Source organism: Beta vulgaris, chromosome 5 (assembly GCF_026745355.1).
Source record: "Beta vulgaris subsp. vulgaris cultivar EL10 chromosome 5, EL10.2, whole genome shotgun sequence".
Classification (NCBI taxonomy): Eukaryota; Viridiplantae; Streptophyta; class Magnoliopsida; order Caryophyllales; family Amaranthaceae; genus Beta; species Beta vulgaris.
This window is the reverse complement of record NC_079206.1, coordinates 39875609-39947697: the sequence shown is the minus strand read 5'-3', so window position 1 is coordinate 39947697 and position 72089 is coordinate 39875609. Positions and strand designations below refer to the sequence as shown.

The following is a 72089-nucleotide window of genomic DNA, read 5'->3' as shown; positions in this document are numbered from 1 at the left end:
GTAGGGACTGTAGGAGAGGGGCAGGCGGGACTACATGGGAGGGTGCTGGTAGGGGTCAGGTGATGGTGGGATCAGGTGGTGGCACTAGGGAGGGCTGGTGGTGAGTTAGGGAGAGGTGTTTAGGCTTAGAGTATTAGATTAGAGGTTCAGGTTAGTGTTAGGCTTAGATTTAAGTTAGTTAATTAGGGATTAAAGGAGAGTTTAGGGGTTAATGACTAACGGAGTTTAACGCTGTTAGTCATTAAGGGTAAGTGAACATTTTTTCTGAAAAGTGAAGGGTATATTGTGAATTTCAAAAGTCGAAAGGGTATATGGTGCAAAAAAAATTATCACCGGTGTATGGTGAAAAAACTGTTGTAATACTTTTTCATTTGGAAAAATCAACGTCAAGGGTCCTAACTAAGATCGAACATTTTATAAAAGTACCAACTAATGATTATCATGTATAGGTCCTAACTATATAAGGTAGTGTTTTATTATGGACCCATGTGACTTATAACCTATTGAGTAGGTAATAAACAAGTTTTATTTTCTAAAAATTTTCTTCTCTCTTTCCTCTTTCACTCTTCCTGTCAATCATATTCATTCCTTCCTCCATTGTTAATCTTTTAAAACCACTAACCCTACCTCTTTCTCACTCTTCTTGTTTGTTCTTCCACCACCAAACCTCCCCCCGAGTACTCCCACATACCACCACCTCCAACCCAAATTTGGTGATATACCAGATTCTACTACCCAAGCCCATCAAGAAGCTTCTCCACTTCAATTAACCCAGCAAAAGTACATAGACCCAGCCCATTTGAAGATACTTACAAACTATATTGAGTTTGTTATTCCAGGTTCGTGCACCTCCAACAGCAGCTGCCACCTCATTAGTCAATAAGTCTTTTCATTTGTGTTTTCTTTGTTACTTGTATAAATAGATTAGTTTTAGTCATCATCTTTTATTCACTTTAGTTTACTTCTCTCTAGAGAATAGATTGCACTAAACACATGAAAATTATCTCTCTTAATGATTTTAGTTCTAGAACCTGAGCTCCAAAAGATAGAGCGATGAAGGAAAAATTCATCTGTTTCATTCAGGTTTAACTTCATCTTTTCCAGATGCTTTGATATTCAAATCATTTTATGGTATCAGATGCTACTGTGATTTCGTGCGTTTTCTTCCATTAAATCTTATTCATCGTTTTTGGAATTACACCAATCATGAATAATTATTATGCAATTGATTTTTTCGTCCACAATCTGCTCAAAGTCTGATGTTCGTTCATCTGGATAGCTTCTTCGTTGGTCTGATTCAAATTACCTATCTTCCTGTACCAAACCCACCTAATCCCTTTCTCTCCTCCACTACTCCACTCCCTCACTTTATCTCTCCTCGACCACCCCCATCTAACCTGAGTTTTCACCTTCTTTTTACCTATTCTGGACCCGCAATCAAGAGAAATGGAGAAAAGAGTTCTTCAAAAATCAAGTGGAAATAAATCAATGGAAAAATAAGTTATTCGATCCAAAATATGAGAAATGAGCAGAGTGTTGTATTATAGAGAGATTTTAAGCAAGATTGGATAGTATGCTCTTATTGTTGTGTTTTTAATTTTCTCCCGCGAAGTGCGGTATATATAGTGTCGGGTGAATAATTCACCCGGTGATACATCATATCACTGCATTACTACAGTGAAGTGTCTAATCATGGACGGAAAAATACGACGCTGTTTTATCCGTTCACTGTTTACATAGAATATTACAACACTGCCCATTGAACGGATCTTAAGAATTACAAGGGAGACAACTGACTCATTAAAAACTTTACATTTGAAAAACCCTAATGGGATAAAAACAAATATAAAAGAAAAAGAATACAGTTGGGTTTTGATATGTCTATATGCTTTTCTGCCTCGTTAAAACCTTGCCAAGAAAAACCCTATGGGATAAAAACTTGGACGAAGGAAAAAGAGTACTGAGCATATAGTGCTCCCCCTCAATTTAATGTATATCTCGTAGGCGACGCAGACCAGTTAGGTGTACAAGTTCTTGGAATTGCTTTGCTAGTAATGCATTTGTGAGTAGGTCGGCTAAATGGTCGCATGATTGAACTTGAGTGACATTAATTGTTCCTTCCTTCTCCAAATCGTGGGTGGAAAAGAATTTAGGATCGATATGCTTTGTTTTGTCACCTTTGATATAACCTTCTTTAATTTGTGTAATGCAAGCGGTATTATCTTCATGGATTATAGTTGGACCTTCTTATGTCTCTTGGATACCACTTTCCCTAAGTATGTGATGAGTCAAATATCTCAACCATACACATTCTCTACCAGCTTCATAAAGTGCGATTAATTTAGCTTGATTTGATGAAGTAGCTGTTAGAGTCTGTTTTGTTGACTTCCAAGAGATTGTTGTATTTCCATAGCTAAAAATATAACTTGTTTGCGATTTTACCTTGATTGGATCTGACAAGTAACCTGCGTCGGCATATCCTACAAGGGTAGGATTTCCGTCTCGTGGATAGAATAATCCCATATCCATTGTCCCGCGTATATAGCGGAGTAAGTGTTTCACTCCACTCCAGTGCCTGTTTGTAGGTTCAAGCTGTATCTAGCTAATAAATTTATCGAGAATGCAATGTCTGGTCTAGTATTGATGACTAAGTACATTAAGGCTCCAATGACACTTAGGTATGGTACTTTGGGACCGAGTATATCCTCACCTTCTTCCCTAGGGCGGAAAGGATCTTCATCAATTTTTAAGCGACGAACAACCATAGGTGAACTCAACGGATGTGATTTGTCCATATAGAACCTTTTAGCACTTTCTCGGCATTATTGGATTGGTGAACAAGGATTCCATCCTTTAGGTGTTCAATTTGTAATCCAAGACAAAATTTGGTCTTTCCAAGATCTTTCATCTCAAATTCCTTCATCATGCATTTAGCGGTTTCTTCAATTTCATCGGGTGTCCCGATGATATTTAAGTCATCAACATATACTACAATTATAACAAACCCGTTCATGATTTGTTTGATGAAGACACATGGACAAATTTGGTCGTTCTTGTAGCCTCGATTCCTGAGGTATTCACTAAGACGGTTGTACCACATCCTTCCAGATTGTTTTCAACCGTAAAGTGATTTTTTCAATTTTATGGGTTGTAGCTTCCGAGGTTTTGACATCAAGGATTCCGGTAGTTCAAGTCCTTCTGGGACTCTCATGTGGATATCAGTGTCAAATGACCCGTAGAGATATGCTGTCACGACATCCATAAGGCGCATTTGTAGTCCTTTGCATGCAGATAGACTTATAAGGAATATTAGTGTCGTGGCATCTACCACTGGAGAGTATGTTTCCTCGTAGTCAATCCTAGGTCTCTAGGAGAAACCTTAGGCTACAAGCCTTGCCTTGTATCGTACGATTTCATTTTTCTCGTTTCGCTTTCGCACGAAGACCCATTTTTATCCAACGGGTTTTACTCCCTTTGGGGTCTGGGCTATAGGGCCAAACACTTCTCGTTTTTTGAGAGATTTCAATTCTACCTGAATGGCCTCTTTCCAATTAGGCCAAGCACTCCTTCGTCGACATTCATCCACCAATCTTGGTTCGGTGTCCTCAATATCAGTGGTGATTTCTGTGGCTATTGAATATGCAAATATTTCATGAATCGAGATTTTTACCCTATTCCATTGCTTTCTAGAATGGACAAAATTTATTGAAATTTCGTGATTGTCGACGCTAGCATTTTCATGCTCCCCTCAGATGTAGCATGTGATTCTTTGAGTTCATTTTGGTGGTTGATGACGTTTTCGTCATTTGAAAATTGTTCAGCTTTAGGAGAATCACTAGTTTTCTCATTATTTGTTTCTATTCTTCTAGACTTCCTCGGTTTCAAGTCTTTGGCTCCGAGTGGTCTTCCACGCCTTTTGCGTGTTATAAATTCATTTGCGAGTGGATTTTCCGTATTTTCTCTTGGGATTTCAACCCGTGCAGGAGCAGTAACAGCAGGTATATGTGATTTTATCACTCCTTTTGAATCAGTGAATGCATCTGGCAATTGATTGGCAATGTTTTGCAAGTGTATAATTTTCTGAACTTCCTGCTCACACATATTTGATCTTTGATCAGTATATGATAAATATTTGGCATTCCATGATATTTCATTCCAATATAGGCTTGCTTTATCTCCCCCTAAGGTTCGGAAAATTATCTCATCAAAGTGACAATCAGTGAACCGAGCGGTGAAAAGATCACCAGTTGACGGTTCTAGATATTTTATGATGGACGATGATTCAAATCCAACATAGATTCCCAACCTTCTTTGTGGGCCCATCTTCGTACGTTGTGGTGGTGCTATGGGAACATAGACTGCACACCAAAAATTCGTAGGTGAGCAAGGCTTGGTTCCTTTCCAACCACTAACTGTAGTGGGGATAGATCATTCTTGGCGCTTTGTGAAGGCTTCTGCTAGGCTATCCCACTTGACATACAATAGTCATTAAAAGTACGGTATGTGCATTCTCCGGCATTATCAAGTCAGATTTCCTTTATGGGATAGTCTGGGAATTGAGCCCTTAAACGCGTAATTTTCGCTAGCAGTTTTGCAAAAGCAACATTCCTTGTTGATAGGAGACTAACGTGAGACCAACGTGTTGATGCGACTATCAACACCATAAAGTATCTGAATGGTCCACATGATGGGTGTATCAGCCCGCAAATATCTCCTTGGATTCTTTCTAGGAAAACAAGATTTTCACCTTCAAGTTTATTTTTAGAATATCTTATGATTAATTTGTCAAGGGAACAAGCCTTATAAAGACCTTCTGGCCTGGGGCTGGACGTAACTTGCCAACTATGTCCATTCCCCATTTCATGAAAGGCCAAGGTGTTAAAGTAGGGTGCAAAATTTCGCAAGGTTTATGCGTCATACCTGCGTGTCGTTGACAGCTATCGCACTTAGCCACATACCTTATCGCGTCTTTCTTCATTGAGGGCCAATAGTATCCCATGCGCAACGCTCTATTGGACAAGCTACGTCCTCTTGAGTGATTTCCACATGTCCCTTCATGCATGTCCTCTAAGACTTGTTCCCACTGGTCTTTTTCCAAACAACGCAGATAGGGCCCTGCAGCAGATTTCTTGAATAGTACTCCTTGGATGAGCACATACCGGGACGCTTTGAACCGAATCCTGCGCGCCTCTGCCTTGTCTGCTGGAAGCACGTCGTTAGCAAGATAATCATAAAGCGGTTTTGTACAACTAACACTTACCTCCTCAACGTCAGGGTCGCTCGTAGCCACAAGGTTACCGATGCTACCAACGACCTTCTGGGTGTCTTGAAGTTGTTCGGTCATTGCTGCGATGGTGTCTTCAACATTCTTAGCGACTGCGGGATTTGCCAGATGAACTATAGGGACGAAAGTAAACGAAATGTCCCTTAAAGAGGATCCTAGATTGGCCAACGCATCTGCATTCTAGTCCCTTGTTATCTGCAAAATGTCAAACGAGTCAAACACTTTACTCTTACGCTGAGCTATTTCTAAGTACATGGCAATTTTAGAGTCTTTTGCCGCGAATTCGCTTTGATTTGGCTAACTATCAGCAATGAGTCGCTGAAGACTTTTAATGTTTTTGCTCCCATGTCTTCTGCTAACGTCATTCCTGCTATGAGCGCTTCGTACTCGGCTTCGTTGTTTGTCGCTCTAAATTCGCAACAGATGGCTCGTACTACCTTGCCCCCTTGTGGCGACTTTAGCACGATACCAAGACCTGCGCCACGAAAATTGGAAAATCCATCAACAAACAATACCCAAGACTCGTCATTTACTTGGTTAATCTTTGCAACTTCGTCATTTGCAAGCTTTTCTAATTCTGGGCTGAAGTCCGCCACAAAATCTGCCAAAGCTTGCGACTTAATAGCTATTCTCGGATGGAACCAGATGTCGTACGCACTGAGTGCTATTGCCCACTTACTCATGCGTCCTGTTAATTCGGGGTGCCGCAAGACAGACTTGACAGGATAGTTAGTCATAACAATAATGGTATGCGTCTCAAAATAGTGCCTAAGTTTTTTAACAGCTACAACTATGGCTAAAATGAGTTTTTTCAATGAGCTACCTGGTCTCTGCGTCTAGCAAAGACTTACGGACGTAATAGATTGGGAGTTGCTGACTTTCTGCTTCTCGTGTCAGGACGGCACTGACGGACACGTTGCTCACCGCAAGATAAAGCTGCAGCGTCTCTCCGACAGTGTGTTGGGCTTCTCCACTAAATCTAACTAAAATAGTAGATTTTTTAGTAATATCTTTATCACACAATCCCATACCTTCGAGGGCACTTTTGAATATGATATTGGCTGAGCTTCCCCCATCGACTAGCACTCGCTTCAACAAGCAATTACTGACTGTCAAGGATATGACTAGTCCATCATGATGTTCTACGTCGCAGACGTCGTCGTCGTCAAAGGTTATTGCCATCGCTTCTAGCTTGCGTTCTTCTGCTGACCTGCAAGATTTAAAAACGGCGGACGAGGGGGTGCCCTCTCTTGCTAGCCTTTTGGCTGCGGAGTACATTAGTCCACATACATCAGATCCACCAGAAATAACATTAATTACCTTTACGTGCGTGGGTGACGCGGGAGGGATGGACTGCGCAGGATTCTTCTCGAAGGATGCTTTTCCTTTGTCGCTTAAGAGATCTTTGAGATGCCCATTATTAAGCATGAACGCGACCTCACGTCGCAATGCAATGCACTCCTCCGTCTTATGGCCATGATCATGATGGAACTGGCACCACCTTGTCTGATCTTTTTGCGCCTCCGGTCGGTCACTCTTCTTTGGCCAACGGACGGGTGCTCCGATTTTGGTCAAGGCATTTACGACGCCTCCGACATCGACGGAGAATCCATAGGAGTCTAGATTTGGGAAGGTTGGCGACTCCGTCCTCGCGTCATTACCTGCATTTTCGACAACGTCAGTAACATTGTTTACCTGATTTGAGCGGCCATATGGGTGGTTTCGCCAATTATTCTTTTTGGGGACGAAAACCTTTCGATCGCTGGTTTCCGGTGCACGACGCGTTGATATGGTGTTGAGGATGGCGTCGTCTTCTTCCAGTCTCATTTGGGCCAATGCTCGTGACTTAACTTCCTCAAACGTTTGGCACAGGTACTTCGTCAGACGGTTGTACAGTTTTGATCGTAGAATTAGTCCTTTCCTGAAACATCTAATAGCAGTCTTAGTGTCAAGATCTTTAATGCTAATCATTTCTTTATTAAAGCGATTATAATAATCGCGAACAGATTCTTTAGGTCCTTGGATGACGCCATATAGGTCACTCGTCTGCTTTTCCACGCTACGGCTGCCTTCAAACTTCTCATAGAACTTGTTGACTAGGGTGGAAAAATTATCGATGCTTCCTGGCTTGAGAGATCCGAGCCATTTGAGAGTGGGGCCGGTGAGCGTGGCTCCAAAAGACTTGCACATACAAGCTTCTACCAAATGCCAAGGAATTGACGCTTGCCACATCCGCTACTTGTACTGGGCGACATGCTCGCCTGGTTCAGTCGAACCGTCGTAATTAGTAGCGAGGGTAGGCACGTTAAGCTTTTTGGGGAGTACAGCTCTCGTGATCCTCTCTACGGACGGTGATTGTGCATAACCGTCCGGATGCTCCACGATGCTTGGCATCGCAGCCCCAGGGAGCTGGGCCATGAGCTTCGTTTAGCGCCTATTCTGCTTTTCGATCTGGACCATGCGCTTTGCCATAAGATTTGCTTCTCCTTCGCCTTGATCGTTCTCTTCATTATTCAATGCATCTTCGCCCTCAGGCTTTTCGTCATTTTCAGGCTCTTCTTCATCTGACTCGGAGAAATCCCTCATATAGGGGATGTCTTTTAAATTAGCGCGACGTCGGACCTTCGAAGCTTTGGATGATGCTAACTCCTTTTGCAATTTCTGGATTCTTTCCTGCGATGTCGTGAAGTCGGTAGCTAGTCGCTCATTAGCTTGCTTCATTTCGAGCATTTCTGCTCTCATTTGTTCATATTGCCTCTGCATTTCCTCGAGGTTAGGTGTTTCTCCCATTTGATGGATTTCAAACAGTAGTTGGTCTGGTTATGCCCCACATTGGGCGCCAAATTGTTTATGCTAAAATTTATCTCTTACGACGAAATTAAAGCTTAGGACGATTCAACCAGATTATGTGCAAGACAATGCAATGAATGAATGCAATGGGGATCAAAGGGGATGAACACACGAAGATGGTGAAGCGGAAAACCCCAATGAAGATGGGTAAAAATCGCGGGTGGACTAAGATCCACCAATATACTATGGTTGACTGTCGTTATGAGCTAATGACAATCGTTACAGAGTATGCTTTTCTTTCTCTCTAGTACAAAGATAGTTTCGAAGTCCCCTCTAATGATACTTGTTCTTCTTTTGTATGCCTCTTTTTTCCCTTTGGCTTTTTCCAATGAATACCTAATAAATTCTACAATTATTACATTAATTACGGTCCTTTGATCATGGGAGATCTTTCTCATTTACACTTCAACGTCATAATCCACGCTCCCTAACGGCTGATTTAATGCCTTATTGAGCTCCTTCCTTATTTAGCAAAATCGTTACTGCATAATTGCTAGCTCTAGCCTCATGTTCTCTGTCATGTCTTCACGTCATAGTTGCTACGTCATCATGTCAAATGTCACCACGTCATCATGTCATCATGTCAATGTCGTCCTACAAAAACTCAACCATAACAATTATCTATTGTTTCCCCCTTAATTGTTGCGCGGCCAAAACCGCCGCTATAGGTCACTTAATGACCGCAACAATAAGCATTTATTCTACTAGTGATTTTTACCCAAAAAGACCTGAATATGAGGCAAAGAAGATGGCTAGAGTTGATTAAGGATTATGACCTAGACATCCAGCATCATGAAAGTAAAGCAAATGCGGTTGTTGATGCCTTGAGTAGAAAATCGAGTCATAGCTTGAGTGCCTTGATAGTGCCTGAGGAGTTGTGTCGAGATATGCAAAAGTTGAGCCTAGAAATCTTAAATCCTGGGGAAAGTGAGGCAAGACTTAGCACTATATCTTTGCGATTGTTAGTTTTCGATGAGATCAAAGAGGGTGAGCACCTAGATAAGATCAAGGAGAAAATTAGGCAAGGTAAGGTAGTCGACTTTAAGATTCATGATGATGGGAGTTTAAGGTTTAAAGGGAGGTGGTGTGTACCACTAAAATGTAATGACCTTAAGAGACGCCTTATGGACGAGGGGCATAATACTCCATATTCTGTGCACCCTGAGGTGGTAAGTTGTGTACGGACCTTAAGGGTATCTATTGGTGGCCAAATATGAAGCGAGAGGTATCTAAGTATGTGTCTAAGTGCCTAACCCGTCAGTAGGTGAAGATAGATCATAAGAGACCCATGGGGAAGGTTCAACCCTTAGAGGTTCCTGGATGGAAGTTGGATTCTATTTCTATGGACTTTGTGACTGCCTTACCTAAAACGAGGAGTGGAAATGACACTATTTGGGTTATTGTAGACAGATTAACCAAATTCGTTGTGTTTATACCCATTAAGGAGACATGAAAAAGAAGCAACTTTCTAAGACATACATTAGGCATGTGTTGAGACTACATGGAGTTCCAAAGGATATCATTTCTGACCGTGACTCTAGGTTTCTTTCGAATCTTTGGAAAAAGGTTCAATTAAATCTTTGGACAACATTGAAGATGGGTACAACCTTTCACCCTGCGACTGATGGTCAGACTGAGAGGACTAACCAAACTATGGAGGATATGTTGAGAGCATGTGCGATTGACTTTCAAGGTAGTTAGGAGGACCAATTAGACCTGATTGAGTTTTCTTATAACAATAGTTATCATGCGAGCATTAAGATGGCACCTTTTGAGGCATTATATGGAAAGAATTGTAGAAGCCGCATTTGTTGGAATGACTTTAGTGAAAATATAGTCTTAGTGACAAAGTTTATTGAGGAAACCGTTAAGAATGTCAGACTGATTCAGGCTAGAATTCAAGCTGCGCAAGATAGGCAGAAGAGTTATGCTGACTTGAAACGACGCGAGGATGAGTTTACTATAGGTTATAAGGTGTTCTTGAAAGTATCACCCTCTGAAGTCATGAGATTTGGGAATAAGGGCAAGTTAAGTCCTAAGATTGTAGGCCCATATGAGATTTTAGAGCGAATAGAGTTTGAGAAGAAGCATGATGTGTGTTCCATATTTCCTAACTCAAACGCTATATCCCTGTTGAGCGTCATGTCCTAGATCCTGAAATAATTCAGATCGATAGTAGCCTCACATATGAGGAAAGACCTGTTAAGATTCTCGACGGGAAAGTGCGTAGTACACGTAATTAGGACATCCACATCATGAAAGTACTTTGGTATAACCACGAGTCTGAAGAGGCAACATGGGAAGCCGGATATGAGATGAAAAAGAAGTATCCAGCCTTATTCCTTGAGGTGAGTTACGAGGGGGTAACTCGTTTTCTTTAAGAGGGGTAGAATGCGATAGAATTTCGCGCTTTTGTCCATTTTTATGGTATTTTTGTATGTTTTAATGCTTAATTTTGAGTTTTGCACATGTTGGTGCAAATTTTAGTGTCCACTATGTGGCGCAGTCAAGTTAATTTGGAATAGCTTACACATGTTGTGTCGCAAATATCTTCGAGTTTGCCTACTTTAAAGTTTGAAAGAGAGTTTTCTTAAAAGTTTTGGTTTTCGTGCCCAAGTTTCGGGACGAAACTTCTTTTAAGAGGGGTAGACTGTAATCCCCCATAACTTTATAAATTTTATAAATATATTTAAATTATATTTATAAATGATTTTAATATTTTATGAGTCGAATTATTTTAATGTTTGACTATTTTGAGGAGTTAAAAGAGTTTTATGGTTTTCATTTCTTAAATCAGTTAAATGTTTCATTAAGTGGAACTTTAATTATTTAAAAGAGTAGTATTTAAAGTATATTTAATTATTGAATTAAGCTTATGGGTTGAGGAGCCCAATTTATAGCATTTCGAGCCCATTTGAAAGCCTAAAGCAGTAATTCTTTTCCTAATAAGACTCATATTCTTATGTACTCCTAATTCTACTAGGATTAGTAGAAAACCTATAAATACTTCATTAAACCTCCCATGATTCATATTTTCATATTTGGCTTTTGTTTTCCACTAATTCTTCTTTCCTCTTTCCCTCCTTTCACTCGATTTTTCCCTCTTTGCTTCACTCGACTTTTGCTCGGTTTCTCACTCGTTTTTTCTCTCACCCGAATCTAATTGTCCAGATTTCTCATAGTTCCGTATATTTTTCACCAAAAATTCCTTCTGAGAAATTGTAGATCTCGAAATTTTATTGAATTTAGGCTCAACAATCACTCGATTCAAATTATTATGCTATCAATTATGGCCTCTGCAAGTTTTGCAATTTCGCTGCCATATTTCACTCGCAATTTCGGTATTTCACTCTTTCTCTCCCTTTTTCTTTTGATTCTTTTCCTTGTTTTCTTATATATTAATTTAATATTTTAAGTATTATTTTGTTAAATTATTGTGTAAAGATTGTATCTTGAATTATTTCAGATTATATGTTTCATATTACTAAGCAAAAAAAAAAAACCAGATTTAAAATTTTATGTTCAAGAGAGATTTAAATATTAAAGTCTTGATTTTTGAGGTTTTAAAAGCCTATTTTAGTAGTACCATATTTTAGGGTTTGAAATATTTAATCTTTGGTATCAAAAGAATTTTAGAAAAGGTTTTGACACGTTTTTAAGTGAAGTTTTATTGGTATATTGATATACCAATGTTTTGTATTTTGTTAGGCGGATATTATTCCCTAGGCAACTTTTAGAGTAGAAAAGTGGCCTCTCAAGTTGTCTATACAAGGTTACATACCTATGTGCTATGTGATATAGTATCATGGTTCAAGAAGGAAAAGTTGTAGTATCATGTATAGGAACTTTTACATGTGTTTATTCCTGTGTGCAAGCATGTTAATTATGAGATTTATTATGAGTTAAAGATTATCATGTTTGTATGGAATTATTGATGCAAGCATGTGGATGAGAACTTTATTTATTAATTCACATGGGGGAATTAATATATTATTGAGATTGAATTAGGTTTATTCATGTGTTCCCTTATATTATTATTTTCATACTTTATGAGGAGTATAGGCCTTATTCGGTAAATTGATAAGTTATGGCTTTGAAAGGTAAGATTGATTGTTGGTTAGGTTCAACAAATAAGAAACATTGAGATTAAAGGAAGTAATCTTGGGTTGTAAGTTGTGATCACTTATTATATCCTAAGATAAAAGAAGTTCAGATGTGAATGCTTGATTTAATGTTTCTGTGTTGCTTGTATGTGTGTCATAACAAGTAATAATTTGTAAATAACGTAAAGTGTAACGAGGATAGTTATAAACTTTAGCCTGGTGCACATCTAGAGTTGGACATTTAGGAGTTGGGATACATGGTGAGCGTGCCATGGTTTTTTCAGGGAGATGGGTTGATCACCATCCCTATTATTTTTCAAAGGTTCCTCGATATCGTAGGTCATTCTGAAATACGGGTTAGCTCCCGTATTTCGTCTTCCTAGGTGAAGGCATTAGTAGATAAGACAACTCAAGTCCAATAACTATTCCATTAAAATAATAAAAAGATGTTTGAAGTTTAGTTCAGTAAAAGTTATCTGCAAAATGTTATATTGCTATACTATTATTTATCCCTGCATGTTATTTATTAGTATCATGTTAGAAATGTTTATGTATTAGTATGTAGTACTCAGCTTTTGCTGATTACGTGCTTTGTTTTTGTTATTTGATCAGGGCTTTGCGTTGTTGATCCTGTGATGAGCCAATTTTGGTGAGCAGATTCTTTAGAGCATTGACATTTATAGGTTCACAGATGTTACATCATGGGAATCTGGGAATGGAGAACTTGTGTAATCTAGTATACCTTATTTTCTGCATTAGTAGGAATGTACTTTAATAAGTTTGTTTGAGTAGACATACGTAGAGTGTTGGATTTTAAAGTATGTATTTATTTATTTATGATAATAAAGTATGAAGTTTAGTTAGATGTTTTTCGCTGTAAAATTCTGAATAAGCCGATACTTTATCACACAGGAAATAATGCTTTGGTAATTCTCTAGGTTCTATATCGAAATGTATTTTTGAAAATAGGGAATTATCGGGGTGTTACAAAAACGCTACCTTCTTCGAACAGAACTCACACTTAGAGAACTTGGCATACGATTGGTTTTTCTTAAGCGTCTCCAAAATAATCCTCAAGTGCTCATCATGCTCTACCTCGTTCCTCGAATATATCAGTATGTTATCAATGAAAACTACCACAAACTTATCTAGATACACATGGAAGATCCTATTCATTAAGTCCATAAATATAGCAGGAGCATTGGTTAACCCAAATGGCATTACAGTGAACTCATAGTGACCATAACACGTTCTAAAGGCAGTCTTAGGTACATCATTATCAGCTACCCTCAATTTGTGATACCCTAAACGCAAATCAATCTTTGAGAACACACTTGCTCCATTCAACTGATCGAATAGGTCATCTATTCTACGCAAAGGATGTTTTTGATGGTTACATTGTGCAGTTCCCTACAGTCAATACATAGCCTCATGCTTCCATCCTTTTTCTTCACAAACAACACAGGAGCTCCCCAAGGTGATGTACTAGACCTAATATAACCCTTATCCAATAATTCTTACAATTACATCTTTAGCTCACTCATCTCATGAGGTGCCATTCTATAGGGTGCCTTAGATATAGGTGCAGTTCCAGGAACTAAGTCTATGGTGAACTCAACAGCTCTCGCAGGTGGCATACCTGAAATCTCACTTGAAAACACATCCATAAACTCATTCACAATTGGAACATCCTCAAGATTCACTCCAACTTCTTTACTCACATCCTGCACACTACAGAAGAATAATTCACACCCCTTTTTCATCAACTTTCTCACTTGCATCGCAGAGATAACTCCAAATTTCTTCGGCTTCCCAAAACGTCTATAGGAGGTCAATTTTCCCAAAGGGTTTCTCAACACTACCTTTTGAACCTCACGGTCTATGTTAGCCTTGTAAAGACTTAACCACTTCATTCCAAGAATCACATATAGGTCTCCCAAATTGAATTCCCTCAGTTAAACGTTGCTCAAATCACTGAGCCTTTAACTCCTTAGTGGCTACTACCTCAAGTGCAAACCTAAACAATGCTATGAACTTGCTATAATACTCAGTGATGGTCATGCTCCCGATCCTAAGGTTAATAAACTCTTGGGCCTTCAGTTTTCTCACAGAAATCGGATAGAACTTCCCTCTCAAAGCAGTAATAGAGGAATCCCAATTAAACTCCTCCATAACACTAGGTCTATTTCCATTTTCTTTCCTTCATAAGTCAGCCTCATGTTTCGGATACAGTACCACTTGACCTACTTTCATATCCTCAGGACAGTTCATAGCCCCGAAGATGTAATTCCCTAATCCAATTCTCTAAGAGGGTAGGGTCAGCTTACCCCTTAAGATACGATGATTTAATCTTAGCTAGTCTCTCAACATGTCCCCAGCAGGATCGAGACGCTCAGCTCTTTCGTGAGTCAAAATTCTACCAATAGGTGAATAGAAAAAGCTAAGACATCATTGTTGTTTAACACTCTACTTCGCGACTGAAATTTAAGGTAACTCTACTTTGGTTTCGATTCACACTTACTTGCCATTTTCTAAGAAGGCACGATTTGATTTGACCATAAAGATCGCATCAACAAATAATTTCTCATGAAGTTATAATGGAGTATATACTTAAACAATATACATTAAAGTCACTTATGGTCAATCATCAAACGATTATGTCAAGTCAAACAGTTACTAAACTTGTTAACTACTATATAGTAACTTAGCACTTAATCAGTTACACACTTAGACCTAATAACTCAGTAATTCACTAACTTATTAGTTGTTAATTGTTACTAATCATGTGTTTTTTGTTTTAGGATATTTCGATTTTAGGGATTAAGGTTTAGGATTTAGGGTACATTTGCGGATATCTGAAAATATACGAACCATGGAAATTTATTGGATACCCGATCGGAAAAAATTGTTTTCAAGTCCGGGTATCCGAATATCTGATGATTCGATTCGATCCGAAACTTATATTCTGATGATATCTGACCCGATCTGTTCCAAAATATTTTGAATCGAATTCGAATCAGATTTTTCCAGATCCGAATATTTCGAATATATCCGAAACGTTCGGATCAGATATCCGAAATGAACACCCCTTTTACATTAATTAAAGTCTCCTTATATTTGTAGATACCCCGAACATCATTGGCATAACAAACCCATTCGAACACAATTATAATAATAGAAAATATATGGTTAAATGGGATCCAACACAATACTACTAATTATAAACACAATATTCTCTTATAGGAACACAATACAGCTTTAACATGCTTTATGATGTAATCCCTTAGACGTTTATGAATCACACAAAAGTACTACAAGGAGGACTTTTTGTTGAGGGAAACCAAATGAACGTTAAACAATATAACACAATACTATAGTTTTGGTTTTGGCGCCAAAAAAAATTCCATATTGTGGGTCCATACATACTACTACATGGGAAATGGATAACGATGTTACTATAATGCTAAGTTCATGTATTTAAACCATAACAATCATATATTCACGCTTGAATAAATATTCACATTAATAATCACATAAGCATCAGATGAAACCAATCACTTTTCGCATACTAAAATATATTCTCACTTAACTTAAATAAGTAAATAATAACTTTCATTCCTCAAAGGATAATAAGAATATTTTCTAATCCAATATAATCAACTTATTCCTCAACAATATAAAGATGCTAAAGAAGAAAATTTAAACCATTGTAGCTTGATTACTTTCCAATAACTAACTTAAAGCATAAATAAAGGTAGTCTCTAAAAGTTCAGCAGAATACAGGAGTATGAGTCATACTACTAGTGAAGTAGTTTGGCTTGAAGGTCTATTACAGGATCTGAATGTTCTAGTGAATCAGCCTATTACCTTGTTTTGTGATAATACTTCAGCTCAACACATTGCTGAGAATCATGGGTTACATGAAAGAACAATGCAAATTAAACTTGATGTGCATTATGTTAGAGAAAATGTTCAATCTGGTTTTCTCAAGATCCATTATGTTTCTTCTAGTTTACAGTTGGCTAATATCATGACCAAAGCCTTGGGAGCTGATCAACATCACTTTCTTTCTCTCAAGCTGTGTTTGGTTCCTTCATCATCCTCCAATTTCCAGCTTGCAAGGGGTATAAGAAATAAAGTAATATTATTATTTATACAATAGATATTTTCTGTTATGATGGTTAGAAGTTTGTTATAAGTTGGTTAAAACTTACTACAGCTGTAATTACCTCTATGAAAGAGGTTAGTTGTTAGATTGTAATTCAAGTTGGACATTTCATACATTTTTCATCTCTCACAAATTGTGAGATTCTTTCTCTATTATCAGAACTATCATCTTGTTCTTCTTATACGTGAATGCTAGAAAAAGAAAAGGAAATAATTTCGACCAAACTAAAATCAATTTCAATTGGGGATGAATTTAGATTTTATTACCATGTTTTAGACCTTCATTGTTTGGCGCTAATGAAGAGCCTTCAAGAACAACAATGGAAAAAAGTGAAAGTTCCTGGAGAGAAACAAGTAGAATGGAAGAAGAAGTAAGGTTTGATAATGGTGGAGGAAGAGAGACTAAAAAAATGTTGAAAGTTGGAAGGAGGGAGGACCCACAATGGAAGGGTGAAAAAGGAAAGAGGAAGAAGAGAGGAGAAAGAAACCCTCGATTTGGGATGAGCAAAATAATAAAAATTCAACTTACTAAAATAATATTTATTTTCCTATTTTCGAAAATTATCTACATTATCTACAAAATATTCAAGTTGTTTTTGGGTGAATACAAATTACGAAGAGATGAAAATAAGGGTCTGTTCTCTTCGGCATAAAACAGCTGGATTGAACTGAACTGATCTGAACTGAACTGAACTGATCTGAACTGAACTGAATTGAACTGAACTGAACTGAAATGAATAGTGATATGTGAGAGTAAAAGTATTGTCAAGAGCTGAACTAAACTGAACTAATCTGATCTGAACTGAACTGATCTGAACTGAACTGATCTGAACTGATCTGAACTGAACTGAATTGAACTAAACTGAACTGAACTGAATTGAACTGAACTGAACTGAACTGAACTGAAATTAAGCTGGGGAGAACAGGCCCTAAGGTGGAAATGACAGGGTGAGGTGAATGTACAAAAGTCCATATTTGCTTTAACTGTCTTATACAAATAGATTAATCATTGTTCCTTCTCGAGGAAGCTAGGACTAAGAGTTGCGATTGTGGGATCAAATGTTGTCATTAACAGCCAAGTCATATATACCAAGATGATCATATACACTGGTACAAAATAATCTCCTCATAAAGCCCATGGTAATACTCGTTTACCAAAGCTGACTCGTACCTGATTATTCTAATCATGACCTATTTTTGACCCAAAATTGATCTAAAACCCGAAATAAACAGGCCTAATTCCAACACTACCCAAAAGTAACCAAACACAAACCCAACTCGTACCCAAAAATAACCTAAATTGAATTTACCCGATCTGAAATTGATATGAACAATGAAGACCAAATGCCAACCACAAGACAGTCATGCCCAAAAATGTCTTGTATTTGAAATAACCCATAGGAAATATATGGACTGGAAATAATACGGAATTATAATGACACAAGTTTGACATAAAATGAACCAGATTTGAATAAAGCCGTAATTTAACATAACAATTATACACAATCGTAAATAAACTCAAACATGATTGAAAACATGAATTCTAATAAATGGAACATTCCCATTAACTTAGGATTTTTTTACAAGAATTCAAATATCATCATATTTCCATGACAATATTAACACCCAGAATCAAAGAAACACGATAAGTTGAACTAAACCCAATCCAAATAACACCCGAACCAGAATTAACCCATAATTTTCAATATTAACCCAACTTGATTTGACCAAACTCAACTTAACCCAACCTGATAAAACCTGACACAACATTACTCTGATTCATCCAAACCAGACTAGAAATATTATTAACCCATAAATTACCCGAATCCTAATGCAGCTAAACCAATTGGAACTCAATTCAAATATAAAAATCTCTTAAACATAACACATCTCAAAATAACTCACTTCGTACCTCACTCGAATAACCCTTTTGCCACCTCTATTTACCACTACATACGTTATTTTCTCCCTACGTAATACTCCCTCTGTTTCCTAAAGATCTTCTCTCTTTCCGTTTAAGTGCGTTTTCAAAAGATCTTCCCTCTTTTACTTTATTTCTTATTTGGATTTTTTTTTCCACTTTTTACCCTCTCATGTCCCTATCATATGGTCCACCATTACATTATTAATTCAATTTTACTCTCTTTCTCTCTCCTACTTTAACCCCTTTTTATTTGATTATTTATCTTAACCCCTTTCTCTCTTTCTTCACCCACCCCACACCCCACACCCCACACAAATGGATCCTCCTTGGTATATGTAGGAACAGTAACAAGGAAGATTTTTAGAAAACGGAGGGAGTAATTAGCAAAATTACCAAACTTAGAACTCGTAATGGTTAATGATAGAATTATATAAAATAAGAAACATAGCTTCACAGTATTTAAGAATAGAGATACACTACCATGATCAAGGACATTTGGCATAGGCCTTGGCTTGATAAATAACCTACATGTTCTTTCTTCTTTTTTTCTTAAACGTGTACATGTTAAAACGTGAGAGACTACAAAAGCATCGCACTGATTGTGTAAATAAATCTCGTTTCTTCCATTGAGTAAAACGGTGTGGTGAATGGTCCATTCTCACCCAAGTAAGGTGTGCAATACATGGGCAATAATGTACTAGAATACGTGAGACAAGAGAAGAATCGCACTAATTCTGTATAAATGAATCTCATCTCTTCCAGTGAGGAAACTGATGAAGTGATGAGAGATGAATGGTCTAATTCTCACCCAAGCCATGCAATACATGGGTAACAATGTAATAAAATACATAAGAACAAACTACGCATTTAGAAAAGGCATAAAAATGCCAAAACGTCACCATACATTCGACTAAACACAACGCTATACATATCAGATTTCCATATCGATGTATTATAAGGCTTATGCAAACAAGAAACCGCCAAATAACTCTTTGTGATTATCATTAGCTATGGAACGAGCAAAGTTGGCCTACTAGATCTGAGCCTTCATGTTGCTTCCTTTGGCCTCGGCAATTTCAAGTGATTCAGAACGCAATTCCTTACAGTATTGCTCATCTTTGGTTGGCAAATTTGGTTAATACAATCAGTCTAAAGAGTGTTGCCTAGAACACACGATCATTCAGCTATCAGAGGCTCGTGAGTGCAGCTAGGTTTCAATTCAAGAAAGCTATCTTCCCTTGCACATCACATCATCACGAGGTAAGTCGCTGAGGAGGTATGTCTTCTCTTTATATGCTCACATATGAGCACCTTTTGTGATATAAAATCCATACTATTGCGCTACCTGCTTGAGGGATAAATTATCAGCTCTTGGATGAGCATCTTCTACCCGAACTTCGATTTCATCTCCAACCTGGGATCCCACTGTGACCCATGCAGAAGCTTGAAGCCCGACCTGGAAATCAAAACCACCATTAAAACCTTCACCCCTTTCAAGTTTTTCTTTTATTTTGTTCCCATCATTTATAGGAAGGTAAACAAAGAGAGGTGATAAGTAGAATCAAAAGCAGAAGCCAGAACGTATGTAGGATAAGTTCCAACTAACCAACTTCCACTGTCAACGACGCATACCTTTGGCTTGAAAACAGCGTAATAAAGGCCAGCAGCAAGCCAACCTATCATATGTCTACCGGCATTACAAATAATGAGGCAAAGTCACAGCTACTTGTGATATGTTGCTATATCAGACGGTTATTGCCTATGAATATTTCTAGTGAAGATCTACAACAATATTACATCACCAGTAATATAAAAACTGTAGTTTCTAATAAGCAAAATGCCCAAGGAACAATGTGAGTGATTCTCCAATAATGCAAAACAGCATTGGGAAAAGATTTATCAAGTGTAGAGAAGGATCAAAAAAGGCAAACAGATGGATAATACACGAACAATTGTACGAGTCAATCAAATATTCCTTCATCCCTAAAAAAAATTAAAACATAATCCTTTTTCTTAGAATAGAGAGGGTATTTAAGGGACTAGTACTATATGATATACAGATTTATCTTCCCTACCAACCATTTACAGCATTTAGCAAACCCATGAAACAAAGGCTTCCGATAGATGACCTCTGTACCCTCTCCCCCCGCCCCCCTTTCAATCTTAAATCCAAATTTAGCAAGCTACGTCACATGAGAAACACTACATAGTGCATACCTTCTAATTGGTCTCAAATAAGAGGCTCTCCCTCAAAATAAAGGATTAATTGACAGGAATAATCTCATCTTTGCCCGATCTTCTATAAGTCGTCCAACCTTTTAATAATCTGATAATAATCCCACCTTTTCACCTTATTTTCTTAAAACACATATTTACCTAAGGTTACCGATTGAACCGGTTAAATAAGAAGCAAAATAAAATTCCCTTTCGAACCACTTGTTTAATGCTATAACTAACACCACCTAACCCTAACAACACCAACCCCCTCCACCCCCACCCCCTGTAGGCCCGAGAAGATCCCGTCACTATTCCCCACTCCCCACTCCCAAGTCGTCTTCCACCCCATCTTCTCTCTCCTCCGTAGATGATAATAACAACTCTCTCTCCTCCTCTTCCTCCTCCTTCTCTTCCTCTTCCTTCGACCCCATATTCTCTCTCTTCTTCTTACCGCCTTTTTCCTCCACCCACTTTTCCTGTGTTGAAACAAATAGGAAGCTCGAGTGATTTGGGTTGATGAACTGAAATAGGGTTGGTTTTGCGTGCCGGTCAACTGTTTGAGAGGTTGCGATGATTTATGGTGGTAGTTTTGTGTGGAGTGATGCTGATATTGGTGGGGGTGGCGCTGGTGCTGATTTCGAAGAGTTGTTTTGCGTCGGGGGGAAGAGGAGGGGTACTGTTTCGATGGTAGAGGTTAGAAGGGATGGTGGTTTTGGGGGTGGGGGCTGGTCTTGGGGGTGGAGGGATGGTAGAAGGGAGGGGTTGGTCTTGACTCTTAAGGGTGGAGGCTAGAGGTTTAGTTTAGTTTTTTTTTTTTTTTTGTTATTTTAAAGTGAGTTTATAATAAAATTAATAAATTTAGTGTTTGATTATGAATAGTTTAGAAACATATATATTAAATTAGTTTTAATTACAAAATTAAGGTATAAAACCTGTATTTGCAGGTTACTAACAAGTAATGACCTGTTTTGAGCAGACGTACCTTAAAGGTGGGATTATTCCCAGAATTTCTAAAGATGGAACTATTTTGAACAGATCACCGAAAGGAGGGGTTGGTCTTGACTCCTGAGGGTGGAGGCTAGAGGTTTAGTTTTGTTTTTTTTTTGTTATTTTAAAGTGAGTTTATAATAAAATTAATAAATTTAGTGTTTGATTATGAATAGTTTAGAAACATATATATTAAATTAGTTTTAATTATAAAATTAAGGTATAAAACCTGTATTTGCAGGTTACCAACACGTAATGACCTCTTTTGAGCAGACGTACCTTAAAGGTGGGATTATTCCCAGAATTTCTAAAGATGGAACTATTTTGAACAGATCACCGAAAGGTGGGATTATTCCCATCAATTAATCCCAAAATAGAAAGAAAAAAAAAAGAAGAGGCTGCAATTTTTACAGGAAACTACAGCAAGTTGAGGTCTTTGTAAAATTGATGGAGAAAACACATTATTAGGCTTGGAGATGTATTAAGAAGTACACTGAAAGTGGCATCCATGCAAATTTACACGACAAATTCATTATCACCACCTCAATTTCTAACCTTGTACCAAATGGACAGTAATGTAACTAGGTGAGTATCATCCTTCACAAGGATAGAATAGACACATTTAGGTGAAGTATTATCGCAAAATTGATTCTCCCATGAGAAACACTGCATACCTGAAGAGTCAGAATGTGACTACAAAGCATTAGCAAAAAGATTATGCTGCTAGAGAAGTTTAATGAATGCACCATTTTCCAACTCAGAGAGGATCAGTTCTTCTCATCAAGGTAAGAGTTTGATATGATAGGAGTTTGAGGCTCAACTCTGTTAAAACTTCATCGTAAATGAGGACTTCGCCACATCAGAGCTCAATCTCATTATACAAGGTTAAGACCTAGAGACCTTAAGTCCTTACAACTCTTGTCAGTAAAAAATCTCACTTTATGTCCGTCTGTCAAAAGAAAAAGATATACACCACTTGCACTCTCATCCAAGCCCTTTCTTTAACTTAAATAAAACTTTATATACGTAAATGAATAACTTGCAACCAAGTTTCATGAACACTTCACAACTAATCTATGAATCACAGAAACTTCTGGGCCATGAGGTGCTCCCTTTTCCATAACAGTTAAGTTCTAGAAACCCCAACCATTTCCATGCTATTGAAACAGTTGCGAACTGAGGTTTTCCAATTATGGAAACAGAGATGAATTCGAAATTGCAGGTGTTCCTGTGCTGACACTAGATAGTATGCTATGTATGAATGATCTTTTATATTTCAACACAGGATTGTATACTCCTCATCCAAGTTCAATCACTAGTATTGGTGAGACTAGATAGTTAAGCTGAACCCATAATGTTAAAAATCAATTACAGAAATATAAAAATTGTAAGAGTTAGAAAACATAAGTGTTGGAAAGACATCGCGCCTCCAACAATACTTAAACAACTTTGGCTCAGTGGTTCTTGTAGGTCATTAAATATCTACGTGGTCCCAAAGATCACAGGTTCAACCAGGGAATTAAAACTCTCCCGTTCCGTTACAGAACGGCCGTTCTGTAACGGATTTTGGATTTGCCGTTCCGCGAAATCCCGTTACGGAACGCCATAATAAAATTCACGTACTTCTCGCCGCGTTGTCCGTTCCGTAACGCGAACTCGCCGCGTTAGAGCGATTTTATCCCCGTTACATCCGTTCTTTTCAAACATTGGCCAATTTTTTTTTATGATTTAATTATATAGTTGAGGAAACATGATATTCTATTAGATTTGATAATATTATGTTGTAATAATGCTTCATAAACTAGAAAAATTCAAATAAGGTTAAAACATATTAATGTGAATTTTTTAAAAAAATTCACGACGCGACGGCCGCGAAACGTTCTATTTCGCCGTTACAAGCCGTTCCCGCGACAACGCGACCGTTCCCACGAACGCGACCGCGAGCGCGTTTTTTTTCCCTGGGTTCAACCCCTCCCACTCTTACTTTGCCCATCCCCTTTCCATTTTTCCATTTTTTTAGTTTAACTTAACCCCTTTTCTCAGTCTTTTGTTTCCTTTATTACACAACTCCCGCTTAGACTATGGTTCTCTCAAGACTTCAAATTTGTCAAAATTTGAACTCTTGACTAAAAATTGAAAACTTGTGAATTCAAACTTAAATTAGAAGAAAGGTTACGTAGCAAAGATTAAATTTTTTAATAATTTAAAGTGTACATTATAGTTTGCTCATAGTCATAGCTTCTAGTATATTTTTACTTACAGATATTTATTCTAACTCTTGTGATGTATTCTAACAAAAAAAATATATACTTTCTAAAGGTAAGATGAAAATCCCTTGCGGGGGAGAAGTTGAAGAACCAACATTTACAAGGTTCAAGAATCAAACCCTTGTCACAAAAATAAAAGGAGGACCTCCAACCAATAAGGCAAGCTTGATTCTTATAAGTTGGATTCGTCAATTGTTTTACAACATTCGAACATTCCAAACTTGTTAAGATAAATGTTGTAGTTGTAGTCTTGTAGACTCGTGTGAGGTATTCTAACAATTAGTGTACAAAGTATTATTCTAAGTTTTAAAGTTTGTACGATGAAGGGTTGAAGACCCTTTTTTAAATGATAGTGTGAGAAAAACACACACAAACCTCAAATCCACGAAAGTTTCTTTTGGGTACAAAATAAGAGGTTAAGAAATGAAAATAATTAAACATTAACAAGTTATTGCAAAGTCACTCCTAAAATATCTTTTACTACCCTCCAAACTCTTGATCTATCATTCTTAACACCTTTACTTGTCAAATAAACAATCCACGAAAGTGATCATGAGATCAAAATCCACCTCAAAGAGAAGATTGATTTTTATTTACGCTTTCAATTAAGATACTTCCTCCGTTTTAAATAGTAGATAGTACGCTTTCTAAAACACAGACTCTTGCACAGTTTTTGAGGAGGAGAGAGATAGACAGAAAGAAAAATGGGGACCCACGTGATAGGAGAGGGATAGAGAGGATTTATTTCCCAAAAAAGAAAGTGATGCATCTATTTTGAAACACCTCTTTTTAGAAAGTATAGCATCTAAAAAGAAAAAGAGAAAGTATTGGATTTGATTATATGTCGAACCAATCTAGTTGGTCTTATGTTCTACTTTGAACCCAGACCCCAAATTCCTCGATACGCCACTAACTACTAGTATATTTTCTATAGGAGTTTCTTCATTCCTTAATAGCTCACATATCTACTGGGTGGTACTCCTAACCCTGCACACACCCCGTCCACTTGCCCAAAAGATAAAGGGATGATACAAAAACTTGCTTTGTAGCTGATTAACTAGAAGAGAGCTGAAAGCTACATAACATTTGTACCAAAAGTAAATTTTAAGGCAGATTGACATTTGTATGTGGATATAAAAAATGAAAGTGTCAATAAATGGTATATGCATACCTCCACCAAAATCAAGGCTGCGATGCGGTCCTTAATAAATCTGAGTATCAAAGCACGGAACTTTCTTTCCCTTGGCTGCCTTCTCAAATATTCTAAAATCCAATACCGAAGACTACTATTGTACAGCTTTCTTGCAACTCTCTGCTGCATATTCACTATCGATGCAATGCCTTCTAGCTGACCTGCTGAAAATGGAGGGGAATCACCCCTAATAAAAGCTTTTACCTACAAGCAGTCAGGTTGGTAATGATGTTAGCAAACAACAAATCATTAAGAGCGTACAATAAATCGTTTTTGCTATGAAAACATCCAGAAAGATAAGGGTAATCTAATTTTAAATACAATAGTAAAGGATCATAAAAACTCCTGAGACAAGATATCGAGAGGAACTAGCATACATACAGCAGCGGCACTGCTTGGCTTATGTTTGTTGACAATTTACAAACATAAGTACATTGACGCTCATCTTCTTTACATATATACAATGACCAGAGGAAGATTGTAAATCAAATTCATGAAAAGAGAGCACGTTTTTAAGTAGGTCATAAGTTTGGTGTGTCCTAATCCCATGTATCAGTCACCAGATACTCTAGATTTCATAATTACGGGTTCAACACTTGTAATGACAATGGTTTTCTTTTTCTTCTTTTCATGTATAATGGAGAATGCCACATGGAGGATATATTGACTTGATAACACTTTTTAATATAAATGTTCAGATACAAAACTCCATTCTGCATAAGCGATAAAAGTATCCCCAAAAAACGTTTAAGGATGTTTAGTATGATTAAGTAGGAATCCACCTTAAGACACCTGGCACAAACAATCACCCTGACTATGCAACGGTACAAATCGGAAGATTCTGCTACAATCCAACCATCTCAAACAATGAATGCAACAGCATAACAAATAGATCTAATGCAAAGTAATTGCCAATCTTGGCATTATCATAATAGATCACTCAAACAATTTTAATATGTGCTCTCCAAGTTTGTGATCTGTTATCAAGGGTTAAGTTCATCTAATATGAACAAAGTAATGAGCTGGAATCTAAAATTAGAACAGGGAAAAAGCAGATAAAGATAAGAGAGAAGAAAGAAGAAAGATTTTGTATTGAAATCAGGTAACTGCTTGCTCATTATATTCTGAGCTTTTGAGTGGCATAGATGACTCCCATAAAGTAATGCTTACACAATTCTCGAATGTCTCTCTCTCTCTCTCTCTCTCTCTCTCTCACACACACACACACATCTCTTCCCTCTTTCACAGCTACTGCATTCCCTCTCCATCACTTAACTATCTTACTACGTCACATGATCCTAACAGATTTACTGAGTTGCCAATAGTACAGTTAGTACCCCACTTGCCAATCCCAGAGTATGCAAGGTGTACGGGAGCTAGATAGGTGTACTATATTTGACACTGATGCTGGTCTGTACCTTTGTATTGTGCAGTTTCAGAATTTCCCCTTGTAGATTTGGCTTAGATTGGCCCTGTTAGTGATATAATTCTACTAGAAACACTCCAATGGATCTACAATTTAAAGTTCTGGCATGGTTTAAGGGGTCTTCATACAGCCTTCCTGAGTGCATTAAGTTTTGAATTCCGTCACTTGCGTCTTTTATATTAACTACTGATCCCAAAGTTTAAAACCATTACAATACTAAAATACATCTGAATTTCCGAGGGAGGGGAGAAACTAAAGCAAATTTTGCTTTACACTACCCGCTTTATGCTGAGTCACCATTATCCAAGGAATCAAGGATACGTCACTATAGACCAAAAAGACCCTACTTCCTGGGGCTACGGAGATCAAAATTGTGTGTGGCATAAGGATCAATTATTACCTGCCTGTCCTAATAATTATTCCTACCAATTTCATTGTTTTGGATTCAGTCCATATTTTCTCCATCAGAATTTTCCTCGAGCAACTCCTCTTCGTCATCTTGGGTGACAAAAATATTGAGCTCTGACAGTATGAGGAATCTATAGGCCAGTTTTCATTGCACAAGAAACATAGAACACTCGTACAGCCTTGCTTACGATTGCAAGTGGTCTTCCATTCATTGACATCTCACATCCAAATTTGATGACAACCATCCTAAGCAATCTTGGAGAACACATTAGGACCATGAGTTCATCTAGCACATGATCAGGTCGAGGAATTGAAAATTGATACTTGACTGTAATATTGTTGACAGCCCGCTATCAAACCCCATCCTCCACTTACCATCCCTCTTTGAAAACAATAAAGCTAGCACGGGCAAGGAGTAAGGGACTTTTGCTTCATCGGGAGTGCACCAGTAAGTTGGCTTTTGAAAACAATAAAACTAGCTTTTGAAGTCCTTTTGCTTCATCGGGAGTGCACCAGTAAGTTGGCTTGAGAGGAAGTTAAGACCCTGGAATAAGATCAATTTGGTGTGCAAGCCCCTTAATAGGTGACATCCCCGGGTGAAGGTCATTGGTAAAATCTTCAAAATCATCGATCGCTCTAGGGTCAGGACAGGACATTGGTTAGCAAAGTGTGCATATCCTCTACACTTATGGCAAATTTCTTTGATAAGTCAAAATCACCTTTGCTGGATGAGGGCATTAGGGCTTTTCCTTTGTCATCCTCGACAACAATCTTAGGAACTCATTGTCAGAGTGAACAACTCTTAAAGCTTGGTGTACTATAGCCACTACACCTAAATGAAACCTTGGATTCCTCATACCTCTTATACTTCAATGCCTCTGGTACCATACATCAAAAGAGCCACAAGATGCACATCCACCTTTTGACCTAATCCTTTCTCTATGCTACTAACATATCCAGCAACTATATTTTCCCCTGACTCCCCTTTGACATCACAAATGATGACAAGCTTCTCAAATTTACGTGTATAACACTCGTCTAACATAGAAACTCACATAAGTGATTTCAATTTGAGATAATTGCCTAGCATAAAATCCCTAGTTGATTTCCATTACATGTGCCTTTTCAACCTATCCCATGAAGTGACTTTAGTCCTTTCTTCTCTTCTTTTAGGGGATTTTAAGTTTTCATACCACAAAGAAGCATGTTTCTTGGCCAACTTATATATTTTCTAATCATCGTAGTTCTTATAATCAAGACATTTTCGATACGAGTAACCCATACAAATACTAAAGGGGATCGAGATTAGCTTTCAAGTCTGGAAGTTCAAGCTTGATTGCATCGATCATAATGAAAAACCCTTATCTTCAAGGAGTTCCTTCATCTCTGAACTCTTCATCGGTGGTGTAAAGTGTAAACACCACTTTTCCTCCTTGGGCTCCCATTAATGTTTGAGAACCCTAGCCATGTCAATATGTAAGCCTAGTTGCTCGTAAAACATGTTCTACCATCATGATCACAACCCATTATCAAGAAAGAAGATATCAAATTTTGTGGGGTAGGCAAAAAGAGAAAAGAGAGAAATAGTTGTGCTCACAATATTCTATGTGTCAAGTGGCTTAGACCACTCTTGAAAGGTAATGCTTACACGATAGCCAATGCCTCTTGTCACCTCTTCCCCTTATATTACAAAAACAGCTACTACATGCCTTCGCCACCAGTCTAACTTGCCACATCAAAAATCCTAAACAAAAGTTATAAATTGTTGCCAATAGTACCCCTCTTGCAATTATCTCGAGGACGTAAGGTGTATGGGAGGTTTAGGTAGATATTGAAAAGATACATGACCATGTGAAGAACAGGCCTATTATATTTTTGGAAAGTTATACACCTAAATGAAATTTCTTAAGACAAGGTGTTTCTTGTCCATATAATTTAAGTATTATCTGGCATATACAGATATAAAGATAAACGCACATCTCCAAAGACCTATAATCTCCATTACTAGAGCACTTTACTAGTGCCCTGAGTTTTTAAGTAAAAGACTATTGTAGAGGCCATTTTATTGATCTTTAGGTGTCTAAAATATGCTGATTTATGAAGCAAAAGGGTGAAAGGTGTTATTTTTACGGTATTTTTACCATATACCCCTCACAAATTTGTTTTTGCACCATATACCCTTTCAAGTTCCAAATTCAACATATACCCTCCACTTTTCAAAAACTACATCCACTTTCCCTTAATAACTAACGGTGTTAACGATGTTAGTCATTAACCCCCTAATCTCCCCCAACACTAATTAACTAGCCTAAACCCTAACCCCCTCTAACCTAATTAACTCTAAACCCTACCATAATCCCCCTCTAACTCTAATTAACCCTATACCTATCTTGATCCCCCTCTAACCCTAATTAACCCTAACCGCCCACCCACCACCAGCTGCCCCCCTTATAAGCAGCCCGCAATCCCCCCTTCCCCCTCCCTTTCCCCCTTCCCCGCAGCAGTAGTATGCGGCAACAGCAGTAGTGTGCGGCAATAATAGCAGTAGTGTGCGGCAACAACAGCAGTAGTGTGCGGCAACAACAGCAGTAGTGTGCGGCAACAACAGTAGTGTGCGGCAACAACAGCAGTAGTGTGCGGCAACAGCAGTAGTGCGGCAGATTTGCGGAAGCAGGGGAAGGGGATTGCGTCGCGGGGATTCCAACGCGGGGAAAGGGGATTATATTGCCGGGATTCTAGCGCGGGGGTAAGGGGAGGGGGGAGGGGGGCTGCGGTGGTGGGGGAAGGAGAGGTTGCTGCTGTGGTGGGGGAAGGGGTGGGGTGGGGGAGGACTAGGAGTGGTGGGTGGGTGGTTAGGGTTAGGGTTTGGCTTAGGTTTAGTCTAGTTAATTAAGGTTAGGGAGGAATTAGGAGGTTAATGACTAACGGACGTTAACGATGTTAGTCATTAAGGTTAAGTGAGTGTATTTTTTGAAAAGGGTATGTGGTGAATTTGAAAACTTGAAAGGGTATATGGTGCAAAAGAAAATTTGTCACGGGTATATGGTAAAAAAACCGTTATTTTTATATTATTAACATATGCCTTCAAGACTTCCTACTTCTTAGCTAACCTTATTATCTAAGCTGAATATAATTCTTTCTGGGTGCACTGGTTTGCCTTCTTGATTAGCTCTTGCCTAGGGAAGACATACATTTTATCAGCAAAATTGGCTCATTACATCATTGGAAGACTTCAAGGCCATACATAAAATAATATAATTATTTGATGAACCTATAGAATACGAAAAAGTGATACACAATATCCAGGATTCTACCTAGAAACTTGAACTCTCGACAAGAGCTTTCTCTCAACAGGACTCATAACTATGACAATGAAAGTGGAAAACATTCAGCAGCTGATTTGAAGACTAAGTAACACGGATAAGGAACACAAAAAACCATTTATCGCCATTTGATTAAGTTCTTCGGTAAAGAGTAGAACGCACCTGATAATGGGCAAGAAGATCCATATATCTACGTATCGGGGATGTGAACTGAACATAACCAGGAATTCCCAAAATACCATGGCGTATTGGCTTGCGGAAATCATATTCGGCTGCACGCATTATTTTAACTATAGCACAACTTCGAGCTGGTCCTTCGGGAAGATGAGAAAATGCGGATACATCTATATTTGATTGTGGCTGTCCTCTATAAGGTAAATTAATGTTGTTGCAAGACCCAAATGTAGCAATAACCTCTCCACAAAGAATCATCATCTCTGAAACAAGGCGCATTGCAGGGTCCGCTTGATTCTCTACATAAAGATTAATCCGTGGTTCTGGATCATCAGGATTTTCCACTTTGACACGTGTTTCTATCATTGAGGTGTCAACAGCGCCCTGAAAAAGAAAGTGACAAACCAAAGTATAAGAGCTTGAAAGACATCAAGTCACAAAAAAACAATATCAAACAAAAATGACTACAAAATAATGCATATTTCTGTCTAAATGTAATTAAAGGCACAACCAAAGAGAATTATATTTACGGTTTACAACACTCACCTAATGTCACAAAAAGGAATTAGCACAAAAAGCAGCTGAATAAAGGTAAAGTATGCCGGGACCTACCCTATAAAGAAGCTTAAGAAGAACATCAAATAAACTCTAATATATACACATATCTCTATTATATAAGGGAAGGGGGGAGCAATGGTGTCCTCTTTTGAAACGCCTATTTTTCCCCCCTTCTCTTTCTAAATTACAAAAGGAATGTCAAAATCAAAATACCGAAAATAAATTTACAACACTCACTCACAAATCACTTAAAAGAATAAACTTTACAAATCACCCATACAATTGAGAAAATCACATTATAAAAATCACGCAAATCACTCAAATAATCAGGAAACTTTATTAAAACTTAAAATTAATATACAAACTAAAACTAATAACCTAGAACGTCAATACATACAAAAACATTTACAAAAATTTACGTACAAATCACTATTCTTAAGAACCATTCACAATTAATGGTGGATCATGATAAAAAATAGAGGTGTATTTGTAGTGAAATCAGAATTTAGAAATTAGACAAGGAAAAAAATATTTACTTTTTTATAGTGTTTCCTATATATAATGAAACTTTTACATATATTTGGACGTATTTTTTCTATTGTATAATAGCGATAAATTATCAAGGTAAAAAGGTTTATATAAAATACTCCCTCTGTTTTTTTTTATCATTCCTACTTTGACTTTGCACGTTTGCCAATGCACGTTTTAAAACTTAAATATCTTTCATTATATATTAGTAAAAATTATAACGATTGAATATTAATAATGTACTAATTGAGACGAATCAAACAAGACCCCACATGACTATGTTTTTTCTTATAAATTGAGAACATTTGAGAAGATTCTCTCTATGCATGAATAGTGTCAAGATTCTAAGTGAGAAAGATAAAAAAAAACAGAGGGAGTATCATTCAAGAATTAAAGTACAACATATTTCTATTATATAAGGGAAGGGGAGCTATGGTGTCCCCGAATGAAGAGACTATCTTACCCCCTTCCCATTCTAAATTACGAATTCACTTACAAATCAAAGGGGCTTCAAACAAAAATATCAAAAATATAATTATAATAACCACTCACAAGTCAACTAAAATCATAAAATTGCATAATTTACATTATGCAAATCACTAAAATGAGAAAACTTTACAAAAAGTTAAAAATTCACTTACAAACTACAACCTATGAAAAAATTGACTTGAAATCAAAGTGTCTACTTTCTTTACAATTTATGAAGTACTGTACTTAATTCAAAAATCAACTAAAAAATTATAATATTAGAAATCATAAATAAATTCAAAAATTTTTCTATTTTATTCATAGAATTTAACTTTGAAAAGTAAAAAAAAAAAAAAAAAAAAAAGAATGGTGAGAGACTTAACTGACAGAAACTAAACCAATCAAATTTTGCAACTAAAAACAATTATCGTATGTCTAATGTTCAATTAATTTTGACTCTTATCTCGAAGAAAATTGAGTTTCTGTTCGAAAAAAATTCAAGCACGCATCGCGTGCAAAAAATTCTAGTAGATAGATAGTTGTAAGTTCATATGAGAACCACCCTAATTTTTATGAAGATTTTGCTCATTTCACAACATTTTTGCTCATTTGATGTTTCTTTGATTTTTTATTTTTGCTTATTTAATATTTTCATGCTCATTTCGCGACGTTTTTGCTCATTTTACGTTTTTCTTATTTTATGTTTTTTTCTCATTTAACTTTCTATGCTTATTTTACGTTTTTCTCATTTTACATTTTTGCTCATTTACGTTTTTGCTCATTTAATATTTTCTACTCAGTTTTCGCCATAAGAAGGTTCTCATTAGAACCCAACCCTATATATATACATATATATATACATATATATATATATATATATATATATATATATATATATATATATATATGTATATATATATATATATATATATATATATATATATATATATATGGGAAGACTCTTGTGAGAAGACTTCCTCTATGTGAGAACACTTTCTTATGTGAGAATACATCCTATTTTCTATAAATTAAGTGATATGTTCTGAACTATGTCTTCTTCTCAAAAATACTCCATTAAAGTTTCAAACACAAATTCAACCTAGTTCTTCACACATATTACTAAATTCTTCATAAATTTTATGAAATTCAATCTTTTTAGCTTGCATTCATTAGTTACCAATTTATTTCATCTCTCCTCTAAAAGACTAATTATCTCTCCTCAAGAATGCGCATTTTCTTTCCTCAAGTAGACTAAGTTGAAGCTCCAAGTTCAACTTCAATCAAATTTTTCACAAGTGCAACAAATTTTTTCATAAAAGATTCAACTTATGTAGAGTGAATTCATGTTTGTTATCTTTTCTCAAGATGACCATTTTCACTACTCAAGAATATCCATTCTCTCTCCTCAAATAAACTCAACCAAATTCAAGATAAAATTCAACAAAGTTCTTCATATATAAATCAGTAGAGTGAAATGAGTTCAAGAGAGGTTCTTGCCAAGTTTAACGAATTCTTTATCAAAACTTTTGAAGTTCGATTTTATTTATGTTGGATTTCATGTCTAAAATTTTGTACTTCATGTTCTAAAATTTGTTATTTAATGTTCTAAACTTTGAAAATTCGTGTTCTAAAATAATTGCTATAGTTTTGTTGATGATACATGATTTTGATCTTTTGACATGGTAGATGATGATGATTAGTTATTGCTAAGTAGCAATTTAAAGCTCGTTGATGAGTTTTCCTCATCAGCATATGTAGTATTATATAATATGAGATACCGTGTATATGTTCTATAAAAAGGTGTACATGTTCTAAAATTTTATCTGGAATTAATTTAGGATGTACTTGTAATCATGTATAACATACTTGAAATAATTTAGAACATACTTGAAAAACCTTAGAACACAATTAAAATACTTTTAGAACATACTTGAAATAATTTAGGACATAAGCTTGAAAATTCAAAAACATGTATATATCAATATATGTATATGTGTTCATTAGGTTCTTACATAAAAAAATATGGGTTCATGTTCTAAAAATCATAGTTTATGTTCTATAAATTATTGTTTGGAAAAAATGTTGCATATGTTCTAAAAAGTGGTGAATATGTTCTAAAAACAAAAAATTATGTTCTAAAAAGTATTGCATATGTTCTAAAAAGTGTTGTGTATGTTCTAAACATAAATATGTTCTCACATAAGATATAGGTTCTCATATAAGAACCCATTCTCACTGGATCCCGACCCTATAAAAAAATCACTTCCTTTAATCTTTGAAAGAGTGCAACATGGGGAACAAAAAGATTTTCAGAACGTATGACTACTACTCGTTACGCACCCTGTACATTTCCCTTCTTTCATATTACACAGTGGCTAATGATCTTCTGTACCAGCCCTAACTAGCAGGAAGTAAATCCACAGACATGTGGGCTGTGGATCCCATATGACGAGATCCATAATAATATTGCAGCCTAGAGAGTTGAGGGGGAGATAGCACTAGATAAGTCCTTTCACAATACAACACAACTAGACAATCAGTAGGTAATATAGAAACTACAAAGAGTCACTTAATTTGTGAAATATAAACATGATAAGAAGAAATCAGGACTTGTTGAAAAATGAATCCCTATATATAGTGGAAGTGAATTCTAACCTGCTGTCTACGCCAATGTAAACGTAGAGCTGCAGCCTCAGATAGAATCTTTAACTCAGCCTCCTCTTCAAGACTCAAATGAAGGAGCTCTGATGCACTTTCATAAGTAAGCATGTAGGTAGGCCTGATAAAGGTATTCTCTACAGAATACTCAGCAATGCTGCAGCAAAGAAAGAAAGTGGAGCCAACAATCAAAATGTGTTATCAAATGACTGAAAACAAAAAGGGTTGAGAACAAAATGGTAAAAAAATCCTATGTGTTATGCAAAGATAATGCCACATTAGAGAAAGAGAGAGAGAAAGTGGGAGCCAACAGTCATGATGTGTTATCATATGATTTGAAAGATAAGGCAAAAATATATCCTATATGTGCTATGCAAAGATAATGCAACATTGAATAGAGATAGAAGTCAATTTCGCAATAAATTAGCAGCAAGACAGCAAGTAGTGCGTTCATTCTTCTGGTGCCACAATTGTGAAAAAGCCAGATGCTGCCACCAATTGTATCATGGAACTAGTATATGAAGGTGATTTTCTGATCAGCCAAAAACTATACCACATTGTACCCATTTACGCTAATTCTATGCCCAGTCGGTAGGAATACCTGAATACTCACATATCGAGCAAAAAAAAAAAAAAAAAAGTGTAAGCAAATACTTCAAGAACCGAGAACACACAACAAATACAAAAAATGTCCAAGCAGGAATGTATTTTCTATTCAAGAAGAGTCTTACGAAACAGTGTCCTGATATTTATAACTAGTCTTATATGCACGCGATGTGTGCGTCGATGTACAAAAAACATAATTGGTAGAAAAAATAGCTCTGAAATTTCATTTCTTCAATAAAATAATGACATTTTTATAAACAATTTAAATATTAATTACATGGTGGTATTTTAGGCATTTCAGGACGACACAAAGTGCTCAGGTGTTCTCTTATAAAATAGAGATCCTTATGAGAATATTTGGGACCTAGAAAGGTATAATTATACATCTAACATCGGGTACCTGCCATCAGGATGCAGTACAACAGATACAGTCACAGCATTGCACTTTTTTCCTTGTTTTAAGCTCATTCCTTCCATTGCAAGCTTCTCTGGAAACATAGGATAAGTTGCTGTAGGCAAAAAAACACTAGTTCCTCTGCTCATGGCCTCTCTGGAAGTCACGATAAATACAATAACAAGAAGGATTTACAATATTTAAAATAAAAAAATGGATACAGGAAGAAAAGAGTATTTGGAGCATAGCACAAAAGTATCAATGAGCATGTTATGTGGATGGATAATTTTACTTGTCCAGAGTGCTTCCAGGTTGAACTAAGCAGGTTGCATCCGCCACGTGTATCCAGATTTTGATCCGACCGTCTTGCAATCTTGCTGCACTAAGTGCATCATCAAGCTGCAAATACATACACAATCTGTAATGTGCAGAAAATGATAAGTTGCTTAGGGTAAATTCTCTTTGGATGTTGTTTGCCAAACTGTCCAGGAATTGCTCAGTCAATTGCAAGCAAACTAAGAACTCTATTGCCAACAGATAAGTTCACTGCCATGCAATCTAGAACTTTATGTGCTCATAGTAGAAGCCAATATTACAAGTCACTAAGATGCTCAATCAATTTGAATGAAGAATCCTTCAGGGAGATTTTACAACCACAATGTTCAGATCGACTGAAAGCCCTAGTGCTGCAAAACTTGTCCGAAAGTCAGTCATGGGTTGTGTGTTGTAAACTTGTAATTAACCAAAAACTAGTGAGGTGCAGCCCCACAACCTAATATCAAAGAAGTAAGCTACAAAAGAGAGGCAGTCTCAGCAGACTGACAAGCAGATCGTGAAGGATAGGTGCAGGAATAGACTTCTGTTAGAACGTTGTATTAAACACCAAAGCAATAGAGAAGACTGGAGAAGAAAGGACGGTTACTCATAGGGCAGGCAGAAAGGAAATCCTAGCAAACATCAGGACGCTGCTGCTTCATAACGCTATCAAGGTTTGCAGGACAGGTAAGATCCTGTGGTGATACAACTTGAACCAAGTAAGAGCTCAAAAGTGTCCCATGTATAACCTGATGAACGTTGCATCTTGGAATCTTAGGGACTTCAATAAGCTGCAAGGAACTCAGCTGCCACTAAGCCACTAAGCCACTAGTCACTAATGCTAGGAGGGCTAAAAGGGGGCAAGGAAAAAGTATTCCGTTATAACTAATAAGGAAGAGCTATAGAGTACTTACTATGTATGAAGTTGCAAGAAGTCTGGAGAAGAAATAAGCTAGTTAATATAGGAGAAATAAAGCAAGAGAGAATCATTCAGAAAAAATGAGAAAAATTACATTAGGGATGGAGAGTAACCCACCTCTCGAGTGTGGGAGTTGTACCGGAAATCACTCTCATAGTCTCATTAGCTTAATACAACATATCTTTTACCATATATTTTCATCTGTTCTTATTCCAATTACTATAAAACTCTGGGTTTCTAACATAAGCCTCATAAATATAAGGAATGGAAGATATAGCGATGGCACAGTGAAGCAAATGATTTAGTAGAGCATTTACAGATGCTCAGATGCATCTGAACGTAATATTGCAATTGGATGTGTGACACTTACATTATTACCCATAATTTTGATAATTTTGATGCTCTTTCTGGTTATCCCCAGCCTATGACACTCCTTCTCAACTTGAAGCCCCCTAAGAGTAGGTAGTTGTATAAGCGCTGATGAAAGATTATCGTTTTATCCTGGTTTAGGTTCCCTTGGGTCATATATATGTACCTAGTGAGGGAGAGGATTACAGGAAACCTACTTAATAACACCCTCACACTCATAAAGAGAGGGAGACATCTATACTGAGATAGAGATGTTTCCATTGGATTGGAATCACATCGAGTATAATTACCTCATCAGCTTCATCAACATCAATAGCGTAGACCTTCAAGTGAGTAAGATCTATCCTCCGGATCTGAAAAAAAAAACACTTTAAATAAGAAATGGTGCACACTGAGAACAATTATTATTAACCCCTCCCTCAATACGCAATAAGCTATGAGTAATGATTCGCAGGTAAAGCCTCGCTTTAATGTATCCACGAAGAACAACTAGCTAAATGCATTATATAATCTATTTGGGAAAAGATCATCAGATATTACCTCATCTATATCAAAAGACACTGACAGCAAATCTTCAGCAGCCGACACAATATCATCTGAGTGATTGGTGCGAATGTTTAGCTTCAACAGATCAAGATTGACATGCACTGGAAAATAACCAATATCAATGAGAAGATTAAACGCCGATGATGATGATTTAGCCAACCCCATGGCTGTAAGAATCTGAAAAGAGATACCTAAAAGGTATTACGCATTGCACAGAGCTCATATCATTTATGTAGACACAGACACACACAAATGCACGCGCACACGCGCGCACACACAGGGACTGTGAGCCGAAATTAGATGAGAGTCAATAATTGTTCCTTAGCCAACAAGAGTTACTTGGGAGTCAAGTTTGTTTGATATCCATAGTCCGTTACGCACGCCAAATTTTTCTTGCACTAGGGATGATTTTGGGAGCTTACTTGCGCATAGAGAAGGTTGGATTGTGAACCGAAATTAGATTAGTCAAGAATTGTCCTTAGCCAACAAGAGTTACATGGCAATCAAGTTTTGTTTCATATTCATGGTCCATTAAGCACGCCAACATGTTCTTGCATTAGGGCTGATTTTGGGAGCTTACTTGGGTGTGAAGAAAGTTTGCTTGGCTTCAAGCATGAACAAAATAAGGAAACAAAAGGAGAAGGTAAACCGTGTTTCATTCACACGGTTTTGAGGAGTATTAGTGGCAAGTTTTAAAATCAGATTTCTTGCTTGCTATCCAAGGTGTTTGGTTTAGGAAAGTTTCTTTCTTGCGAGTCACAAGTTTCCACTTGTCTTGGAGCAAGTTGTTTTAAGAGTGAACATTAGCTGCCTAGATGGCATCTAAAAGTGGGAATTCAGATTTCACGAAAGTTTCCTTCTCTCTTTTCTCTCTGACGGCCAATTTTTTTCTAGGGTTTTTACTATGGAGAGCCTGTAATGGAGAGCTAGGGACTTGTCCTAGCCTAAGTAGAATGATTTCTCTTCACATAACCATTAAATTGTACAAGAAAAATCAGTTTAATGAATGATAAATCCGAAAGTCTTGTCATTTGTGCATCAAGGTTGTTGTTTAGACAGAATTTTTGTGAGATTAAGCTACGGAAAGTCACCCTTTGTTTGTAAAACTTGAGAGCTAATCTTTTGTGAGAGAAACACAATTAGTTTAGGAGTTGAGAGTTAATCTTTTCACCGACGTAAAATTTATCCGAAACCTTAGATTAAGAGCCAATATTTGTTCTAAATTTCTTATAACTATAACCTTTGTAATTCAGATTGTCTAGAACAAGAAACGAGAAAACCAATCCTAAGTTAACACGGTCATCGCATACATAACCGGAAAATAGGGGGAATTTCGGAACATAGACAAAGCCATATGAGAGATTATGATTGGCTTTCTCATTCTAGTTGTTTCTATACACACATGACTAAGAAGGCTCAATCTGTGCCATCAAAGCTCTCCTCCTAAGCATTCTAGCCTGTTCAAATTTGAAGAGGTTAATAAGTTAAAAGAGGAATATTACTATGATTTGTAATGACAACATCAGTCCTCCAGCTTAATATACTAAGGAGAAAAGGTATAGCATGCAGGTTGTTTTGTTATTAAAACATATGTTGCATCTAGGCAAACTCAAAATGTAAAGAACTTGTGGGGTAAAGGAACTAAGGAAGTATATAAGGGAAAGAAGTTCAAGAAACAAGAACACGTGAATATATGATGGGAAGTGCAGAAAAAACATTCCAACTGATGAAGCACTAGATAAAACTATGGTCCCTGCCTCCCCAGTCACTAACAATTACTCTCAGTTAAATCATTAACTTTGCTTCAGGAATGAATTCAAGCAATGACCCAATTTTCAGATTCGTTGATTTATTTAATTCCCCTCACACATGGGACGTGTATGTCAGGAGACCCAGAATAGAAAAATGGACGAACTTTTAAGTCAGACGTCAGAGAGAACAAATTGCTATAATCAATACACTTCAATAGTTACAAGGTATAGAGGATCTTTTTTTTACGGGAGGGATAGAGGAATTAAGCTGAGCTCAAGCAGAACAAATTACCGTTCCAACTGTTCTCTTTTGGATCTCAGTGCAGCATGTATCAACTGCATAAGCAGCAAGAGCTTCAACACAATCACGAATCCTCTCTTCCAGAATCCATGAGGATCTGGAAAGCTTTGCATCCATAGGTCTTGCCTTAGCAGATGATAATAACTGTATGAACTCCTGAAGTTCTTTCTCAGCAGTCTCCTTGGCAAGTCTCCTCCTCAGAAGTTCCTCGACCTAACATTTCAAGAGATATGATCCATCTAGTCACCACCAAGAGTAAGCCCTAATATAGACAAACAGACGGACGGACGAAGACAATGCATATAGAAGAAAAAGTAAATTGCATAGTTCTTACAAGGGCATATGACAGCTACTTTAATCATGCAAATAAACAACAGTGACTGTGTTTGGCAGCAAGGAAGAGCTTCGACTCGGTAAACTTGAACAAATAAAAGGTAAAAGACCCATAAAACCAACCACATATCAAGTATATTTATATATTGCCATTTGAAGCAAGCAGGATGTACAACTTGCTCCATGTGACCATGTGTGTCGTATCACATAAGAATGTTATACAAGATACAGCAACACACAAGAAAGTTTCAAATGTCGATGGACCTGATCTCGGCACATTTTCTAACATCTATGAGCTTAATGCATAAAGATGGAATTGTTCAAGAATCAGCTCAACAAGATTTTTTTTACTTCAATAAAGCATGATTGGATATTGATGCATGCCACAAGAACATTTCACCATAACATTGGGTCATACTTTAGGCTGCCTTTGCACAATGTAGTGTATCCCCGTTACATTTCACTAAAAACCTAGCTCCACAGCATTATAAAGTCTTGGGCCACTAGGAAAAAATCCATACTCCACAATTCCTTAACCCCGTAGATGCAACCCTAACTCACCCCTCCAACATGGTTCGAGAATACGGTTTTGGTCACGGTATCGGGAACGGTTGCGGTTTCGTGGGAACGCAACGGATACGTTCAACACTAACCACATCATGGTTTATTAAACTATTATTTGCACTATATATATTATAAATATAAGTTATAGAGCATTTTCTTTTTCTCCTTAGAACCACCATAAATCTAGTGATCGTTGTGTGTTTACCCCTTCTCTCTATCCATATCTTTTTATGTTGATTTGTCATTATTGGAGGAAGATGTTCGAACAGTGGGAATCTCTAGAAAAAAATTCTGAAGTAGAGTCTTGATATGTAAAATACGGGAAATGCGGGCAAAAATTTGCCTTGTCACGGTTGGGCAGACCAAATTTTAGGCTTATTTAAATCAACCAGTTTGAGATCGTCAAATTCGGTACGCTAAAGTAGTGAACCATTCCATACGGGTGAACCGAAATACCAAATTGATTCAGCCGTATTTTCAGAACCCCTGTATAAAACTCAATTGCCAAACAATCACGTACAAATTGTTATCCTATAATCTAAAACACTTCATCCACAGAATCATTCAAACAATCACCTATCACAAAATCGAAGACACTCTTGTGCATGACCCCAAACTGCATAAAAGTCGGATACTTAAATGTCAACTAGGCAGCAAACAAGAACCTGAACACACCCGAGGCAAACAAGAGACAAAGAAGAAAGGTAAGGTAATTTCAGGAAGAAACAAGTTGACTTCTGAAACAACAAGATGGCTTCAGGAAGAAAACAAGAGTCCTTCACCAGCCTGTCCAAAGTTGCCCACTATTACAATTGGTCAGCCTTATATGCTACCTTAAACCTTTCACGCATGCCAATGCAGTACTTTGACCCTTTACATCTCTAATTTTGTATTTGTAAAAAATATATAAACTTGATATTCTAAAAGTACATGTCGAGACGAATCAAACAAGACCCCACATGACTATATTTTCTCTTAACCATAAATCACAAATGATAGGCAAAGGGAATTTTGTGAATAGTGTCAAAAGTGAAAGTCTAACTATTAAAAAGAAACAGAGGTAGTACTTTGTAACTCATAAATGCAAAGGACAATCCAAATTTGCAAAAATTCTTCGATCTATACTCCTTTGTGATCGAGAAAAATGTGCCGCTTGACAAAATTATCTCCAAAACTTTTTTTTTCTTGATCAAATAGTCATCTTATTTCCCTTGGTAATACCTTGGTAGAAGTTTGTAGCTTAAGGGTGCGTTCTCTTCAACTTATTGGCCTGAAATTATCTGAACTAAATTTATTGAACTTGAACTGAACTAATTGGAACTTATTAAACCTGATTGGACCTGATTCAGCTTATTGGACCTGATTGGAACTTATTGGACCTGATTGAAACTTATTGACCTGATTGAAACTTATTAGACCTTATTGGCCCTGATTGAAACTTATTAGACCTTATTGGATCTGATTGAAACTTATTAGACCTTATTGGACCTGATTGAAACTTATTTGACCTTATTAGACAAAAAAATTGACGAGTAATAACATAAATATAACCCCTAACGAAAATACAATCCCTCAAATTTTATTATGAAGTTATAATTATTAAAATTCGTCCCTTAAAAAAATAATAATTATTAATTATCTCTTATGATAAATAATTTAGCAAATAATTTACTATTTATATATTTGCCTATACATAACTTTCACTACTAATATATTAACCTTTATTACTAACAAGTGAGAAATTGACATATGAAAAATTTATGACTAAAGTAGTAGAACTCTTTAATTCTCACTCCACTTTCATTTACTTAAAAGTAGTAGAATAATAAAATGTCATCTCTAGTTATTTAATTCATTTATAAGTTGCAAAATATTGTAATTATAATGACTATTATTGTTAACCTTATTTGACGATGATTATAATATCTTTTAATAATAAAATAATCAGCTAATAGTAATATAAATAATCAAATAATAGACAATAATACAAGAATAATACTATACATTGTGGTACTTTAATAAAAAAAATTCTAATAATAACATAATCAGCTAATAGTAATATGAATAATAAAATAATAGACAATAATGTAAATATTTAATAAAATAACACAAGTATAATACTATATAATCATTGTGGTACTTTAATTAAAATTCTAATAATCATAATCAGCGAATAGTGATATGAATAATAAAATAATGGACAATAATACAAATGTTTATTGAACATTGACTATTTGGACCTGATTAGACCTGATTGAAACTTATTACACCTGATTAGAACTTATTGGACCTTATTAGACCTGATTGGAACTTATTGGACCTTATTAGACCTGATTGGAACTTATTGCCCTGATTGGACCTGATTGCAACTTATCTGAACTTATCTAAACTTTTGGACTTGAAACTTAATTTTTTAAGTTGAAGAGAACGCACCCTAAGACAACAATGACATGTGTCAAATTATCTGCAATAGTTGAGAGTTCCTAAATAAAATTTTGAAGTATTAGACAAATGGAGACTGGAGAGTATCATTACCACGATTTGGTATTATCCATACACTAAGGCTATGTTTACTTCAATACAATACATGTTATACAACACTAACCTATAAGTTCTATAAAAGAAAATAAAAGAAAAAAATTATATTAGGGTAAATGACATCATATTACATACTATTAAAGAAAATAACAAACACCATAACAAGAAAAAAAAAACGGTTTTTTCACCAAATGCCCCCGAGTTTTCAGTTTATTCACGAGGTACCCTCGCACTTTTGAAAATACATGGGGTACCCCTCAGTTTTTAAATAATACATCCACGTGCCCTTAGTGATTAATAGCGGTTAACGCCGTTAGTTTTAACCCATATTAGACCCTAATTAACCCTAACTAACCTAACTTAACCCTAACATCTAACTAAACCCTAACATCTAACCCTATCCCAACCCTAAACTCTAATTTCAAACTCTAACCCTAACCTCACTACCACCCAACCACCACTCCTCCCCCACCCCACCACTGCAAGAGCCACCCCGTCTCCCACCCCACCCTTGCAGCCACCACCCCCTCCCCCACCCCACCCCTGCAACCGCCACCCAGGGAAAAAAAAACCCGATCGTGGTCGCGTTCGCGGGAAAGGTCACGTTGTCGTGGGAACGGCTTGTAACGGGCAAATAGAACGTTTCGCGGCCGACGCGGCGTGAATTTTTTAAAAAAATTCACATAACTATGTTTCAACTTTATTTGCATTTTTTTGGTTTAAGAAGCATTATTACAACATAATATAATCAAATCTAATAGAATATCATGTTTCATCAACTATATAATTAAATCATAGAAACAATTTGGCCAATGTTTGAAAAAAACGGATGTAACGAGGATAAAAGCGTTCTAACGCGGCGAGTTCGCGTTAGGGAACGGACAACGCGGCGAGAAGTATGTGAATTTTATTATGGCATTCCGTAACGGGATTTCGCGGAACGGCAAATCCAAAATCCGTTACAGAACGGTCGTTTTGTAACGGAACGGGAGAGTTTTAATTCCCTGCCGCCACCCCCACCCCTGTCGGTTTTCGCACCCCTTCTCCCCACCCTCGTCGGTTTTCCCACCCTTTCCCCTACCCCTGTCGGTTTTCGCACCCCTTCCCCCCACCCCAGCCGGTTTTCGCACCCCTTCCCCCACCCCTGCCGCTTTTTTGCACCCCTTCCCCCACCCCTGTTGGTTTTTGCGCAATTAGATCAGGAGAGAGAGTCGCGTTTGGGTGGCGGAGGGTGGCGGGGTGCGTGGGGGAGGGCGGCTGCGGGTGGGGGAGCTGGTGGGGGGGGAGGGGAGCTGCTGGGGTGGTAGGAGGTGTGGAGGGGTGGTGGAGGGTGGGTTAGGGTTAGGATTAGGGTTAAATAGATTAGTTAGGTTTAAAACACAAAATTAGGATTAATGACTAACGGTGGTTAACGCCGTTAGTCATTAAGGGTATTTGGATGTATTATTTAAAAACTGTGGGGTATCTCGTGTATTTTTAAAAGTGCGAGGGTACCTCGTGAATAAACTGAAAACTCGGGGGTATTTGGTGAAAAAACCGGAAAAAAAAAGACCATATGATTTTAGCAAACATATATCTTAACTTTCAATCATCAGTGTGCAATAGCCATTTAATTTTCCTATGTTCTTGTAAACTTTTTAGATTATGAATATAAAAAAGACGATGCAGCACTGCGACAAGTGTGCTGCTAAATTACTGACCATGTGTAATGTGTTGGACTGTTGGTACTTGGTAACTGGTATCGTAACATTTTACATTTCTATAATTCATATACAGATATTAATATTATTAGCTCAGAACCTTGAAAACCTTATGTGAAGCTATGACCTCAAAAGATCCTCCAAACCCTTGCCTTCCAAGTACACCACCAACGAAAACAACAAAGCCTTAACCCCAAAATGATTTGCACTAGCTAACATGAATCTTCATGAGAGATTATAGCTATGATAGAATAACCAAAAAAGTACAAGAATAAAAGTTTAAATAAAAAAAATGAGGGAGTAAACGTGAGAGGATTAAGACGAGAAAAAGTACAAGGAACTAAATACGCCGATTGAGGTATCTCTATTATATATAAGGAAAGAGAGGAGGGGCACCAAAAATTATAAACCCCATTATACCCTTAACTAACAAAATACAAATTCACCCCTCTTTTACCATCATACCCTTAATTAACAATCACATTTATAACATCACTTATTCATTAGTCTAAAAAAAATGGAAATAAAATGAACGTTCTTAACGATTTTTCATACATGTTATTACACAATCGAGCTTTTTTTTTTTTGCATACGTCGCGTGCATATAAGACTAGTTAAAAGAAAACCAATATGGGAATATAAAAATAAAATTTGAGAAAATGATATATACTTCCTCCGGTTCATATTACTCGCTACACTTTTCAATTCACGGACTCCTAGGCAATTTTTGGAGAAGAAAGAGGTAGAGAGTAAAAAGAAAAGGGACCCATGTAGAGGAGAGAGATAGAGAGAGTTTATTGCCCAAAAAGGTAGTGTAGCAAGTAATGTGAGACTTCCCACAATGGAAAGTGTAACGAGTATTATGAAACGGAGGAAGTATAAGATGTAAAGAGAAAAATAAATGTGAAAAATTAAGGGTATGATTTGAGAAAACCCTGAAAAGAAAATAATTAGAAAGTTTGAGAGAGAGTGTTTGAAATACAAGGAAAAATGTAAACAAAAACTAAATTGGTGAAAAATAAGATCAAATCAAGTCGTGTCATCGGCATAAATTCTCTATCCATTTCTCCCTATCCAACGCCAAATTTTCTTCAATCCCAAGTAAACTCATATCACTCTCGATAACCCTTTTCCAAGTTTACTTAGCTCTACCTGTACCCCTTACCCTCTCATCACTTTGCAACTCTTTAAACCTTCTAACTGATGCACCACTACATGTCCAAACCACGAGAAGCGGTTTTATCTCATCTTGTTTTGAATAGAAGTAACTCCTAGTTCCTTCCTAATCATCTCATTCCATTTCTTATGTCGATACATCCAACTTAATATACGCATCTCCACCATATTAACATTATAAACATGAGTCTATTTAATGATCCAACATTCTCTAACATATAACATCATGGACCATGCCACCATGGTATATCATCTTGAATTGACCTCGTCATCATTCATGACTATAGCAAAAAGAAACGGGCTAAGCGTAGATACATGACCTTAATAATGTCAATATATTTCCATGAAATTCCAAACACCACCACGTTGTAGATTTCAGAATACATCTCTCTTCAACCTTTTATTTAAGAGTATCAAAGCATCCATAACCTCACTAAATCAAACAGAGACAAAACAAACAGTCACAAAGATAGCACCTATGAACCAAGAGGTAGGAATTTGTCCACACCATGTTCCCAAAAATGCTTCATAGGAATATATCTATTATTTCTGCCAAATTACGGACAGTTAAGAGCAAATAAACAATTACAATTAGGTGAACATTTGACCTCAGAAATAAAACATTGAAGTTATATTATCACCTGTTCCAGCACATAATGGATCTTTTCTAATACAAAAACATACCTCTGTAATCATTTAGTTACAATATTAAGCATCAACATCACGATAAACGTTATCAAAATCATGATCCGGAATGCAGGATCGTACAATCAGACGATCTAGATTTGGCCAAACGACTTGAACCATTCTTAGAATCACGCCCATGCAGAACTGCTCATAGGATCGCGTATGATCGTTGAGGCGTTAGGATCTATTGTTTTAAAATTTTAACCCAGCCGATTTATTACTTGAACCTCTTAGACGCTAAAGATTTTAAGAGTGTCACTTTGACCCTTGAAACTAATGTTTCAGTCTTTCTCCTATCTTCTTTTCTCACTCGACACTACAACAACAACAACAACAACTAAGCCTTATTCCCAAGGTGATTGGGGTCGGCTAACATGAATCGTCAACTGGAATCGTGACCAGAGGAGATGGCATCGTCAAGAGTGATAAAAAATTTTTTTTTTTTTTGCTTTTTTTAAAACAAGGTTTACTCCAAAAAGTGTTTAGAAAAGGTTTTCAGCAAAAGGTTTTAATACCAACACAATTGAGAAAAGCAAATAAATGCAGTAATCAGACCCCTTCCTCCACATAGATACTACCCCTCTAGGTAGCACGGATACGGATACGGATACGGGAACGGGTACGGGGACGGAAAACGGCAAAATCAAAATTTCCGAAAACGGGTACGGCTTGGATTCGGCAAAAAACAAAGTAAATAAATATAATACATTTAATAAATAATACTGCCTTAAAAAAATTTCTACATATAATATTTTTTGCACAAAAAGCATTAAAATTAGGTAATTTTTTTTTTTTTTTGAGGGGAATTTAAAATTAGGTAATAAGTTTTGCACCTTCTTAGAGACTTAGAATAATAAAATATATAAGGGGTCAAAAAGAAAAAAGAAAAAAGAAAAATGAAAAAAGAAAAAAAAAATGTTAGCTGGACACCCATAAGTTATAACCTCTTCCCTAGATAAGTCAGACTATGAGAGAAAATAGAAGGTTGCAGCACTACAAGTACAACTTTACTAGAAAAATAATCAAATATGCTGTACAGTTGTACTGTACTGTAATGAGTTGATGACTCATGCTTTACCAATTACCACGGTACCACCCTTACTTTTCACTTTCTCCTTCAACTAAAAAAAGTAAATCAGACAAAAAACTGAGGAAAGGACAATTCGAGCATGATCGGCGAGCACTTGGACTGACTGCCGGCGACGATCGGCGACAAGGAGCAACGAAGAACTTTGAAGGAGTTTTCAGTTCAGGTGAGAGAGAATTTGAAATTCTCCAAAAACCCTTACCCGGTTTGCACACCACCCGTACCCAATTCTTGCCGCCGTACCCACCTTCCCAGATTCGTTTTGGGTACGAATCCCAGGCGAATCCGTCCCGTACCCGTACCCGTACCCGTACCCGGTACGGAAAACGGTGCCTGGGAGGCGTACCCGTGCTTCATAGCTACCCCTCCACCCACTTCTATCCAACGTCATGCTCTCAATCCCAAGTAACCTCATATCACTTTCAATTACCCTCAGCCAAGTCATCTTAGGTCTTCCCCTACCTTTACAATTTGATTACTCCTCCACTCTTCAATTCTTCTCACCGGTGATCTCCTGATCTCCTTTTCACATGACCAAACCATTTAACCGATTCTCCTCATCTTCTCTTCAATGGATGCAACTCCAACTTTTTCCCGGATCACTTCATTTCTTAATCGGTCCTTCCTTGTGTGGCCACACATCCACCGCAACATACGCATCTCCGCCACGTTCATCTTATGAACGTGGCATTGTTTCACCGCCCAACATTCGGTGCCATATAACAAAGCAGGCTAATTGCAGTGTGGTAAACTTTCCCTTCAATCTTTGGGAATCCGGAATCACAAAGGAATTCGGTGGCACTTTTCCACTTTAACCAACCCGCTTAATTCTATGCGCCACGTCTCCATCCATTCTCCATCCTTTTGGAGAATGGATCCTAGGTAACGAGCGTTCGATCCTTGAACCACTTTGCTATCCAAAGTGACCACCCCCGCCTCGCTGCTTGTAACCCACTGAACTTGCACTCCATATACTCCGTCTTACTTCTGCTCAATCTAAAACCACGGGCTTCTAATGTATGCCTCCACAATTCCAACTTACTCTCAACACCTTCCTTTGTCTCATCAATCAACACAATATCATCCGCAAACATCATACACCATGGTATATCATCTTGAACTGACCTCGTTATTTCGTCCATGACTAGAGCAAAGAGAAAAGGACTAAGTGCAGAACCTTGATGCACTCCGATCGTACTAGGAAGCTCTTCTGTCCTCCCCACCGTAGTCCGCACACTCGTAGTTGCCCCTCATACATATCCTTGATGATATCTATATATTTCAGTGGAACACCTTTCCTTGCCAACGCCCATCAAAGTATTTCTCTTGGTACTCTATCATATGCCTTCTCCAAATCAATGAAAACCATATGTAGATCCTTCTTCCTATCACGGTAGTGTTCCATTGTTTGTCTTATTAGGTGGATGGCCTCTATAGTCGATCTTCCAGGCATAAATCCAAATTGGTTCTCCGATATCTTTAATGTTTCCTAAGTCTTTGCTCAATCACCCGTTCCCTGAGTTTCATAGTATGACTCATTAGTTTGATTCCTCGGTATTGTTTACAATCTTGTACATCGCCTTTGTTCTTATACAAAGGAATCAAAGTACTCTTCCTCCACTCTAATGGCATTTTGTTGTGTCTCCAAATCATGTTGAGGAATGCTGTCAACCATTCGATTCCTCTCCCCCCTAAACACCTCCAAACTTCTATAGGTATACCATCTGGCCCCGTAGCTTTCTTCAATCCCATCTTTTTTAATGCTGCAACAACTTCTCCCTTTTGAATCCTCCTCATAAACTCACGATTTAACATACTTGGCGGGATGTGTACATCCCCGATGGCTTGTGCTCTGTCACCGTTGAACAAGGTATCAAAGTACGATCTCCATCTATCCTTTATCTCCTCATCCTCCACAAGCACTCTTTGGTCCACACCCTTGACGCATTTTATCTTTCTTATGTCTCTTGTCTTCCTGTCCCTCATACGCGCAATTCTATAAATGTCTTTTTCACCTTCTTTCGTATCCAATCTTGCATAAAGCTCTTTGTTTACCTGTGCTTTAGCTTCTCGTACTGCCTTCTTGGCTTCTTTTCTAGCCTCTTTGTACTTCTCATAATTCACATCGCTGCTATCTTTTCCCAAAAGTTTATAACTTTCTCGTTTGTTTTTTATCGCTTGTCTCACCGTCTCGTTCAACCAAGATGTGTCCTCACTTGGTGGTACAGTTCCTTTAGATTCTCCAAGGACCTCTTTCGCCACTTCCTTTATACTAAGTTCTATCTTTGTCCATGTCGAATATACCTCCATTTCTGTGTTACAAGACCAGATATCTTTACTAGCCATCTTAGCTAAGAAGTTCTCTTTGTGCTCCACTTGGAGCTTCCACCACTTGATTCGCGGCTCCACATTGGGTTTTCGCTTTCTTAAAGACTCCCTACCCGGAAATCAAGCGACTAGTCTATGTTGGGTGGTTGCGCTCTCACCGGTATCACCTTGCAGTTTGTATAACTCTTCCGCCAAGCATTCCTTACTAAAAAGAGGTCATCTGACTGCGTTACTTCCACTCCTATATGTCACAAGGTGAGATTCTCTTTTATCAAACCAACTGTTCATAATACTAAGACCATAGGCTAATGCATAATCTAAGATACCGCTTCCAGCTTCATTTCTCTCCCCATACCCAAAACCTCCATGAATGCTCAAAGCCAACTCGACTAGTGCCCACATGTCTGTTAAGATCCCCACCAATGATCAATTTTCATTAATAGGCACTCGTTGCACAACCTCCTCCAAATCCTCCCAAAATTGTTGTTTAATAAATGCTTCCAATCCTACTTGCGGCGCATATGCGCTTATGATAGTCACCGCCTCGCTCCCTAATACTAGCCTGATACTCATAATGCGGTCACTCTTCCTCAAATTCCACCACATCATCAATATATTCCTTATCAATAATGATGCCTACTCCATTCCTACTCTTATCCTTTCCAGAGTACCACAGCTTATAACCCCACGGGGCTATTTCTCTTGCTTTTCCACCAACCCACTTAGTCTCTTGAAGGCACATTATGTGAATCTTTCGCCTCCTCATAACCTCCACCACCTCCGCCGATCTTCCCGTCAAAGAGCCAATGTTCCATGTTCCAAAGCGCATCCTACTACCCCTACCACTACCCCTACCCCTACCCCTACCCCTACCCTACCCTGGACTAGCTTCTTTCCCGCACCCGTCCCTGATGCGGGAACCCTTGCATATTTGACACCACCCCCGGGAGCCGGGATGGCGCGCCGCTTCCGGGCGACGACCTAGCAACCCTTGCATACTTTTCACTACACCCGGGTCTATGAAGTGCAGCGCGTCGCTGAGTAGGGGATGCCCCCACGTTATTCATTTGCCGATTCATGTCATGATATGGGGCTATGTTTTACGCTGGCCGCCCCAAACCTACCGCAACTCTCCTCCTTTATCCGGGCTTGAGACCGACAGTGAATACCACACAGATACTCACCGGCGGAGACACTAGCAAAGCAAATTAGCTAGATAATGTTGTTAATTTGATTAGTTAAGCAAATAATTAGTTGATTATATCTTCCGATCCAATCTATATTTCCCTCCAAGGAAGATCGGTCAAAGCTCGACCTTTCAAGGGAGAGAGAGAGAATTAGAATATTGATTTTCTATATTTTTTCAATATGAGAGGAGGAAGAGAGAACCTCAAATTGCTGGTGTTGAATTTGATTCGTCTGTGTTTTAATCGTCCGAGATCTGAAGGTAACTATTGTGAACTTCTTTAGTCTTTTCTTATTGAATTTTGCTAACTTTTTCGAAACTGAATTTCTTTTAGCTTTTGGAGTTTCCCTTCTTTTTTTGTATGTCTGTGATAGTGTAAGATGTTCAATTTACTAAGATGTCAACCTTTATTTCAAGTTCTAGAGAGAAGAGATGAGTGTTGGATGGACCAACTATGTATACACATATACACTTATACAGTTACATGATATTACCTATTTTGCAAATTTCATAAATTAAATTAAGCTTATATTATTGTATTTGATATATCACTGGTTCATTATATATAATTTAAAGTTTGTATCCTATATTATGTTTTCTATTATTAAAAATACGAAGCTACAAATTGATATGTGGTGAATGACTACTTAATAGAATAGATGCTTAAAATAGGTATATAATTGAATTTTAATGTTGTTTCACCTTAAAAAATAACCTTAGTTACATGGACTCTTCAATTTACCTCAATTACCCTTATCAGATCCTTGACACTTGGACATGGACACAGACACTTGGACGTGGACACAGACACTTGGACACTTTTTGGGCCAAAATCATTGAAAATTTACATAGAATAGCCGAGTCAGACACTCGGCCACGTGCCCGTGGCCCAGGTAACATAGAAAATAACTATATAATTAACATGTTTGAGGATAATTACTTTATATTGCAATTTAGTAGGATCAAATGATCCAATATTTCGACCATGAGAACCCATTCCGATCCAAGGTAGAATCCTGATCTTGATAAAGTGGACCACCATGAATATTGATCTTAAAGAGCAAGTTCAACAAACTACAAAATGTTCCCTATTGCGAATCCTTACGATGTTAAAAGAATGATAAGTCCCAGGCTCCTCGTAGCATCTTCAAGGTTCCAAAACTTCAAATAGAGCCCCCCTAAAATGAGTTAAGAATTGAACTTTGAATACCAATCCTTAAAATAACCATCAAGCAAAAAGAATATTCTAGACCCATTTTGCATCCTTACAGCAAACAAAAGACCTAAATAAATGTCCCAATCACAAGTCGTCCTTGAATCCTTGTGCTCCATATTTCAACTTTCTACCTCACATTTCATTATAATGACACTCTTTTCTAAAGAGCATCCTCTTGTTAGTAAAGCTCCAAATAACTTCAATAAATCAAGCCCTCTAACTATATATGCAGGGGTAGAACTACGTGGTAGGTGACTTGCACCACCATTATCAGTCTTCATTCTCTGTCTCTCGGTCTCTTTGCGGTCAAAACCTGCCTCTCACTCTCTCACTTCTTGATTCTTTGTTATTCCAATTCGTGGCTTTATGATCTTTCTCCTCCTTCCTCTCATGCCTAATTTGTTCATTGTTTCTTTAATTTATAGGTTTTTTGCATTCAATTCATAATTTGCAATCTTGCAATTGGGAGTTCGGATCTAGGGCATCATGACACCAATTGCGATTTTGCAATTACCTATTCCTTAATGAGGCTGATGCCATTTTCACTTGCTGTTTACTTAACAATTTGTCAATTTTCTGATATTTTTATTATTTTATGCTTATTCTCTGTGCGGAATTGGTAGTAATTTTTAACCTTTATGCTATTGCCTACCTCTTGCATTCTACTGCAGGTGAAAATGCAGTCAAACATTTTCCTCACATGAAAAGTTTTTGAGAGAATGTTCTGTTTTGATTTTTGAGCATTGATTTGTTATTTTAGTTGTATAATTGCAATGTATAAATAAGAATGTATGCAAATTGCAATGACAATTGGAATTCGAATTGTGAGTTAATATTAGACTACATTTTGTGTGATTGTATCTAGACTTCGTGAGTCGCCTTTGAGGCGACACTATATAGAATTTAGAGGCGCCCGACAAGATTTTTTTATAGGTAGTTATTGATTGATTGGTGAACGGTAGTGACCCACCACCATAAGATCCTGATCAGCCACTGTATATATACTTACTTCATTTTTATTTTTTTTGTGTCCTTCCTATTTGGAATTTTACTGAGAGACAAATAAAGTCAGAATAGGAAGAACATTTTGAAACTGAGGGAGTGTAAAAGAGGAACTAGTAAACAGCATAGTTACATAAGCATGCCCTATCATATAATAAATTCTGAAGTTTTTTTAAAAAATAGTGTTTTGGAATGTTATACTACCTCCGTTTCACAATACATGCACCATTTGCTTTTTCACATACTCCCACACACTTCTTTCAACATTAATATCTCTAGTTGCGTATACGTAAAATAATTAAAAGTTGATATTTAGAATCCTCGCATTGAGACATATTTAATAAGATCTCACTTGACTATGTTTTCTTTTTTTTTTTACTTGATGGTGAGAAATATTGTCAAATTTGGTTGATGAATAGCAAATGAGAAATGGTGCATGTATTGTGAAATGGAGGTAGTATGTTATTTAGGATAAAGGAAAGCATAGGGATCGATAGTCAATACGCTACCTGCGTTTCTTATTATTTGCAATGCTTTGACTTTTGTTTATTCGTATACCAACCTTCACTGGAAACCTTTAACTATAAAACAATGTTTTACCTGATCAATAGGTCGAGGAGCATACACAGAACAATAACCTTTAGTCTCCATCATGGAGAAGTAGATCTCATCCTTTGAGAGCAGGAGATGTGCACAATAGCTCTCAAGAGGTTCAGAAGTACCATAAATAATCTGTATAATGAGATAATATAGTTAAGAGAATATATAGGACAGAAAATTAAGCAGAGAAATGTAGTACCTCCGCCAACTCCTTTGGAGTCACTGAGTTATTCTTCTCAAGCAGCTCAGCCCAAGCAAGCTCAAGCAGAGATGCATCCTGCATCAATAGATTTTACATCTTTACGTTTAAAGTACAGAAACAGAAAAAAGAAGACTAACTTCCTCATCAGGAGTTGCTACAGAAAAGACGAACCAAGTTATCCTGAGCTTTCTGAATAAACTCTGGAATTTGGGTATGCTCAAAATTCTCAACACCGGGAACAACATAAGTTATTTGTTGTGGTTTTATCGAGCATGTCGTACCATTCTGCTTATAATCAAAAAGTTACAATGAAACGTGAAGACGAAATCATAAAGGAAAGACAAAATCAGCGCACCCTCAAAAAACGAAAATGTTATATGATGCCTTCATTTCACAATACATGCAACATATTCCTTTTTGAGATGTTTCATAAAACTTGCAACATTTCTTTGTTTGGTAAACTTCTTATCCAAAAAGACACTTGTGCCCTCACTTACCCCCACCCATGTACCCCCATGTGCACTACTTTATTCTTAATCACATGGGCAATAAAGACTAATTGCAGTCTCTGTCTCCTCTTCCTTTGTTCATGTGCCACTTTCCTATGTTGCATGTATTGCGGAGTAGAGGTGGTATACTTCATGATGGAAGGAAAAAGAATCATGAACTTTCTAAAATTCCACATATTCTTCATTAGTTCTACATGAACCTGATCAGACACCATCCAGTTCTTCTTTCCATCAGGTTTTTGAACAACTGCTAGCAATACCCTCTCAGTATCCTTTTTGAATTCCAACAGCAAACCTCCTCGAAGTTCCTGCTTTTCAAGCTTGTCTTTAAGAAGCTCCCCATTGCTTGTCGATTCCAGCCTACAAGGAAAACACCTATAATTAGCAGGGAGCAAGGCTCTTTGTTAGAATTTTGCTAAACATGTATAAGATATTGTGTTCAGAAGATCCAACAAAAGACTACATGCATAAATAATATGACAGCATTACCACCTTCCCCCCCCCCCCTTCCACACACCCCTTTCCTTTTCAGATATTGCTTTACCCTTGATTCCATTGTTGATGAAGACATTTACAATTGAGGTCAAAGATCACAGAAATTTTCACATCAGGAAGTGCATATTTTGTATTATAACTAAAGATTAATCCCAACTAGCACCTAGTCTGCCATACATCAAAAGAGAAACATCAAGACATATATCAGTATATGATGAAAGTTTCATCACAGTTGCCATCAAATACAGCTGTTAGAGATATTTTAAACTAAAAAGTCAGCCAAAATTGACCAACTAAAGCCTCTCTAAAATTGTTATACTACCGAATTCAATAAATACAGCATAACAGCTTGTCATAAAATTCCAACAGAGATCTCTCTCTCCATCTCCCTCCCTCACCCTCCCTCTCCCTCCCTCCCTCCCTCTTTCGCCCTCTCTTTCTCTTCCTCTCTCTTCCCCCCTCTCTCTCCCTCCCTCTTTCTTCCCCCCTCTTTCTCTCCCTCCCTCTCCCTCTCCCTCTCTTCCCCCCTCTCTCTCTCTCCCTCTTTCTCTCTCTCTCTCTCCCTCTTTCTGTGTCTCTCCCTCCCTCTCTCTCTCCCTCTTTCTGTGTCTCTCCCTCCCTCTCCCTCTCCCTCTCCCCCTCTCTCTCTCCCTCCCTCTCTCTCCCTCCCTCTCTCTCCTCCCTCTCTCTCCCTCCCTCTCTCCCTTCCTCTCACTCTCTCTCTCCCTCGGAAAAAAAAAAACACATTTCATTGTCTTTACCCTCTCTTGCCTTCTTCCTCAAGCTAAAGCTAACTTACTCCCTCCCCTTAGGCCAGTTCATTGCCGACATATATCACAGCAAGACACACCAGTACTTCCTTAAAGAACAAAACATTGAACAAACTTATTAACCCTAATGAATTAATAAGCAAAAGATATTCATCATATAGCATATTCTCTAATTACACGTGTTTTGACGTCAGAGCCTCCTCACTATTATTCAGAGGAAACATGGTGAACATTGAAACATCCTAATTCTAACAAACCCTAAACTTGCTATAGTGAGAGAAGGATGACATCAACATGCAATGAACTAGCATTAGGAGTGAGGGCTAATTTACAGATTATCGGTAGAAGTTAGTCATGGGGTAGCTTGGGGAATAAGCTAGGGAGTTTGTTAAGGGACAACACTATATGTAGTGTAGTTAGAAAAAAATGTGTTGATTATTGATGAGATTTTGGTGATATTTTAAGAGTTCAATGGGAGAGAACCAGCCTCTTGAAAGCTTGCAATCATCACTTTATTTGGCTGTCATTTCAGCTTATTAATCCAATCGTCAACATGTTTATTTTGTAAATGTCCTAAAAATAGAAGTGAAACGGCTAAAAGGCATATGCCTTATTCTTTCTGTCAAGAAGCAAACCGCACTTAAAATGAATGAGACAAGGCCTGAAATTGGACCCCTTCATTTCAAACCCATTTATGATTCAATTTCTGATGATAGATTCTCTAATGGGCTCACTAATTCTAAACCCACTTCCCCACCACCAATTCTGAAACCCATTTTCTCCATTCCTTCTAATGCCTCCACTCTTTTGAACCTCCAGCCCACTACACAGAAAAGAGAAAGGGCCTGAATCTGCTTTTACTAAATCCAAGCCCCATCTCACCTCCTGTTCTTTCACTTCCCATTTTCATCCCTTGAGCCCAAAGTTCCTCCAAATTGCACACCCACTTTTGAAAACCTTGCATCTAAAACTAAACTCACTTCTCCTGCTTTTGTTCCTAAACCCCAACCATCAAACCAACTTCCCCTCACCACATTCAAAATTCCGGTTCTATCTTTTCCTCCCCACCTCACCCAGAACTTTCTACTCTACCATGGCAGCTTCCGTTTACCTGCCACATTCAACAAACAGGGGCTTGAACTTCTAAGGCAGCAATACTTTTGCAAAAGCATTGCCCCACGTTGCCAAGGCTGAGCATCGAGTGCTAACTACTACATGCACCTATATTCCTGACTACTACATTCAACAAAGAGGTGTTTTAGACATTATGTGTAGAAGTTAGTTATCAGTAGCTTAGGGAATAAGCTAGGGAGGTTGTTGGGGCAAAATCACTATATATAGTGATAGTTAGAGAGAGAAAATTGTTGAATATTGATGAGAATTTTTGTGAGCTTTTAAGAGTTCAATGGGAGCGAACAAGCTGGTTGAAAGCTTGTAATAATCACTTTATTTTGCTGTAATTTTAGCTTGTTAATCGAATCTTCTTCTTCTTTCTATATTTCTGCCATTAATGATGCTTAAGCTATGTTAATTTATAGCACAATAGAATCGGTTGATTTTGACATAAAGAATAGCATCCCGAATTCTTTTCAAAAGTAGAAGGAATTCAGAGTATTATAAAAAATAAAAAATAAGATGCCTTGAGGAAATGTCCCTGAATTAACTTCTTTGCTTAATATTCAAATAATCATGAAAATGGATAGAAAGTGTGTTAGTCTATGCCATCCCTGATCCAATTTATCTATAGATGCTAGTGAACAGAAGTCGCTGGCCACTGATTGACTCAGAGTGCTTCCTCTTATCAGCGTGTTCTTTGCTTTGTCTTGTGGGAAGCAATGACACAACTGACTCGAAAGCAATTCATCAATGCCACTGGTTGAATTCAATATGTGCAAAATGATTTCCAGGGTGTATAAAAATACAGGTGTCATATCATCTCGATTAGATAGGGAATCAAGGAACATAGGAGTTCTACCAAACTAACCAAGGTTCTAAAAAGAAATGAGCATAAGCAGCTAGAGCTGGAAACATCAAGAAGGGTCCCAAATCAGCCTTACCAACTCATAATACTAGAATAAACCTCTCAACCAACCCCGACAAAACCCTTGATCAACTCATTACTAACTACCAGGATTTCTCTCTTACCTTTTAAAAGTTCGCAATACACGAGATTGATACCAAGACAATTTCCAGTTACAAGGGGAACCCTGAGGCAGACTCAAGAGACACTATAAGACTCAATTCCACAACCAAAGAACTAAGCCACAAATTGTAAACTCAACACCTAGCCAACTCAGAAAGATACACTTACAAAGTAATCCTCAAACCTGCCAATGGCGCAAATATGAAAGGGAAGCTTAAAAGATCACTTCTCCGACAACAGTTTATCAATGTGTAATTAGCAAATAGTGAGAGATCATTACATTCTGAGTTTCAACATACTCTACTTTGTCTTTTTCTCTTTCTCCTCATTCTTGCCTACGTGCACCTATATTCTTTTCCTATGATTGACTCTTTATACACTTAGAAGTTCTCATAAGAAACTAAAACATAAACAACCAGTATTAGTCCTACTATCTAAAAGTAAATAGCCTTACACCCTTACCCATGCTACTCAAAAGCTACTTCTACTAGAGAGGTTATTTTGAACTAAAGCATCACATGAAACTAAATGCCAAGTTACCGAATTTATAGTTGGATCATAGAAATACTTAGGCTGCATACTGGAGCTATGGGAAATTGAAGCTAATCCCACGAAAGTGAAGGCATTTACAAAAAATCATAGCCAATTAAAGGGTACGCAGAAAAGTAGAGGTTTCACACCTGCACAAGGTATCTGGTATTTATTGTCACAATATGTGAAGATGCTCAAGAAGACAACAAGCTTAACAAGCATTAAAATGGCTCAGCAAGATATTCATAGAAAATTTCCCTAGTTAGCAAGAATGAAGGCCACAGATCCCCACTATTCATATTGTCAACTTCGGCTAAAGTGGATGTACTTCTCGCTACGAAAATTACGCATAAAACCATGTGCAATTCATCGCGTCACAATGCCATGCCACACCAATCTGCAAAAACTCCCTTGCCCTCTCTAGATTAACTAAAATCCCTATTCAATTTATGCACAGTATGATATGTCTTGCCTTAATCATCGGAAAGGCATACCTCAAATCATCCCAACTACACATTTCCCTTTTCTAGCAGGAATGCTAGAATGGTACTCGAACACTACCATTACAACCAGCACACAGCAAAAGGATCATGTTGAACCAGTATAGTTAGTAGAGCTCAGGCATCATTTTTACATGTCGCATTCACTTCCTGTCGCCCCCAATCACTCAATTTCTAACTAAAACAAAACCACCTATTAAAGTACATTGTTTCTGCAGAAATTGTTGCATCCTCGTGTTTCTTTTGACAATCTTCTTTGATACAAAATTATGGCTTATCGATTAAACATCATGCAGCCGTATCTTCCTTATGAACACAACACATTAAAATTTATGAGAAAAATGAATATTGAAGACAAATTATCCAAAGCCAAAAGCAGCCAAATAAAGCCAATTAAGTCGATGCTATCAATAATGCATTGGCTCTAGAACTACTTATTGCCTTCCAGTGTACTATATCTCACTTATACTCATATCAGATACGCAAGAATGTTACTATATATAAATTCACACAATACCAGCAGCAGCAGCAGCAACAACAACAACAACAAACATAACATCAAATGGTGACAAAAATCAATGAAAAAGAAAGGAGAAATGCGAATAGCTTACTTGTTAGAGAATTGAACCCTCATCGTCCTACGTCTTTCGTGAAGCTCCTTCAAGACACTGTCAACTAAACTGTGACCATCAGAAACTCCGAGTTTTCCTCCATAACCATTGAAATGAAGCTCGAAGCGACACTTAGAAGGTAGAAATCCTAATTTAGAAGGTGTCCTTGAATGTGTAGGTCGATATTGATGGAAAGAGCAGAAGAAAGAAGAGAGAGAATGAGAAGAATTGGCAGATGAGCGAATGATACAAGAGCTATGGACAGTACGAACCCCCAACATCATCTTCTGCAAAAATTTTAGAGAGAGAGTAACAGGAAGGAGTATTTCATGTGGAAGTGTGAAGAGAGAAGATAGAAGATAGCCGCGGTGCAACGGGGAGACAACTCCGCTAGTGCTAATGGAGGCTTGAAACTTGTTAAGTTAGGGGGGAATTCTGTTCTTGCTGCCAGATATGTTGATAAGCGCGGTAAGATAACAAGTCTGTTTCATCAAAGTAGGGTGCACCAAGAACATTGTACGCCCAAAAACAACATACCATTTATTTAATAGAATATGAATTTTTTTTAACAACTTTTTTAATTTAAAAAAAAATACACCATTTAAAATTAACGAACATATAAATTTATATTTATAAAAAATCAAAAGTTATAATGAGAAGAATATATAGTAAATGATCATCTATACTTACGGTAAAAGAACATATACCTTTTAAAATAAAATTTTAAAAAAGAATCTTTGGTTGCAAAGTTTAACGAAAAAAATAACAATAATTTTTAAAAATTACAGACTCTAAAAATGATAAAATGGCCTAGTTTAGAAAAGGGTGTACCATGCTCTACATTTATTTGCGTTGTTTCATCAAAACCCCCTTTCGCTATATAATTAATCTGAACTACGTCCGAGACGGTCCATAACCCGTCCAGTCCTGGGGTGCATCTTGGTATCCGAGCCAAAAAATCGTCGGAGGTAGGATCTGCCGATATTAAGCCTAAAACAGTCTAATTACTCATACTAGTACTACTAATAGTGTTAAAATTAGGATGGGTTGCTATTCCGTCCTTTTGTGGTTTTGTTTCTTAGTAACTATGATGTACATCTTCACTTCATACGTGAACTTGCACTTCACTACAATTGCTTGATAACTTCTACTTTATTTTATAAGAATAGTTATGTTTTGTTTATTTAAAAGAAAATCTATTATCTTTATATGTACTAAGTTTAGTTTAACTATCTAGTGTTAGTACTTTTCACTAAAAGCTACCTACATCATATAAAATATAATTTTTTGAGTTTAGTAGTTAAGAACTTGCACTAAGTGTTGGTCAGCCCTTGTTAAATCTGTTAGTCAGCCGTTAAGAGGAGAAAAGGTGCTCCCGGTAAGGGTGGCCTCGTTGGTCCCATTTATATGCATTTACTTATCTGCTACGTGCACTAAATTTTATTATTATATGATCATGGCTACTTTTGTTAGAAAGTTATTTTCACATGATAGTGATAACTCAAACATAGTACAAAGTAAGGAAATATATTTTCCGATTAATTTTCAAAACTGGACTATACCTAGAAAACATATCGATACAATTTATCAAATACGAAAACTTGACTTTAAGATCGCTTTTTTCTATTAAGCATCACGAGAAAACTACGAGTTTAAATCAGGAATTTCAAAGTATTAGTAAATTACTTAATAAGACATCTATAGATAAATACTTGAAAACATATAGGTATATTCATTTTGGTATGTTCAAATAGCCTTAAAACCACTGTCTAGAGAAGGTCTTGATTGTCCAATATATATAGCTCTTAGAGATAATCGCCTAGTTGGCTATAAAGATTCCCTTTTAGCTATGATTCAAACTAATATTTGTAATGGCCCAATCTACTTTAATTGTTGTCCAAACTTTACAGTAGACTTAACCGATCCATGGATACTAGACACTTTAGTTCTAGATGTCCATCTTTCAAATAATTCAACAGTACAATTTAGGGAATATGTTAAAAATTTCGCATTAATTTACCGTGTCTATTTTAGACTTTTATCTTCTCAACTAATCCAAAATGTTTACTTCATCCCACTATAGATGAAACTATACTCTTAAAAGTTGAAACTGAAATTGCTACTTTTACTCCTAAAAAATTAAAATGGAATGAAATTACTATTCCTAAACAATTTTTAATTCATTATAATCCTCCTCCTAAAATATTACTCAAAAGAAAATTGATCAAATTATAGAAGAACCTGATGGTCAAGTAATAATAAAGTTAGGTACTAATTATGAAAGAGCTAGACCATCAACCTCCTATGAAAATGCTCGACCTTCATATGAAGATAATTCTTATAATAATCCTCAAAGTCTGCTTCAAAAAATTTACATTTTGAAGAATCTTCAAAATTCCGCTATAAAAACCCAATACCTGAACCAGTAGGAGAATCTTCTACTAATTCAATTCACCTACTTCTTCAGCATGAAACCCCTACCTTTTCCTCTATTAATGTTATTAAAAAGGAATTTCAAATAGACTTAGAATATATTCATAATGACTTTTATTCAAAACAAATAATGATAAAAAAGATTGGTTTTTTGGATGTTTTGATTATATTGCTAGAAATCATGTCAGACTAGAATGGATTTCTGATATGAAAAAATTAGAAATTAATATTCCTTTTTTCATCTGGTTCTCACTTACACCAAAAATAAATATATATTTTATCCTTTAATAAAAATCAAATAAACATGACAGGTAGTTTAATTCAAAGTTGGACTTTAAAAGATGGAAGTATAATTAAGTCTATTCATCCTCCGTTAACTGAAATTCAAGTTAATAATAATGAAGGATCTTTTGTTATGGCTCCTTTTAAAAAAGGAAGAGAAGATGACAACTCCTCCTCTGTCAATTTAGGTGTCATAAAAAAATATATCACCAAAATAATTCTTACTAATACTAGGTGTCCTACACTAGATGATTATCGATGGTATAAAGATGTATTCCTTACTAATATTTTTAGACGAGGTGATTGCAATCAATCTTTTTGGAAAGAAAGGTTTATATCTGGTCTTCCATCCTTATTTTCTCAAAGAATATTCCTAAAATTAAGAGAAAGTGCGGGTCAAGACGAAATTCCATATGATAGTATGACTTATGGGCAAATATTTTCCTTTGTTAAAAAAGAAGCAATTGCTTTGTGTCAGGAATTAGCAATTCAAAATAAGTATTCATCTGAAAAAAGGGAAAGACGTAGAGAATTAGGAAGTTTTTGTGCTGCATTCGGTTTACCCAAAATTCAACCTCCCTCTGCCATCAATAAAAAGAGATATAGGGAAAATTTTCGACCAACAAGAAAAATTATTAATAACGACCCATATTATAAAAAGACCATTAAGGGACCTACCAGACCACCAAAGAAAATTATAAATTCCAAAAAACCGATTTATTGTTATAAATATGGACGTATAGGTCATAAGGCTAACGAATGTGACTTAAAACAAAAGATTAATGAATTATGTGGTCATGATCCAGACTTTCAACAAAAAAATTTAGCCTTATATTCACTAGAAACTTCCTCAGAACATAATCTTAGTGACGATAGTGAAGATAATCTACTACAAATAAAATCAGATAATGAGTCAACCTCTTGTTGTTCAAAAGAGTCAGCCCCGTTTTGTCAAAAAGGATGTTGTAATAATATTTGTTGAATTTCAAAAGATTTATTCTCATAAAAATTATTTCTCATTAATCAAAATTAATTTTTATTCATATTTACTCATTTAATTATTTCAGATGCAGAAAACTCAACCATCTTTCAGTTCCAAAACCAAAAACCTATACCTCACCCAAAAAAGAAGAATTCATACCCAAGGTATTCAAGATTTACTCAAAAAACTTTCCCCCACCACAAAAGACTTATCAAATAACCTCACTCAAACAGCCAAAACCCATGCTTTACCTACAATACATAAAACAATTTCCAAACTTTTCATATATGAACTAATCATCCAAATATATCAGCTTCCAACCGATATGCAGGAAATCATCATCAACAAAGTAAAGCAAGAAAACTTCAACACCTGGTATATCAATTTCTTAACATCCGAAAAAATATCCCCCTATAACATTTGGCGAACATGGGGACGATCTATATTATATTTCCGTATTATCAAACTAGAGGGTTCTTTATATCCATAAGAGACATTCAAAAAACTAATCCATATTTTCAATTATGGAAATATGACTTGGTAAGAAAATTTTACGAAGTACCAGAACCAGACACATAATTTTTCCAAGAGTTCACAAAATTCCAGCAATATATATTTTCAACAGTATGTTCTCTTCAAAGGAAAGAATGGATTTATGAAGAAGTCATTTGCGCCAACATAGAAATGGTAGACGGCAAAACAAACCAGCCCACTACTTCATACTCATTAATATAATAAAGTGTGATCTTTATTGCAAAGATCCCGCCGTCTTACATCCAACTCAAGCAAGAGCATATGGGTTTTTCTACATCATCCGCAAAATTGAAGAATTAATCCGAAAAAACGACAAAGACCCCGTTACTTTTATCCATTGTAGAAATACAACAATTGTTTTTCCTACATGGCTACAAGAGTATTTCATTACTGGTGTTAACCACTCTGAACCATTAACTCCATACTTATCTCAACTCAGAGCTGGCAAATTTCTCTCTCAAGAAGGCAAAATACTCTTATTCAAATTATTAGAAAAATGTCCGCAGGATCTTCCTGGCAAAAATTAGGACATTAAAAAATAAAAAGATCCCGCTAAGTGAATATTACTTAGGCAAAAATAAGGGATATATTTTACTAATATTTTCAATGCAGGTACTCCTATGACGACTCATCAAATATCCGGCATGCTACCTCACTATCTGATGAATTGTACATTCATCACCCGAAGGCACAAAAGGACAATATCGCAAGAAAACAAATGGATTATTCTCCAAGGTATACAAAAGAAGCCACGAGCTTACTAAACAAATCATTCCACATAAGGTCATATAAATCCAAGGAAGCAAAGTTCCAAATTCAAAGTTATCAGCAAACCATAGTATCAATACACCATTCCACGTGAAGTCATATGAACCCAAGGAAGCAAGATTCCAAACTCAAAGTTATCAGCAAAGGATAGTATCAAGATACAAGCGATCAGAACAAAGCAAAAGCTGCTTCTGTTTAAGCGGCAAAACTTATCAACGCATTTCACAAACAAATTATGTACTATAAATAGTCTGCTTGTATCGTCGTAAGGGCTAAGTGTTTTTCTGCAGTAAAAAAAAGTAGAGAGTAAAAATTAGGAATCAGTTACAAAAGCCTCTCGCAAAAATTAGTTGTTACTCAATCCTTGTGTAAGTTCATTAAAAGTTCAATCAAAGTAAGTTATTATTCATATCTGCGTCTCTTTTAATTGCTTTCAACATCTGTTCGAACTATTCAAAATATCGTTCAAATTTTTAAAATTAACTTCATTCAGTTATTAATTTAATAATAAACCTTCTTTTCAAAATCAAAAATAAATTTCAAAACTTTTATTTTCAAAGTTTTTATTAATCATTTGACGAGATTAGTTACTTACCAAACAGTCCCCCTTTCGCTATATAATTAATCTGAACTACGTTCGAAACGGTCCATAACCCGTACAGTCCTGGGGTGCATCTTGGTATCCGAGCCAAAAAATCGTCGGGGGGTAGGATCTGCCGATATTAAGCCTAAAACAGTCTAATTACTCATACTAGTACTACTAATAGTGTTAAAATTAGGATGGGTTGCTATTCCGTCCTTTTGTGGTTTTGTTTCTTAGCAACTATGATGTACATCTTCACTTCACACGTGAACTTGCCCTTCACTACAATTGCTTGATATCTTCTACTACATTATATTAGAATATTTTAAGCCTTGATTATTTTAAAGAAAACTTATTATCTTTATATGTACTAAGTTTAGTTTAACTATCTAGTGTTAGTACTTTTCACTAAAAGCTACCTACATGTAACAGCCCGCTTTCCTGAGCTGCTAGGTAAATACACTTAAGATCCACTAATCACAATCAATGCTTAATAAGCCTCGGATTAAACATTTACTCGCAGCGGAAACATAACCTATAAAACCATCCTGAACCTGTGGGTTATTGGCCCACAAAACAAAATCCTTTATATAAGACTTCAATTACACCGATATCTCGACTAATATTCCCAAATATTGTATAAACGAAATATAAATATCTAATCTCAAATACACTATCTAGATACAAACTCAATCCATAAGCTACGACGACATCTTTATCTTGCTTCACTTCAGAATCCTGAGCTCACAACACCAAACCTGCAACAATATTTCACTCTGCCACCCACCAAGTGACAGGCCACAGAAATGACAACACTATCAGCAAAGCTGAGTACACACTGTGTAATAGAAAATACAAGTTTAGGTGTATTTTAAACACTAACACATAGTTATAATAACAGATAATCACATTCGACTCAGTTATTATAGTTTCACAAAATCAAATCGTTTGGCATGAACGCGAGTGGAGAGGGGTACCACGCAGTACCAGCTGTCTCCAAACTATTGAGGGTCGTCACCCAGCCTTTTATTGTTATGCTTGCAAGACTTACCCGGACATGTCCTATAACGCCAGGAGTTCGCCCTTCCTGGAAGGCAACAGCTAGGGACTCTACCCGCCCTAACTCGGGGTGCCTATTCATGCCTCACTTTCATATTTATAAAATAAGATATTTAATGATTCATACTTGAATCCTCAATACTCATAACATAACACCATATTCGCCTTATCTGGTCTTAACTCATATTTGAATCATTTCCTCATTATCATACCAAATCATATTTTGAGAAAATAGTATTTTCGAACGATTTCGATAATTGAACAAAATGATACTTTTATAACAATCCAATAGCAATTCACAACTAACTCATAGAGATGTATCTATAATCATGGCCATTACCACAAACGATATATGATATCCAAAATTCAATATAACGCCCACGGGAGCATTTAAATATATTTTGCTGAACCTAAAGGTTACCTCAACTCTATAACAATTATACGAAACCTCCAATCATCATAACTTGATTTCCCATATCATCTTCAATTCTATACGTCTACATAGCCATCCTCCAACAACCACCTCACAGTAACATCAATAATCAATAACCAAACTTAACTATTCTAATTATCTTCTTCTAACGCAACCATTATGCTAATCAAACTGAATCCCGTAAATAGAAATTAACGAAGTCATTCCATAACTCATAACTCGACTTCATCATATCAACTCCAACTACAATAATTATAACAGTCTCCCAATTCTAAGATTATGACTTCCCTCGCATCATCAACAACGACTATCCAATAAGAACGATACAACAACAACATAATAACAACACACAACAACAATAATACCACCTCCACCACAACAATAACCCAACACCAATAACACAACATTAAGCACAATAACAGAACAACACAACCACAATACAACAGCACAACCAACAACAGAAACCACCACCTACTATGTTCATAACAAACCTAAGTAAATCATATTCCCAAATTTATCACTCCAACTTCTTGAATCATAATAACAAGATGAACCATATTGTTCTACTGAATACTTTGGATATATATACTTAAACTATAAACCACATGATACTAGCTCTGGACACATCATCGTAACCTTTTTAATCATATCCAAACTAATTCATCTTCCAAACTAGTAAACTATTTTAACTATAACCCACCACAACATCACCACAACAACAGAACAAAACATAATAATCTACCACAACCATCACACTATCACTCCACAATAGCCACCACAACTACAACAACAACCATAACAACAGCGCAACAACAATAGGCAACAACTTCACAGCAACTCCACCACAACCACAATGACAAAACAACAATAACTCAACAACACTACTACAGACAACAACAACAATAGCAACTCCACAACAACTTCACCAAACCACCACAACAACTCCACAACAACAATAACATAACAACTCGACCTCAATCATCACAATACTCCACAAGTCCATGTACTAAACACATTTCCATTAAGAAGCATAATCGTAATACTTAGTGTATAAGTGTTTTTAGGTCAAATAAACATCTCTAATGAACCTTAGCATGTTATATCATGTTACATACTCAATATACACATAATAAAATACACATCATAAGTAAATTCATTTCATAACATGCTTTACACTAGAAAGAAACAATCACCTAACTATAGGTATGCTAGGTAAAAGTGTGTACCTTAACTAAGGATGCTTAAAGCCACGAAATTCCTTAATCCACTTGGTTAACTACTCCTACAGCTTCCCCTGAATGTATAAAATGCTAAAGATTAGTTTCAACAAGCTTATAGATATGAAAAACTAAGCTTAAATACAAAGGTGTAAACTGTTGAACTTACACAACTTATGTGATCTTTCAGCAAGGTTTTCTATATGAGTTTATGGTCTAAAGATTGGAACCAAAGTTTGAACTACTTTGTATGGATGTCTAGAAGAGTTCTATGTAAAGAAAGTGGGTGTCCAAGAGGAAGCAATAATAGAAAAGAGACGAAAATCCAGAACAGGCTTTTATAGTCTGTTCTGGCGGTACCCCCAGGGGAGGGAAACCTCTTCTGGGCAAGGTCGGTTTCTTGGAGTTTTTGGGTGATTCTTGCTTGAGGTGTTAGCCTAAGGTGTTGGCTTTCATGCATAAAAAGGTCTTTGAGAGATCGACACTTAAGAAGCTGCTAAGCAGCTTTCTTTGAGCATAGGTCTGAGCTGTAATTTCAGCTAGCCAGGTTTTTCTATGTAAGCAATTTACCCTATTCAGCCACGTAATTCTTGCAGATAAATGACCATTTTAACCTTAAGACGTCCCAAGCATGTCATATATCAAGTTTGGTTAGGTTCTGAGCTCGGATTCAACCCCGAAAGGCTCTTTAACTAGAAGTTCATCGCTACCCGATAAAACAATCTCCAAACGATTTTCATAATCTTAATGTTTAAGGCTCTCAAGGACTTTCTAACTTATCTATTGGTTTCCAAAGCCTTCTTAGCTAATAAGAATGATGGTTCTTATCCTCTTTGACCTTTCTTAACCACTAAGAATGATAGTACTTATCCACAAGCTTTCTTAACCCTTAAGAATGATATGCTTATCCATAACTTTCTTAACCATTAAGAATGATGATGCTTATCCACAAGCTTTCTTAACCATTAAGAATGATGATGCTTATCCACAAGCTTTCTTAACCATTAAGAATGATGATGCTTATCCACAAGCTTTCTTAACCATTAAGAATGATGATGCTTATCCACAAGCTTTCTTAACCATTAAGAATGATGATGCTAATCCACTTTTAGCTTTTAAATAAAGGTTCTTAAATACAGGGCTATTACACTACATCATATAAAATATATTTTTGTGGGTTTAGTAGTTAAGAACATACACTAAATGTTGGTAAGACGTTAGTAAGCCCTTGTTAAATCCGTTGGTCAGCCGTTAAGAAGAGAAAAGGTGGTCCCGTTGGTCCCATTTATATGTATTTACTTATCTGCTACATGCATTAATTTTTATTATATGATCATGGCTACTTTTGTTATCAGCAAGAAAACAAATGGATTATTCTCCAAGGTATACATATGACCATAGTATCAATATATCATTCCACGTGAAGTCATATGAGTCCAAGTCATATGAACCCAAGGAAGCAAAATTCCAAACTCAATGTTATCAGCAAAGGATAGCATCAAGATACAAGTGATCAGAACAAAGCAAAGGCTGCTTCTGTTTAAGTGGCAAAACTTATCAAACGCATTTCACAAACAAATTATGTACTATAAATAGTCTACTTGTATCGTCGTAAAAGCTAAGTGTTTTTCTTCAGTACAAAAATAGAGAGAAAAAATTAGGAATAAGTTACAAAAGCCTCTCGCAAAAATTAGTTGTTACTCAATCCTTGTGTAAATTCATTCAAAGTTCAATCAAAGTAAGTTATTATTCATATCTGCGACTCTTTTAATTGCTTTCAACATCTGTTCGAACCATTCAAAATATCTGTTCAAATTTTTAAAATTAACTTCATTCAGTTATTAATTCAATAATAAACCTTCTTTTCAAAATCAAAAATAAATTTCAAAACTTTTATTTTCAAAGTTTTTATTAATCATTTGACGAGATTAATTACCTACCAAACAGTCCCCCTTTCGCTATATAATTAATCTGAACTACGACCGAAACGGTCCGTAACCCGTCCAGTCCTGTCCATAACCCGTCCAGTCCCGGGGTGCATCTTGGTATCCGAGCCAAAAAATCGCCAGGAGGTAGGATCTGCCGATATTAAGCCTAAAACAGTCTAATTACTCATACTAGTACTACTAATAATGTTAAAATTAGGATGGGTTGCTATACCGTCCTTTTGTGGTTTTGTTTCTTAGTAACTATGATGTACATCTTCACTTCATACGTGAACTTGCACTTCACTACAATTGCTTGATAACTTCTATTATATTATATTAGAATAGTTTAAGCCTTGATTATTTAAAAGAAAACTTATTATCTTTATATGTACTAAGTTTAGTTTAACTATCTAGTGTTAGTACTTTTCACTAAAAGCTACCTACATCATATAAAATATAATTTTGTGGGTTTAGTAGTTAAGAACATACACTAAAGTGTTGGTCAGACGTTGGTCAGCCCTTGTTAAATCCGTTGGTCAGCCGTTAAAAAGAGAAAAGGTGGTCCCGGTAAGGGTGGTCCCGTTGGTCCCATTTATATGTATTTACTCATCTGCTACATGCATTAATTTTTATTATTATATGATCATGGCTACTTTTGTTAGAAAGTTATTTTCACATGATAGTGATAACTCAAACATAGTACAAAGTAAGGAAATATCTTTTTCGATTAATTTTCAAAACTGGAATATACCTAAAAAATATGTAGACTTTGTCCTCGTTCATTCCGTTAATGTTATTACGAAAGATAATAATGAAAAAGAATTTTTATTTGAACTAATAGACAAAATTAACGATCCAGATATAAAAAAGGAATATCTTTTAAAGTTAAAAGATATTGTTTGCAAAAAAGAAAATTCTACTAGAACTGAAGCAGTTACTTTATCAAAATATTTGATCAATATCCAACTCCTAATATTTTCAAACAAATTACAACTAAGGATTTACAAACTGAAGTAAGCACTCTTAAAACTCAAATAAAAGAAATTAAAGAACAATTGTTAGAATTCAAAACTAAAGACTTAGAACTTCAAACTAGAATAGCCTTTTTAGAACCAAATAATAGTCTGAAAGATCAACCATCTACTTCAAATTCACCTCCTATTCAAATTTCTTAAGAACTTAAAGAAGATCAAATAAATATTATAGATAGAATAAATTTTCAAAAAATTGTATATTCTCATTTCACTTAAAATAGGTAATGACTTTCATTTAAATACTATGGCATTACTGGATAGTGGAGCTGATCAATATTGTATAAGAGAAGGATTAATTCCTAGCATCTTCTATGAAAAAACAACAGAAAAGTTACATAGTGCTAATGGTGAACCTTTAAAAATAAATATAAGCTCCCTAATGCATATATTTGTAATCAAGGTTATTGCTTTAAAAATACATTCATTTTAGTAAAGCATATAAATAATGAAATAATACTTGGTACTCCTTTTATTACTCAAATTTATCCTTTTTCAATTGATCGTATGGGTGTTCATACTAATATTATGGGAAAGAAAATATCTTTTCAATTTCTTGCACCAGTTTACCAAAAGGATTTGGCTATATTACAATCTTCGTCTATATTTCAACAAGTAAATACAATAACTAATAAAGAATCTCAAATTTCTCTTTTACAACAAGAAATATCATACTTAAAAATAGAAGAGAGATTAAAAAGCCCTTATATTCAAAAGAAAATATGTGATTTAGAACAAAAATTTAAAGAAGAAGTTTGTGCTGATATTCCTAATGCTTTTTGGGAAAGGAAAAAACATATGGTTTCACTCCCCTATGAAAAAGAATTTTCTGAAAAATCTATTCCTACTAAAGCAAGACTTATTCAAATGAATCAAGAAATGTTAGAATTTTTCAAAAAGTAAATTCAAACCTTATTAGATAAAAA

At 36.5% G+C, this 72089-nt stretch overlaps 1 protein-coding gene across 5 annotated transcripts; it reads right to left on the bottom strand.

The window, feature by feature from the left end:
• Window positions 1-19042: 19042 nt before the first annotated feature.
• LOC104893672 (ribonuclease II, chloroplastic/mitochondrial) lies at window positions 19043-60374 on the bottom strand. Of its 5 annotated transcripts, none has more exons than XM_048637453.2 (14): window positions 59914-60371; window positions 55064-55238; window positions 54526-54639; window positions 54352-54429; window positions 54153-54284; window positions 39727-39948; window positions 37678-37860; window positions 37428-37490; window positions 35827-35933; window positions 35541-35690; window positions 34532-34691; window positions 30311-30706; window positions 24971-25195; window positions 19043-19784 (listed from the first exon to the last, which is right to left on the bottom strand). In XM_048637453.2, the coding sequence occupies exons 1-14, from the start codon at window positions 60195-60197 to the stop codon at window positions 19662-19664; spliced, it is 2412 nt and encodes an 803-aa protein (XP_048493410.1). In that variant the 5' UTR covers window positions 60198-60371; the 3' UTR covers window positions 19043-19661. The 5 variants fall into 5 exon arrangements, with proteins under 5 accessions (XP_048493410.1, XP_010678101.1, XP_048493412.1 ...); XM_010679799.4 differs by having other exon boundaries at window positions 55064-55223; window positions 59914-60370; XM_057395111.1 differs by lacking the exon at window positions 19043-19784 and adding an exon at window positions 19915-20004 and having other exon boundaries at window positions 59914-60374.
• Between the last annotated feature and the right edge of the window lie 11715 nt (window positions 60375-72089).

Bases quoted from the DNA above. Each gene is read 5' to 3' on its own strand.
- LOC104893672 (XM_048637453.2), bottom strand. From the start codon at position 60,197: ATGATGTTGGGGGTTCGTACTGTCCATAGCTCTTGTATCATTCGCTCA. The intron at 39,949-54,152 runs GTAAAACATTGT...TTGAAATGTTAG, and splicing joins CTCCTCGACCTATTGATCAG to GTCGAGGAACTTCTGAGGAG. The intron at 37,861-39,726 runs GTAATTTGTTCT...ATCTCTTTTCAG, and splicing joins AAAAGAGAACAGTTGGAACG to ATTCTTACAGCCATGGGGTT.